The 71,510-nt window shown below is 41.1% G+C and overlaps 19 non-coding genes across 19 annotated transcripts; all 19 read left to right on the top strand.

The window, feature by feature from the left end:
* The first annotated feature begins 1,399 nt into the window (after positions 1 to 1,399).
* LOC132647648 (small nucleolar RNA SNORD109A) lies at positions 1,400 to 1,464 on the top strand. Its single transcript, XR_009585994.1, has one exon. It is a non-coding gene; the product is annotated as a small nucleolar RNA SNORD109A (small nucleolar RNA).
* Positions 1,465 to 5,023: 3,559 nt separating this feature from the next.
* On the top strand, positions 5,024 to 5,088 carry LOC132647647 (small nucleolar RNA SNORD109A). The gene has a single exon (XR_009585993.1). It is a non-coding gene; the product is annotated as a small nucleolar RNA SNORD109A (small nucleolar RNA).
* A 3,492-nt stretch (positions 5,089 to 8,580) lies between these two features.
* Positions 8,581 to 8,645, top strand: LOC132647331 (small nucleolar RNA SNORD109A). Its single transcript, XR_009585699.1, has one exon. It is a non-coding gene; the product is annotated as a small nucleolar RNA SNORD109A (small nucleolar RNA).
* Positions 8,646 to 13,963: 5,318 nt separating this feature from the next.
* On the top strand, positions 13,964 to 14,028 carry LOC132647902 (small nucleolar RNA SNORD109A). The gene has a single exon (XR_009586243.1). It is a non-coding gene; the product is annotated as a small nucleolar RNA SNORD109A (small nucleolar RNA).
* Positions 14,029 to 17,514: 3,486 nt separating this feature from the next.
* Positions 17,515 to 17,579, top strand: LOC132647900 (small nucleolar RNA SNORD109A). Its single transcript, XR_009586241.1, has one exon. It is a non-coding gene; the product is annotated as a small nucleolar RNA SNORD109A (small nucleolar RNA).
* Positions 17,580 to 21,065: 3,486 nt separating this feature from the next.
* LOC132647899 (small nucleolar RNA SNORD109A) lies at positions 21,066 to 21,130 on the top strand. The gene has a single exon (XR_009586240.1). It is a non-coding gene; the product is annotated as a small nucleolar RNA SNORD109A (small nucleolar RNA).
* Positions 21,131 to 24,656: 3,526 nt separating this feature from the next.
* Positions 24,657 to 24,721, top strand: LOC132647898 (small nucleolar RNA SNORD109A). The gene has a single exon (XR_009586239.1). It is a non-coding gene; the product is annotated as a small nucleolar RNA SNORD109A (small nucleolar RNA).
* Positions 24,722 to 28,230: 3,509 nt separating this feature from the next.
* On the top strand, positions 28,231 to 28,295 carry LOC132647897 (small nucleolar RNA SNORD109A). The gene has a single exon (XR_009586238.1). It is a non-coding gene; the product is annotated as a small nucleolar RNA SNORD109A (small nucleolar RNA).
* Positions 28,296 to 31,822: 3,527 nt separating this feature from the next.
* LOC132647896 (small nucleolar RNA SNORD109A) lies at positions 31,823 to 31,887 on the top strand. The gene has a single exon (XR_009586237.1). It is a non-coding gene; the product is annotated as a small nucleolar RNA SNORD109A (small nucleolar RNA).
* Positions 31,888 to 35,415: 3,528 nt separating this feature from the next.
* On the top strand, positions 35,416 to 35,480 carry LOC132647895 (small nucleolar RNA SNORD109A). Its single transcript, XR_009586236.1, has one exon. It is a non-coding gene; the product is annotated as a small nucleolar RNA SNORD109A (small nucleolar RNA).
* A 3,498-nt stretch (positions 35,481 to 38,978) lies between these two features.
* On the top strand, positions 38,979 to 39,043 carry LOC132647716 (small nucleolar RNA SNORD109A). The gene has a single exon (XR_009586060.1). It is a non-coding gene; the product is annotated as a small nucleolar RNA SNORD109A (small nucleolar RNA).
* Positions 39,044 to 42,548: 3,505 nt separating this feature from the next.
* LOC132647646 (small nucleolar RNA SNORD109A) lies at positions 42,549 to 42,613 on the top strand. The gene has a single exon (XR_009585992.1). It is a non-coding gene; the product is annotated as a small nucleolar RNA SNORD109A (small nucleolar RNA).
* A 3,532-nt stretch (positions 42,614 to 46,145) lies between these two features.
* Positions 46,146 to 46,210, top strand: LOC132647388 (small nucleolar RNA SNORD109A). The gene has a single exon (XR_009585756.1). It is a non-coding gene; the product is annotated as a small nucleolar RNA SNORD109A (small nucleolar RNA).
* Positions 46,211 to 49,694: 3,484 nt separating this feature from the next.
* On the top strand, positions 49,695 to 49,759 carry LOC132647894 (small nucleolar RNA SNORD109A). The gene has a single exon (XR_009586235.1). It is a non-coding gene; the product is annotated as a small nucleolar RNA SNORD109A (small nucleolar RNA).
* Positions 49,760 to 53,274: 3,515 nt separating this feature from the next.
* Positions 53,275 to 53,339, top strand: LOC132647767 (small nucleolar RNA SNORD109A). The gene has a single exon (XR_009586110.1). It is a non-coding gene; the product is annotated as a small nucleolar RNA SNORD109A (small nucleolar RNA).
* A 3,506-nt stretch (positions 53,340 to 56,845) lies between these two features.
* On the top strand, positions 56,846 to 56,910 carry LOC132647330 (small nucleolar RNA SNORD109A). Its single transcript, XR_009585698.1, has one exon. It is a non-coding gene; the product is annotated as a small nucleolar RNA SNORD109A (small nucleolar RNA).
* A 5,295-nt stretch (positions 56,911 to 62,205) lies between these two features.
* On the top strand, positions 62,206 to 62,270 carry LOC132647893 (small nucleolar RNA SNORD109A). The gene has a single exon (XR_009586234.1). It is a non-coding gene; the product is annotated as a small nucleolar RNA SNORD109A (small nucleolar RNA).
* A 3,486-nt stretch (positions 62,271 to 65,756) lies between these two features.
* LOC132647688 (small nucleolar RNA SNORD109A) lies at positions 65,757 to 65,821 on the top strand. The gene has a single exon (XR_009586034.1). It is a non-coding gene; the product is annotated as a small nucleolar RNA SNORD109A (small nucleolar RNA).
* A 3,550-nt stretch (positions 65,822 to 69,371) lies between these two features.
* Positions 69,372 to 69,436, top strand: LOC132647343 (small nucleolar RNA SNORD109A). Its single transcript, XR_009585711.1, has one exon. It is a non-coding gene; the product is annotated as a small nucleolar RNA SNORD109A (small nucleolar RNA).
* The last annotated feature ends 2,074 nt before the right edge of the window (positions 69,437 to 71,510 follow it).

Genomic DNA, 71,510 nt, shown 5'->3' with positions numbered 1-71,510 from the left:
CTTGCTGGTGGAACACTTGTTATGGCCCTGGCATTGTAGGGGACTTAGCTAGGTAGTCCCAACCCAAGCAAGTGACAAGGATACTACCTAATACCATTAGTATGTTGAGGTGCATTTGGAAAACCAACAGTTGGGTGAAGTTATTGGACTATGTGACTTTCTTTTGTAGCTACCCTTGAAGCTTCCAATTCTAAATAATATATCCAGAAGTACTAAGAAAAGCCTTCTCCCAGCTCCTTCCCTTATGGACATTCAAGCTCAAAGAATTAAACTCTTCTTTCTGCCCTGACAGGTGTGGAACCCAAAGGAAGATGATAGGGTGTTAGTAGTCTAGACCCCTAGAGCACAGAACAATAACCCTCACAAATTTCATCTATCCTTGATCCTCTGGCGTGGATACTAAGAGAGCAACCCATGCGTTTTCACGTCCTTGTAAGTAGCATGGAAACTTGCAATCTTGCCCTCTAAAATTCAGGTGAATTGCCATAAAGTTTTCGCAGCCCCAAACAGAGCTGACAATGAACCATAATTATTCTTTTTATAAATGATTATGGATTATGTTGAGCCAGAAATCTAGTTGTCCATTGTTGGAAAAATCAAAACAAAACAAAACAAAACGAAGAATATTTTTGGTATTAAATGCAATGCCTTCCTTCATCTTAGAAACTGGGTGGATTTGAGTTCATTTGAAGAAACATGACATGAGAGGTGATAAGAAGAGAAGGTTCAGGAATCAGGAACACAGAACCCAACTCCTGTCCCTGTCAATGTCCTGTGGGATACCTGGAAATGTATATGGACCAAAATGTAGCTTGGCTTGTGTGTTCCAATTTGTTGTCCAAGGAAATATGGAACGAGCTGGTGGTCATGTGACATACATCACAAAATCCTCCAGAGCATTGACAATTGCAGGACAACTGGAAGGCTCAATACTGGCCACTGTAAGATGGAGAGGAACATACATGGAAGAAAGGAACAGGAGGAGGAATCCTAAAGTAGGGTTAAGAGGAAGAGCATAGAATCAAAACCTCAAATTAGGATGTTGAAAAAATCTTATCTAGATAGGAACAAAGTCATTTTGCTTACTTGAATGTTTTCTCTATTCTTACCAAAATCTCTGTTGTAAAGATTAAGTACATAAGTTCAGGGAACATTCACAGCTACCCGATTTGGGGCCAGTGATACCCACCAAATGCAATGTTTTGACCTCTATTTTTCTCATATGGTGTCAGAGGGGAAAGGCTCTTCAATCCTGTCACTGTGTTTCCCCACCACCTTTGACAGAATGTGCTACATGCCTCCTGCACAGTTTTGAACTTTCTTGTCAAGGCCCAGGAGTCTAGCTCGCTGGGGTTTCACTTGATAGGTGAAAACTCATGTGTTGAGCGAAGGCCTTTCTGGATCTATGATGACAACAGGTATCTGAGGACGTTGACTGACTTGAGCAGATGTAATCTGAGGTCCAGATATGAGGTCCTTGTGAGACCCATGAGGATTTCAGAGCCTGCCTGGCAGTCTTCCCTCTTCAGAGAGGATGAGAACTGTGCAGTTTGGCATCAGATTCTGAGATTTTTCGAAAAAGGCCTCATAGCAGTACCCATACTTGGGTTGATACATTCTTCATTGCTTTCTATTTTCAAAGAGATTGAAATGATTCCAAGTGATAGGGAGACAGCCTTTACTATAGGAGTAGGCACATATATCAGGTAGAGATGACTGAAGGTGCAAATGATATACTCAAAAAATATCTAAGAACTGATGAATTCGAACGTGGTGCTCATTCCTAGTCTCGGTCGATGTACCCTTGCACATATGTGGTAAAGTGTCAGGAGCGGATTTTATGGCTCATGCCAGGAGAACCAAGAATATTGGAGGACAATGACTGCCCTCGCCCTTTACCCAATGTTGTGTAAAGGCTGACGTAAAACAAATAATTCCAGGATCATTCAATTTATATAGAGGGAAAATTGAAATGGTCTTTCCTGTTGGAGGCTGGGTAAATTCTAGATAATAATGGCTAGGTGATAAGCCAGGGCACCTGTTTGAGACATTCCCTAGTTTTATTGGTGTTCTTCAATTATGCCATAGCTGCCAAAATCTTCCAGAGCATGTTGTGTTTACCTATCTCTCTCTCTCGCATGGAAACCATCTCAGTTGATCCATCATGGAAATGACAATTGGGCTTTGCTTTCTGTTATTTCTTGCTGTTGTTTCTGTTTTCCACCTGCGTACATTCTTCCTCTTATTGCAGCTCTCACACAGATGCACATCATCTCTTCTAACAAAATTTTCGTGTTACCCAAGATCTATGAAAACAACTATTCCTTTAAAAAACAAGGAAAGATATTTCTAAAGAACATGTTGCTAGCTGGTAGACCCACAGTCCTGATAATGGAGCAGACACGCTAACTCTCCAATGAAACAAGAACGAACCACACACTGAATCTTCTTAATATCCTCATGATGAACATAACTAATTCAGAACTGACACACACACACACACACACACACACACACACACACATATATATATATATATATATATATATATATATATATATATATATATATCTTACTACTAACAGACATTTAGGAAGCAGGAGAATAGGACACTTGGTAACTCTTGCTGGATACACAATTTCTACAACCATGGTTGAAACTTGAATATCCAATCAAGGACATCATGTAATCTCAGATGTGTAGTACAACATACTCTATTAAAAAGCAACCCATGAGTATTGGACCACAGGCTAGTCAGTTAGTGCGTACAAAACATCTTCTTTTCATCAGATTTAACCTGAAGCATGGTAGATGATTCCAACGCTCTTCCAAGTGGAAGACTTGAGTTCCATGAATCGAGACATGGTAACATACATGTAGACAAAAAGGCACCTTTGGATTCCCCTCTCTTCCAAGATGAGGTTGCATGGCATGGAAGAAATCTAAAGTCAATTATGGAATACTCTGTTGGATAAACAAGGAAAGAATTCCATGCACAGAGCATAAATTTCAATGACTCCCTGAAATCTCAAAGATACCATAGGGCTTACTGACTTTCACCTCTATGCAACTTGTTTGTTTTGACTTTGAGAAACGAGGAGGAGTTAAGAATGACCATACTGCAATGCTATAGGCAGTGCCTCTTCTTTGCTTTGTTGAACTTCCTTGCTGCCCACTGAGAGGCGTCCACACTGTGTCTGCTGGCACTGGCAAAGATGCTCTCACAGACAGCTTTTGAGGAAGCCATCAGAAGAAGAGAAATTTTTGCCCCAGTGGCTAAAATCTGAGGGGATTGGAAGGGAGGAAATGAATTCAATAGTTGGTTCTGGGAAATACTGAACGGCTGGCAGACTTGAAGGTCGGGACACTTTAGAAAGTCAAGGTTGCCTAGACGCATTTCCTTTTCTGATAACCTTCATACTTATTATGTTGCAGGCTAAAACTTGGAGAGGTGCTTCCCTTCTGGCAGGACAGGTAAGCAGTGACGCTGCTTCCCATGGTGTCTTTTGTTTGTAGGCATGCTGCAGTCTCGGCTGACTAAATATTTACTTACTGTGTACCTCTAGAGATGAGAATCATTTGACGTCCCTCTTATGGCTAAACAACCTAGGCTTCATCTTGCCTCTTGCTGGTGGAACACTTGTTATGGCCCTGGCCTTGTAGGGGACTTAGCTAGGTAGTCCCAACCCAAGCAAGTGACAAGGATACTACCTAATACCATTAGTATGTTGATGTGCATTTGGAAAACCATTAGTTTGGTGAAGTTATTGGTCTATGTGACTTTCTTTTGTAGCTACCCTTGAAGCTTCCAATTCTAAATAATATATCCAGAAGTACTAAGAATAGCCTTCTCCCAGCTCCTTCCCTTATGGACATTCAAGCTCAAAGAATTAAACTCTTCTTTCTGCCCTGACAGGTGTGGAACCCAAAGGAAGATGATAGGGTGTTAGGAGTCTAGACCCCTAGAGCACAGAACAATAACCCTCACAAATTTCATCTATCCTTGATCCTCTGGCGTGGATACTAAGAGAGCAACCCATGCGTTTTCACGTCCTTGTAAGTAGCATGGAAACTTGCAATCTTGCCCTCTAAAATTCAGGTGAATTGCCATAAAGTTTTCGCAGCCCCAAACAGAGCTGACAATGAACCATAATTATCCTTTTTATAAATGATTATGGATTATGTTGAGCCAGAAATCTAGTTGTCCATTGTCGGAAAAATCAAAACAAAACAAAACAAAACGAAGAATATTTTTGGTATTAAATGCAATGCCTTCCTTCATCTTGGAAACTGGGTGGATTTGAGTTCATTTGAAGAAACATGACATGAGAGGTGATAAGAAGAGAAGGTTCAGGAATCAGGAACACAGAACCCAACTCCTGTCCCTGTCAATGTCCTGTGGGATACCTGGAAATGTATATGGACCAAAATGTAGCTTGGCTTGTGTGTTCCAATTTGTTGTCCAAGGAAATATGGAACGAGCTGGTGGTCATGTGACATGCATCACAAAATCCTCCAGAGCATTGACAATTGCAGGACAACTGGAAGGCTCAATACTGGGCACTGTAAGATGGAGAGGAACATACATGGAAGAAAGGAACAGGAGGAGGAATCTTAAAGTAGGGTTAAGAGGAAGAGCATAGAATCAAAACCGCGAATTAGGATGTTGAAAAAATCTTATCTAGATAGGAACAAAGTCATTTTGCTTACTTGAATGTTTTCTCTATTCTTACCAAAATCTCTGTTGTAAAGATTAAGTACATAATTTCAGGGAACATTCACAGCTACCCGATTTGGGGCCAGTGACACCCACCAAATGCAATGTTTTGACCTCTATTTTTCTCATATGGTGTCAGAGGGGAAAGGCTCTTCAATCCTGTCACTGTGTTTCCCCACCACGTTTGACAGAATGAGCTACATGCCTCCTGCACAGTTTTGAACTTCCTTGTCAAGGCCCAGGAGTCTAGCTCTCTGGGGTTTCACTTGGTAGGTGAAAACTCATGTGTTGAGCGAAGGCCTTTCTGGATCTATGATGACAACAGGTATCTGAGGACGTTGACTGACTTGAGCAGATGTAATCTGAGGTCCAGATATGAGGACCTCGTGAGACCCATGAGGATTTCAGAGCCTGCCTGGCACTCTGCCCTCTTCAGAGAGGATGAGAACTGTGCAGTTTGGCATCAGATTCTGAGATTTTTCGAAAAAGGCCTCATAACAGTACCCATACTTGGTTTGATACTTTCTTCATTGCTTTCTATTTTCAAAGAGATTGAAATGATTCCAAGTGATAGGGAGACAGCCTTTACTATAGGAGTAGGCACATATATCAGGTAGAGATGACTGTAGGTGCAAATGATATACTCAAAAAATATCTAAGAACTGATGAATTCGAACGTGGTGCTCATTCCTAGTCTCGGTCGATGTACCCTTGAACATATGTGGTAAAGTGTCAGGAGCGGATTTTATGGCTCATGCCAGTAGTCCCAAGAATATTGGAGGACAATGACTGCCCTCGCCCTTTACCCAAAGTTGTGTAAAGGCTGACGTATAACAAATAATTCCAGGATCATTCAATTTATATAGAGGAAAAATTGAAATGGTCTTTCCTGTTGGAGGCTGGGTAAATTCTAGATAATAATGGCTAGGTGATAAGCCAGGGCACCTGTTTGAGACATTCCCTAGTTTTATTGGTGTTCTTTAATTATGTGTTAGCTGCCAAAATCTTCCAGAGCATGTTGTGTTTACCTATCTCTCTCTCTCGCATGGAAACCATCTCAGTGGATCCATCATGGAAATGACAATTGGGCTTTGCTTTCTGTTATTTCTTGTTGTTGTTTCTGTTTTCCACCTGCGTACATTCTTCCTCTTATTGCAGCGCTCACACAGATGCACATCATCTCTTCTAACAAAATTTGCGTATTACCCAAGATCTATGAAAACAACTATTCCTTTAAAAAACAAGGAAAGATATTTCTAAAGAACATGTTGCTAGCTGGTAGACCCACAGTACTGATAATGGAGCAGACACGCTAACTCTCCAATGAAACAAGAACGAACCACACACTGAATCTTCTTAATATCCTCATGATGAACATAATTAATTCAGAACTGACACACACATACACACACAGATATATATATATTACTACTAACAGACTTTTAGGAAGCAGGAGGATAGGACTCTTGGTAACTCTTGCTGGATACACAATTTCTACAACCATGGTTGAAACTTGAATATCCAATCAAGGAAATCATGTAATCTCAGATGTGTAGTACAACATATTCTATTAAAAAGCAACCCATGAGTATTTGACCACAGGCTAGTCAGTTAGTGCATACAAAACATCTTCTTTTCATCAGATTTAACCTGAAGCATGGTAGATGATTCCAACGCTCTTCCAAGTGGAAGACTTGAGTTCCGTGAATCGAGACATGGTAACATACATGTAGACAAAAAGGCACCTTTGGATTCCCCTCTCATCCAAGATGAGGTTGCATGGCATGGAAGAAATCTATAGTAAATTATGGAATACTCTGTTGGATAAACAATGAAAGAATTCCATGCACAGAGGATAAATTTCAATGACACCCTGAAATCTCAAAGATACCATAGGGCTTACTGACTTTCACCTCTGTGCAACTTGTTCGTTTTGACTTTGAGAAACGAGGAGGAGTTAAGAATGACCATACTGCAATGCTATAGGCAGTGCCTCTTCTTTGCTTTGTTGAACTTCCTTGCTGCCCACTGAGAGGCATCCATACTGTGTCTGCTGGCACTCGCAAAGATGCTCTCACAGACAGCTTTTGAGGAAGCCATCAGAAGAAGAGAAATTTTTGCCACAGTGGCTAAAATCTGAGGGGATTGGAAGGGAGGAAATGAATTCAATAGTTGGTTCTGGGAAATACTGAACGGCTGGCAGACTTGAAGGTCGGGAAACTTTAGAAAGTCAAGGTTGCCTAGACGCATTTCCTTTTCTGATAACCTTCATACTTATTATGTTGCAGGTTAAAACTTGGAGAGGTGCTTCCCTTCTGGCAGGACAGGTAAGCAGTGACGCTGCTTCCCATGGTGTCTTTTGTTTGTAGGCAGGCTGCAGTCTCGGCTGACTAAATATTTACCTACTGTGTACCTCTAGAGATGAGAATCATTTGACTTCCCTCTTATGGCTAAACAACCTAGGCTTCATCTTGCCTCTTGCTGGTGGAACACTTGTTATGGCCTTTGCATTGTAGGGGACTTAGCTAGGTAGTCCCAACCCAAGCAAGGATACTACCTATTACCATTAGCATGTTGAGGTGCATTTGGAAAACCAACAGTTGGGTGAAGTTATTGGCATATTTGACTTTCTTTTGAAGCTACCATTGAAGCTTCCAATTCTAAATAATATATCCAGAAATACTAAGAAAAGTCTTTTCCCAGCTCCTTCCCTTATCGACATTCAAGCTCAAAGAATTAAACTCTTATTTCTGCCCTGGCAGGTTGGAACTCAAAGGAAGATGATAGGGTGTTAGGAGTCTAGACCCCTAGAGCACAGAACAATAACCCTCACAAATTTCATCTATCCTTGTTCCTCTGGCGTGGATACTAAGAGAGCGACCAATGTATTTTCAAGTCCTTGTAAGTAGCATGGAAACTTGCAATCTGCCCTCCAAAATTCAGGTGAATTGCCGTAAAGTTTTCGTAGCCCCAAACAGAGCTGATAATGAACCATAATTATTCTTTTTATAAATGATTATGGATTATGTTGAGCCAGAAATCTAGTTTTCCATTGTCAGAAAAAACAAAACAAAACAAAACTAAGAATATTTTTGGTATTAAATGCAATGCCTTCCTTCATCTTGGAAACTGGGTGGTTTTGAGTTCATTTGAAGAAACATGACATGAGAGGTGATAAGAAGAGCAGGTTCAGGAATCAGGCACACAGAATCCAACTCCTGTCCCTGTCAATGTCCTTTGGGATACCTGGTGATATATATGGATCAAAATGTAGCTTGGTTTCTCTGTTCCAGTTTGTGTCCAAGGAAATATGGAACGAGCTGGTGGTCATGTGACATACATCACAAAATCCTCCAGAGCATTGACAATTGCAGGACAACTGGAAGGCTCAATACTGGGCACTGAAAGATAGAGAGGAACATACATGGAAGACAGGGAACAGGAGGAAGAATCCTAAAGGAGGGTAAAGAGGAAGAACATAGAATCAAAACCGCAAATTAGGATGTTGAAAAAATCTTATCTAGATAGGAACAAAGTCATTTTGCTTACTTGAATGTTTTCTCTATTCTTGCCAAAATCTCTGTTGTAAAGGTTAAGTACAGAAGTTCAGGGAACATTGAGAGGCACCCGATTTGTGGGCAGTGACACCCACCGAATGCAATGTTTTGACCTCTATTTTTCTCATATGGGGTCAAAGGGGAAAGGCTCTTTAATCCTGTCCTCTGTGTTTCCCCACCACCTTTGATAGAATGAGCTACATGCCTCCTGCTCAGTTTTGAACTTCCTTGTCAAGGCCCAGGAGTCTAGCTCTCTGGGGTTTCATTTGGTAGGTGAAAACTCATGTGTTTATCAAAGGCCTTTCTGGATCTATGATGACAACAGGTATCTGAGGACGTTGACTGACTAGAACAGATGCGATATGAGGTCCAGATATGAGGTCCGTGTGAGACCCATGAGGATTTCAGAGTCTGCCTGGCACTCTTCCCTCTTCAGAGAGGATGAGAACTGTGCAGTTTGGCATCAGATTCTGAGATTTTTCGAAAAAGGCCTCATAACAGTACCCATACATGGTTTGATACATTCTTCATTGCGTTCTATTTTCCAAGAGATTGAAATGATTTCAAGTGATAGGGAGAGAGCCTTTACTATAGGAGTAGGTACATATATCAGGTAGAGATGACTGTAGGTGCAAATGACGTACTCAAAAACTATCTAGGAACTGATGAATTCGAACGTGCTGCTCATTCCTAGTCTCGGTCGATGTACCCTTGCACATATGTAGTAAAATGTCAGGAGGGGATGTTATGGATCATGCCAGTAGTCCCAAGAATATTGGAGGACAATAACTGCCCTCGCCATTTACCCAAAGTTGTGTAAAGGCTGACGTATAACAAATAATTCCAGGACCATTCAATTTATATACAGGGAAATTTGAAATGATCTTTCCTGTTGGAGCCTGGGTAAATTCTAGATAATAATGGCTAGGTGATAAGCCAGGGCACCTGTTTGAGACATTCCCTAGTTTTATTGGTGTTCATCAAGTATGTCTTAGCTGCCAAAATATTCCAGAGCATGTTGTGTTTACCTATCTCTCTCTCGCATGGAAACCCTCTCAGTTGATCCATCATGAGAAATGACAATTGGGCTTTGCTTTCTGTTATTCGTTGTTTTTGTTTCTATTTTCCTCCTTGGTACATTCATCCTCTTATTGCTGCACTCACACAGATGCAAATCATCTCTTTTAACAAAATTTGCGTGTTACCCAATATCTATGAAAACAACTATTCCTTTAAAAAACAAAGGAAAGATACGTCTATAGATCATGTTGCTAGGTGGTAGACCCACAGTCCTGATAATGGAGCAGACACACTAACTCTCCAATGAAACAAGAAAGAACCACACACTGAATCTTCTTAATATCCTCATGATGAACACAATTAATTCAGAACTGACACACACACACACACACATATATATAAATATATATATATATATATATATATATATATATATATATATATACATATATATATCTTACTACTAACAGACTTTTAGGAAGCAGGAGCATAGGACTTTTGGTAACACTTGCTGGATACACAATTTCTAAAGCCATGGTTGACGCTTGAATATCCAATCAAGGACATCATGTAATCTCAGATTTGTAGTACAACATACTCGATAAAATCAACCCATGAGTATTTGACCACGGGCTAGTCAGTTAGTGAGTAGAAAACATCTTCTTTTCATCAGATTTAACCTGAAGCATGGTAGATGATTCCAACTCTCTTCCAAGTGGAATACTTGAGTTCCATGAATCGATACATGGTAACATACATATAGACAAAAAGGCACCTTTGGAATCCCCTCTCTTCCAAGATGAGGTTGCATGGCAGGGAAGAAATCTAAAGTCAATTATGGAACACTCTGTTGGATAAACATGAGAGAATTCCATGCACAGAGGACAAATTTCAATGACACCCTGAAATCTCAAAGATACCATAGGGCTTACTGACTTTCACCTCTGTGCAACTTGTTCATTTTGACTTTGAGAAACCAGGAGTTAAGAATGACCATACTGTACAGTATGACTCATGGCTAATGCCCTGGTGGTAGCTCCAACAGCTGTCAATGAGATGGTAGTAACAATGGTGGCTGTAGTTCCAAGATCCCTTTTCTGTCTGAAGAGAGTCATAGCGTGAGGGGCATCAATGGGCACAGGCACCCAGCGAGGCATGCGAGTAACCAGGGCATACCTAAATTTACTAGCATTCCAGCATTGGTCAAAAAAGCAAGTATCATTACCACAATTACTTGACTCTATCTGGCTAATAATGAATAAAAATGGGGGATATAGACAAACAGGTGTGGGCTTATAGGAAATATTATGAGAAGCCTTAACCCCTCGTTGGAACATCCTGCGTCAGTTCTAGAACTAGCAGTGGTGGTGTCCAAGGTCTGAGTAAGTTCAGGAGACCATTGTCCCCAGGGGCGAGACGTGCTCCATGCCAATTGACTAACTCCATGTTTTCCTCCAATTTTGAAATTCATTTAAGGTTATTAAATTATTTTTTTCCTTTTTTCTTAAATTTTTCATCAATTACACTTTATTCATTCTGCATCCCCCCATTAGCCCCTCCCTCCTCTCCTCCCAATCCCACCCTCCCTCCTCCCTCTGCTTGCATGCCACTCCCCAAGTCCACTAATAGGGGAGGATCTCCTCTCCTTTCTTATTGTAGTCTGTCAGTTCAGACCCTGAATAATCATTAAGCCAATGTAGCTCATGCCTTTGTTGTACATAAAGGAATTAATGCTCAACTAAAAGGAAGCTTGATGGTGTTCAATCAGAGGATTGACCTCTTGTAGGAGCAAATAGATACCCTATGGCAAATCGCTCAACCTGGCTGTCAATGAAAGTATGCTGGACTTTGTGTCACTAGCATACAACATGAGAATTTTTCCTGTGCTGCAAATCTGTCTAAACAATTGTCGAGCTATATTTTAGATAATTGGACTGGAGAATTCGATACTACGATGGAGCAGCTGAGAGTGGCCATTGTCACAGTAAATTCTACCAGAGTGGACGCAGGACTAGCCACAGGATTATCAACATGGATTGCTGCAGCAATGAACCATCTGAAGGAATGGGCGGGCATGGGAGTGTTAGCAGGCCTTCTGGTGTTGGTCTCCTTGGTTTGCCTGTGGTATATATGCAAGATTAGAGAATCACAACAGTGTGATGCAGCCATGATCATTCAGGCCTTTACAGCCATGAAGCAGGACATTCCCCCAAGCATGGTTGGATACCAGAAAAAGCTAAAATGATAAGCTCAGGATGCGAGGCTAAGCACTGCACTCAGGGTCAGCCGCTTTGGACCCAGAGAAGACCATGTCTGATTGGATGCAGGTTGATGCCCCAGGTCCCGCCTCTGAGAAAAAGGTATCGGACGGGTCTGATGCTCTTTGGGTGGATGACACCTAAATGAACATCTGTACAAAGTCCCAATTTATTTCTAATATCAGAGATCAGACCTCTACTCTTGCCTGATCCGTCTAAAACAAAAACGGGGAACTGTAGAGAGCTGCGGAATGCTATGCCTTAAAGATGGAGCTGGTTTCCGCCTTTCACCTTCCTGATGGTGAGTGCTCTCTGTCACGAACAACTCCACATTTGGCTAAGGCCGAGGATCTGGCTTGCTTCCATGTATGTGGACCTATCTGCATTGCCCCCGTGGCACGCCTGGGTTGGCTACCCAGAGGCTATTTAAGCTGTGGGCTGACTTTCCCCAGGGCCCGAGGATTCTTCAATGTTCCTGAATAAACAGCATTGAAAAAAAAAAAAAAAGAATGACCATACTGCAATGCTATAGGCAGTGCCTCTTCTTTGCTTTGTCCAACTTCCCTGCTGCCCACTGAGAGGCGTCCACACTGTGTCTGCTGGCACTGGCAAAGATGCTCTCACAGACAGCTTCTGAGGAAGTCATCAGAAGAAGAGAAATCCTTGCCACAGTGGCTAAAATCTGAGGGGATTGGAAGGGAGGAAATGAATTCAATAGTTGGTTCTGGGAAAGACTGAAGTGCTGGCAGACTTGAAGGTCGGGACACTTTAGAAAGTCAAGGTTGCCTAGACGCATTTCCTTTTCTGATAACCTTCATACTTATTATGTTGCAGGCTAAAACTTGGAGAGGTGCTTCCCTTCTGGCAGGACAGGTAAGTGACGCTGCTTCCCATTGTGTCTTTTGTTTGTAGGCAGGCTGCATTCTCGCCTGACTAAATATTTACCTACTGTGTACCACAAGAGATGAGAATTATTTAACGTCCCTCTCATGGCTAAACAACCTAGGCTTCGTCTTGCCTATTGATGGTGGAACACTTGCTATGGCCCTGGCATTGTAGGGGACTTAGCTAGGTAGACCAAACCCAAGCAAGTGACAAGGATACTAACTAATACCATTAGTATTTTGAGGTGCATTTGGAAAACCAACAGTTGGGTGAAGTTATTGGAATATTTGACTTTCTTTTGAAGCTACCATTGAAGCTTCCAATTCTAAATAATATATCCAGAAGTAGTAAGAAAAGCCTTCTCCCAGCTCCTTCCCTTATCGACGTTCAAGCTCAAAGAATTAAACTTTTATTTCTGCCCTGACAGGTGTGGAACCCAAAGGAAGATGATAGGGTGTTAGGAGTCTAGACCCCTAGAGCACAGAACAATAACCCTCACAAATTTCATCTATCATTGATCCTCTGGCGTGGATACTAAGAGAGCAACCCATGCGTTTTCACTTCCTTGTAAGTAGCATGGAAACATGAAATCTTGCCCTCTAAAATTCAGGTGAATTGCCATAAAGTTTTCAAAAACCCAAACAGAGCTGACAATGAACCATATTTATTCTTTTTATAAATGATTATGGATTATGTTGAGCCAGAAATCTTGTTGTCCATTGTCAGAACAAAACAAAACAAAACTAAGAATATTTTTGGTATTAAATGCAATGCCTTCCTTCATCTTGGAAACTGGGTGGTGTTGAGTTCCTTTGAAGAAACATGACATGAGAGGTGATACGAAGAGAAGTTTCAGGAATCAGGCACACAGAACCCAACTCCTGTCCCTATCAATGTCCTGTGGGATACCTGGTGATGTTTATGGACCAAAATGTAGCTTGGCCTGTGTGTTGCTTTTTGTTGTCCAAGGAAATATGGAAGGAGCTGGTGGTCATGCGACATACATCACAAAATCCTCCAGAGCATTGACAATTGCAGGACAACTGGAAGGCTCAATACTGGGCACTGAAAGATGGAGAGGAACATACATGGAAGACAGGGAACAGGAGGAGGAAGTGTAAAGGCGGGTTAACATGAGGAGCATAGAATCGAAACCGCAAATTAGGATGTTGAAAAAATCTTATCTAGATAGGAAAAAAAGTCATTTTGCTTTCTTGAATGTTTTCTCTATTCTTACCAAATCTTTGTTGTAAAGATTAAATACATAAGTTCAGGGAACATTCACAGGTACCCGATTTGGGGCCAGTGACACCCACCAAAGGCAATGTGTTGACCTCTATTTTTCTCATATGGTGTCAAAGGGGAAAGGCTCTTTAATCCTGTCCTCTGTGTTTCCCCAGAACCTTTGACAGAATGAGCTACATGCCTCCTGCACAGTTTTGAACTTCCTTGTCAAGGCCCAGGAGTCTAGCTCTCTGGGTTTCACTTGGTAGGTGAAAACTCATGTGTTGAGCGAAGGCCTTTCTGGATCTATGATGACAACAGGTCTCTGAGGACGTTGACTGACTTGAACAGATGCGATCTGAGGTCCAGATATGAGGTCCTCGTGAGAACCATGAGGATTTCAGAGCCTGCCTTGCACTCTTCCCTCTTCAGAGAGGATGAGAACTGTGCAGTATGGCATCAGATTCTGAGATTTTTCGAAAAAGGCCTCATAACAGTACCCATACTTGGTTTGATACAATCTTCATTGCTTTCTATTTTCAAAGAGATAGAAATGATTCCAAGTGATAGGGAGACAACCTTTACTATAGGAGTAGGCACATATATCAGGTAGAGATGACTGTAGGTGCAAATGACGTACTCAAAAAATATGTAAGAACTGATGAATTCGAACGTGCTGCTCATTCCTAGTCTCCGGCGATGTACCCTTGCACATATGTGGTAAAGTGTCAGGAGGGGAGGTTAGGGCTCATGCCAGTAGTCCCAAGAATATTGGAGGACAAGGACTGCCCTCGCACTTTACCCAAAGTTGTGTAAAGGCTGACGTATAACTAATAATTAAAGGATCATTCAATTTATATAGAGGGAAAATTGAAATGGTCTTTCCTGCTGGAGGCTGGGTAAATTCTAGATAATAAATGCTAGGTGAGAAGCCAGGGCACCTGTTGGAGACATTCCCTAGTTTTATTGGTGTTCATCATTTATGTCTTAGCTGCCAAAATCTTCCAGAGCATGTTGTGTTTACCTATCTCTCTCTCGCATGGAAACCATCTCAGTTGATCCATCATGAGAAATGACAATTGGGCTTTGCTTTCTGTTATTTGTTGTTGTTGTTTCTGTTTTCCTCCTGGGTACATTCATCCTCTGATTGCCGCTCTCACACAGATGCAAATCATCTATTCTAACAAAATTTGCGTGTTACCCAAGATCTATGAAAACAACCATTCCTTTATGAAACAAGGAAAGATATTTCTAAAGAACATGTTGCTAGCTGGTAGACCCACAGTCCTGATAATGGATCAGATGCGCTAACTCTTCAAAGAAACAAGAAAGAACCACACACTGAATCTTCTTAACATCCTCATGATGAACACAATTAATTCAGAAATGACACACACATATATGTATATATATATATCTTACGACTAACAGACTTTTACGAAGCTGTAGCATAGGACTCTTGGTAACACTTGCTGGATACACAATTTCTAAAGCCATGGTTGAAGCTTGAATATCCAATCAAGGACATCATGTAATCTCAGATGTGTAGTACAACATACTCGATAAAAAGCAACTCAGTGTATTTGACCACGGGCTAGTCAGTTAGTGCGTAGAAAACATCTTCTTTTCATCAGATATAACCTGAAGCATGGTAGATGATTCCAACGCTCTTCCAAGTGGAAGACTTGAGTTCCATGAATCGAGACATAGTAACATACATGTAGACAAAAAGGTACCTTTGGATTCCTCTCTCTTCCAAGATGAGGTAGCATGGCAGGGAAGAAATCTAAAGTCAATTATGGAACACTCTGTTGGATAAACAAGGAGAGAATTCCATGCACAGAGGACAAATTTCAATGACACCCTGAAATCTCAAAGATACCATTGGGCTTACTGACTTTCACCTCTGTGCAACTTGGTCGTTTTGACTTTGAGAAAGGAGGAGTTAAGAATGACCATACTGCAATGCTATACTCACTGCTTCTTCTTTGCTTTGTCCAACTTCCTCGTTGCCCACTGAGAGGCATACACAATGTGCCTGCTGGCACTGGCAAAGATGCTCTCACAGACAGCTTCTGAGGAAGTCATCAGAAGAAGAGAAATCCTTGCCACAGTGGCTAAAATCTGAGGGGATTGGAAGGGAGGAAATGAATTCAATAGTTGGTTCTGGGAAAGACTGAACTGCTGGCTGACTTGAAGGTCGGGACACTTTAGAAAGTCATGGTTGCCTAGACGCATTTCCTTTTCTGATAACCTTCATACTTATTATGTTGCAGGCTAAAACTTGGAGAGGTGCTTCCCTTCTGGCAGGACAGGTAAGTGACGCTGCTTCCCATTGTGTCTTTTGTTTGTCGGCAGGCTGCATTCTCGCCTGACGAAATATTTACCTACTGTGTACCACAAGAGATGAGAATTATTTAACGTCCCTCTCATGGCTAAACAACCTAGGCTTCGTCTTGCCTCTTGATGGTGGAACACTTGCTATGCCCCTGGCATTGTAGGGGACTTAGCTAGGTAGTCCCAACCCAAGCAAGTAACAAGGATACTACCTAATACCATTAGTATTTTGAGGTGCATTTGGAAAACCAACAGTTGGGTGAAGTTATTGGCATATTTGACTTTCTTTTGAAGCTACCATTGAAGCTTCCAATTCTAAATAATATATCCAGAAGTACTAAGAAAATCCTTCTCCCAGCTCCTTCCCTTATCGACATTCAAGCTCAAAGAATTAAACTCTTATTTCTGCCCTGACAGGTGTGGAACCCAAAGGACGATGATAGGGTGTTAGGAGTCTAGACCCCTAGAGCACAGAACAATAACCCTCACAAATTTCATTTATCCTTGATCCTCTGGCGTGGATACTAAGAGAGCCACCCATGCGTTTTCACTTCCTTGTAAGTAGCATGGAAACATGCAATCTTGCCCTCTAAAATTCAGGTGTATTGCCATAAAGTTTTCGAAAACACAAACAGAGCTGAAAATGAACCATATTTATTCTTTTTATAAATGATTATTGATTATGTTGAGCCAGAAATCTAGTTGTCCATTGTCAGAACAAAACAAAACAAAACTAAGAATATTTTTGGTATTAAATGCAATGCCTTCCTTCATCTTGGAAACTGGGTGGTGTTGAGTTCCTTTGAAGAAACATGACATGAGAGGTGATACGAAGAGAAGGTTCAGGAATCAGGCACACAGAACCCAACTCCTGTCCCTATCAATGTCCTGTGGGATACCTGGTGATGTTTATGGACCAAAATGTAGCTTGGCCTGTGTGTTGCTTTTTGTTGTCCAAGGAAATATGGAAGGAGCTGGTGGTCATGCGACATACATCACAAAATCCTCCAGAGCATTGACAATTGCAGGACAACTGGAAGGCTCAATACTGGGCACTGAAAGATGGAGAGGAACATACATGGAAGACAGGGAACAGGAGGAGGAAGTGTAAAGGCGGGTTAACATGAGGAGCATAGAATCGAAACCGCAAATTAGGATGTTGAAAAAATCTTATCTAGATAGGAAAAAAAGTCATTTTGCTTTCTTGAATGTTTTCTCTATTCTTACCAAATCTTTGTTGTAAAGATTAAATACATAAGTTCAGGGAACATTCACAGGTACCCGATTTGGGGCCAGTGACACCCACCAAAGGCAATGTGTTGACCTCTATTTTTCTCATATGGTGTCAAAGGGGAAAGGCTCTTTAATCCTGTCCTCTGTGTTTCCCCAGAACCTTTGACAGAATGAGCTACATGCCTCCTGCACAGTTTTGAACTTCCTTGTCAAGGCCCAGGAGTCTAGCTCTCTGGGTTTCACTTGGTAGGTGAAAACTCATGTGTTGAGCGAAGGCCTTTCTGGATCTATGATGACAACAGGTCTCTGAGGACGTTGACTGACTTGAACAGATGCGATCTGAGGTCCAGATATGAGGTCCTCGTGAGACCCATGAGGAGTTCAGAGCCTGCCTTGCACTCTTCCCTCTTCAGAGAGTATGAGAACTGTGCAGTATGGCATCAGATTCTGAGATTTTTCGAAAAAGGCCTCATAACAATACCCATACTTGGTTTGATACAATCTTCATTGCTTTCTATTTTCAAAGAGATAGAAATGATTCCAAGTGATAGGGAGACAACCTTTACTATAGGAGTAGGCCCATATATCAGGTAGAGATGACTGTAGGTGCAAATGACGTACTCAAAAAATATGTAAGAACTGATGAATTAGAACGTGCTGCTCATTCCTAGTCTCTGGCGATGTACCCTTGCACATATGTGGTAAAGTGTCAGGCTGGGAGGTTAGGGCTCATGCCAGTAGTCCCAAGAATATTGGAGGACAATGACTGCCCTCGCACTTTTCCCAAAGTTGTGAAAAGGCTGACGTATAACTAATAATTAAAGGATCATTCAATTTATATAGAGGGAAAATTGAAATGGTCTTTCCTGTTGGAGGCTGGGTAAATTCTAGATAATAATGGCTAGGTGAGAAACCAGGGCACCTGTTTGAGACATTCCCTAGTTTTATTGGTGTTCATCATTTATGTCTTAGCTGCCAAAATCTCACAGAGCATGTTGTGTTTACCTATCTCTTTCTCGCATGGAAACCATCTCAGTTGATCCATCATGAGAAATGACAATTGGGCTTTGCTTTCTGTTACTTGTTGTTGTTGTTTTTCTTTTCCTCCTGGGTACATTCATCCTCTTATTGCCGCTCTCACACAGATGCAAATCATCTATTCTAACAAAATTTGCGTGTTACCCAAGATCTATGAAAACAACTATTCCTTTATGAAACAAGGAAAGATATTTCTAAAGAACATGTTGCTAGCTGGTAGACCCACAATCCTGATAATGGATCAGATGCGCTAACTCTTCAATGAAACAAGAAAGAACCACACACTGAATCTTCTTAACATCCTCATGATGAACACAATTAATTCAGAACTGACACACACATATATGTATATATATATATCTTACTACTAACAGACTTTTACGAAGCTGTAGCATAGGACTCTTGGTAACACTTGCTGGATACACAATTTCTAAAGCCATGTTTGAAGCTTGAATATCCAATCAAGGACATCATGTAATCTCAGATGTGTAGTACAACATACTCGATAAAAAGCAACCCATGTGTATTTGACCACGGGCTAGTCAGTTAGTGCGTAGAAAACATCTTCTTTTCATCAGATTTAACCTGAAGCATGGTAGATGATTCCAACGCTCTTCCAAGTGGAAGACTTGAGTTTTTATGAATCGAGTTTGGTAACATACATGTAGACAAAAAGGTACCTTTGGATTCCCCTCTCTTCCAAGATGAGGTTGCATGGCAGGGAAGAAATCTAAAGTCAATTATGGAACGCTCTGTTGGATAAACAAGGAGAGAATTCCATGCACAGAGGACAAATTTCTATGACACCCTGAAATCTCAAAGATACCATTGGGCTTACTGACTTTCACCTCTGTGCAACTTGGTCGTTTTGACTTTGAGAAAGGAGGAGTTAAGAATGACCATACTGCAATGCTATACTCACTGCTTCTTCTTTGCTTTGTCCAACTTCCTCGCTGCCCACTGAGAGGCGTCCACACTGTGCCTGCTGGCACTGGCAAAGATGCTCTCACAGACAGCTTCTGAGGAAGTCATCAGAAGAAGAGAAATCCTTGCCACAGTGGCTAAAATCTGAGGGGATTGGAAGGGAGGAAATGAATTCAATAGTTGGTTCTGGGAAAGACTGAAGTGCTGGCAGACTTGAAGGTCGGGACACTTTAGAAAGTCAAGGTTGCCTAGACGCATTTCCTTTTCTGATAACCTTCATACTTATTATGTTGCAGGCTAAAACTTGGAGAGGTGCTTCCCTTCTGGCAGGACAGGTAAGTGACGCTGCTTCCCATTGTGTCTTTTGTTTGTAGACAGGCTGCATTCTCGCCTGACGAAATATTTACCTACTGTGTACCACAAGAGATGAGATTTATTTAACATCCCTCTCATGGCTAAACAACCTAGGCTTCATCTTGCCTATTGATGGTGGAACACTTGCTATGTCCCTGGCATTGTAGGGGACTTAGCTAGGTAGACCAAACCCAAGCAAGTGACAAGGATACTAACTAATACCATTAGTATTTTGAGGTGCATTTGGAAAACCAACAGTTGGGTGAAGTTATTGGCATATTTGACTTTCTTTTGAAGCTACCATTGAAGCTTCCAATTCTAAATAATATATCCAGAAGTACTAAGAAAAGCCTTCTCCCAGCTCCTTCCCTTATCGACATTCAAGCTCAAAGAATTAAACTTTTATTTCTGCCCTGACAGGTGTGGAACCCAAAGGAAGATGATAGGGTGTTAGGAGTCTAGACCCCTAGAGCACAGAACAATAACCCTCACAAATTTCATCTATCATTGATCCTCTGGCGTGGATACTAAGAGAGCAACCCATGCGTTTTCACTTCCTTGTAAGTAGCATGGAAACATGCAATCTTGCCCTCTAAAATTCAGGTGAATTGCCATAAAGTTTTCAAAAACCCAAACAGAGCTGACAATGAACCATATTTATTTTTTTTATAAATGATTATGGATTATGTTGAGCCAGAAATCTAGTTGTCCATTGTCAGAACAAAACAAAACAAAACTAAGAATATTTTTGGTATTAAATGCAATGCCTTCCTTCATCTTGGAACCTGGGTGGTGTTGAGTTCATTTGAAGAAACATGACATGAGAGGTGATAAGAAGAGAAGGTTCAGGAATCAGGCACACAGAACCCAACTCCTGTCCCTGTCAATGTCCTGTGGGATACCTGGTGATGTATATGGACCAAAATATAGCTTGGCCTGTGTGTTGCTTTTTGTTGTCCAAGGAAATATGGAAGGAGCTGGTGGTCATGGGACATACATCACAAAATCCTCCAGAGCATTGACAATTGCAGGACAACTGGAAGGCTCAATACTGTGCACTGTAAGATGGAGAGGAACATACATGGAAGACAGGGAACCTGAGGAGGATGTGTAAAGGCGGGTTAACATGACGAGCATTGAATCAAAACCGCAAATTAGGATGTTGAAAAATCTTATCTAGATAGGAAAAAAGTCATTTTGCTTTCTTGAATGTTTTCTCTATTCTTACCAAATCTTTGTTGTAAAGATTAAATACATAAATTCAAGGAACATTCACAGGTACCCGATTTGGGGCCAGTGACACCCACCAAAGGCAATGTGTTGACCTCTATTTTTCTCATATGGTGTCAAAGGGGAAAGGCTCTTTAATCCTGTCCTCTGTGTTTCCCCAAAACCTTTGACAGAATGAGCTACATGCCTCCTGCACAGTTTTGAACTTCCTTGTCAAGGCCCAGGAGTCTAACTCTCTGGGATTTCACTTGGTAGGTGAAAACTCATGTGTTGAGCGAAGGCCTTTCTGGATCTATGATGACAACAGGTCTCTGAGGACGTTGACTGACTTGAACAGATGCGATCTGAGGTCCAGATATGAGGTCCTCGTGAGACCCATGAGGAGTTCAGAGCCTGCCTTGCACTCTTCCCTCTTCAGAGAGGATGAGAACTGTGCAGTATGGCATCAGATTCTGAGATTTTTCGAAAAAGGCCTCATAACAATACCCATACTTGGTTTGATACAATCTTCATTGCTTTCTATTTTCAAAGAGATAGAAATGATTCCAAGTGATAGGGAGACAACCTTTACTATAGGAGTAGGCACATATATCAGGTAGAGATGACTGTAGGTGCAAATGACGTACTCAAAAAATATGTAAGAACTGATGAATTAGAACGTGCTGCTCATTCCTAGTCTCCGGCGATGTACCCTTGCACATATGTGGTAAAGTGTCAGGCTGGGAGGTTAGGGCTCATGCCAGTAGTCCCAAGAATATTGGAGGACAATGACTGCCCTCGCACTTTTCCCAAAGTTGTGAAAAGGCTGACGTATAACTAATAATTAAAGGATCATTCAATTTATATAGAGGGAAAATTGAAATGGTCTTTCCTGTTGGAGGCTGGGTAAATTCTAGATAATAATGGCTAGGTGAGAAACCAGGGCACCTGTTTGAGACATTCCCTAGTTTTATTGGTGTTCATCATTTATGTCTTAGCTGCCAAAATCTTCCAGAGCATGTTGTGTTTACCTATCTCTTTCTTGCATGGAAACCATCTCAGTTGATCCATCATGAGAAATGACAATTGGGCTTTGCTTTCTGTTACTTGTTGTTGTTGTTTTTCTTTTCCTCCTGGGTACATTCATCCTCTTATTGCCGCTCTCACACAGATGCAAATCATCTATTCTAACAAAATTTGCGTGTTACCCAAGATCTATGAAAACAACTATTCCTTTATGAAACAAGGAAAGATATTTCTAAAGAACATGTTGCTAGCTGGTAGACCCACAATCCTGATAATGGATCAGATGCGCTAACTCTTCAATGAAACAAGAAAGAACCACACACTGAATCTTCTTAACATCCTCATGATGAACACAATTAATTCAGAACTGACACACACATATATGTATATATGTATATATATATATATATATATATATATATATATATATATATATATCTTACTACTAACAGACTTTTAGGAAGCTGTAGCATAGGACTCTTGGTAACACTTGCTGGATACACAATATCTAAAGCCATGTTTGAAGCTTGAATATCCAATCAAGGACATCATGTAATCTCAGATGTGTAGTACAACATACTCAATAAAAAGCAACCCATGTGTATTTGACCACGGGCTAGTTAGTTAGTGCGTAGAAAACATCTTCTTTTCATCAGATTTAACCTGAAGCATGGTAGATGATTCCAACGCTCTTCCAAGTGGAAGACTTGAGTTTTTATGAATCGAGACATGGTAACATACATGTAGACCAAAAGGTACCTTTGGATTCCCCTCTCTTCCAAGATGAGGTTGCATGGCAGGGAAGAAATCCAAAGTCAATTATGGAACACTCTGTTGGATAAACAAGGAGAGAATTCCATGCACAGAGGTTAAATTTCAATGACACCCTGAAATCTCAAAGATACCATTGGGCTTACTGACTTTCACCTCTGTGCAACTTGGTCCTTTTGACTTTGAGAAAGGAGGAGTTAAGAATGACCATACTGCAATGCTATACTCACTGCTTCTGCTCTGCTTTGTCCAACTTCCTCGCTGCCCACTGAGAGGCGTCCACACTGTGCCTGCTGGCACTGGCAAAGATGCTCTCACAGACAGCTTCTGAGGAAGTCATCAGAAGAAGAGAAATCCTTGCCACAGTGGCTAAAATCTGAGGGGATTGGAAGGGAGGAAATGAATTCAATAGTTGGTTCTGGGAAAGACTGAACTGCTGGCAGACTTGAAGGTCGGGACACTTTAGAAAGTCAAGGTTGCCTAGACGCATTTCATTTTCTGATAACCTTCATACTTATTATGTTGCAGGCTAAAACTTGGAGAGGTGCTTCCCTTCTGGCAGGACAGGTAAGTGACGCTGCTTCCCATTGTGTCTTTTGTTTGTAGACAGGCTGCATTCTCGCCTGACGAAATATTTACCTACTGTGTACCACAAGAGATGAGATTTATTTAACATCCCTCTCATGGCTAAACAACCTAGGCTTCATCTTGCCTATTGATGGTGGAACACTTGCTATGGCCCTGGCATTGTAGGGGACTTAGCTAGGTAGACCAAACCCAAGCAAGTGACATGGATACTAACTAATACCATTAGTATTTTGAGGTGCATTTGGAAAACCAACAGTTGGGTGAAGTTATTTGCATATTTGACTTTCTTTTGAAGCTACCATTGAAGCTTCCAATTCTAAATAATATATCCAGAAGTACTAAGAAAAGCCTTCTCCCAGCTCCTTCCCTTATCGACATTCAAGCTCAAAGAATTAAACTTTTATTTCTGCCCTGACAGGTGTGGAACCCAAAGGAAGATGATAGGGTGTTAGGAGTCTAGACCCCTAGAGCACAGAACAATAACCCTCAAAAATTTCATCTATCCTTGATCCTCTGGCGTGGATACTAAGAGAGCAACCCATGTGTTTTCACTTCCTTGTAAGTAGCATGGAAACATGCAATCTTGCCCTCTAAAATTCAGGTGAATTGCCATAAAGTTTTCAAAAACCCAAACAGAGCTGACAATGAACCATATTTATTCTTTTTATAAATGATTATGGATTATGTTGAGCCAGAAATCTAGTTGTCCATTGTCAGAACAAAACAAAACAAAACTAAGAATATTTTTGGTATTAAATGCAATGCCTTCCTTCATCTTGGAACCTGGGTGGTGTTGAGTTCATTTGAAGAAACATGACATGAGAGGTGATAAGAAGAGAAGGTTCAGGAATCAGGCACACAGAAACCAACTCCTGTCCCTGTCAATGTCCTGTGGGATACCTGGTGATATATATGGACCAAAATATAGCTTGGCCTGTGTGTTGCTTTTTGTTGTCCAAGGAAATATGGAAGGAGCTGGTGGTCATGGGACATACATCACAAAATCCTCCAGAGCATTGACAATTGCAGGACAACTGGAAGGCTCAATACTGTGCACTGTAAGATGGAGAGGAACATACATGGAAGACAGGGAACCTGAGGAGGAAGTGTAAAGGCAACTAACATGACGAGCATTGAATCAAAACCGCAAATTAGGATGTTGAAAAATCTTATCTAGATAGGAAAAAAGTCATTTTGCTTTCTTGAATGTTTTCTCTATTCTTACCAAATCTTTGTTGTAAAGATTAAATACATAAGTTCAGGGAACATTCATAGGTATCCGATTTGGGGCCAGTGACACCCACCAAAGGCAATGTGTTGACCTCTATTTTTCTCATATGGTGTCAAAGGGGAAAGGCTCTTTAATCCTGTCCTCTGTTTTTCCCCAAAACCTTTGACAGAATGAGCTACATGCCTCCTGCACAGTTTTGAACTTTCTTGTCAAGGCCCAGGAGTCTAGCTCTCTGGGGTTTCACTTGGTAGGTGAAAACTCATGTGTTGAGCGAAGGCCTTTCTGGATCTATGATGACAACAGGTCTCTGAGGACGTTGACTGACTTGAACAGATGCGATCTGAGGTCCAGATATGAGGTCCTCGTGAGACCCATGAGGAGTTCATAGCCTGCCTTGCACTCTTCCCTCTTCAGAGAGGATGAGAACTGTGCAGTATGGCATCAGATTCTGAGATTTTTCGAAAACGGCCTCATAACAATACCCATACTTGGTTTGATACAATCTTCATTGCTTTCTATTTTCAAAGAGATAGAAATGATTCCAAGTGATAGGGAGACAACCTTTACTATAGGAGTAGGCACATATATCAGGTAGAGATGACTGTAGGTGCAAATGACGTACTCAAAAAATATGTAAGAACTGATGAATTCGAACGTGCTGCTCATTCCTAGTCTCCGGCGATGTACCCTTGCACATATGTGGTAAAGTGTCAGGCTGGGAGGTTAGGGCTCATGCCAGTAGTCCCAAGAATATTGGAGGACAATGACTGCCCTCGCACTTTTCCCAAAGTTGTGTAAAGGCTGACGTATAACTAATAATTAAAGGATCATTCAATTTATATAGAGGGAAAATTGAAATGGTCTTTCCTGTTGGAGGCTTGGTAAATTCTAGATAATAATGGCTAGGTGAGAAACCAGGGCACCTGTTTGAGACATTCCCTAGTTTTATTGGTGTTCATCATTTATGTCTTAGCTGCCAAAATCTTCCAGAGCATGTTGTGTTTACCTATCTCTTTCTCGCATGGAAACCATCTCAGTTGATCCATCATGAGAAATGACAATTGGGCTTTGCTTTCTGTTACTTGTTGTTGTTGTTTTTCTTTTCCTCCTGGGTACATTCATCCTCTTATTGCCGCTCTCACACAGATGCAAATCATCTATTCTAACAAAATTTGCGTGTTACCCAAGATCTATGAAAACAACTATTCCTTTATGAAACAAGGAAAGATATTTCTAAAGAACATGTTGCTAGCTGGTAGACCCACAATCCTGATAATGGATCAGATGCGCTAACTCTTCAATGAAACAAGAAAGAACCACACACTGAATCTTCTTAACATCCTCATGATGAACACAATTAATTCAGAACTGACACACACATATATGTATATATATATATATATATATATATATATATATATATATATATATATCTTACTACTAACAGACTTTTATGAAGCTGTAGCATAGGACTCTTGGTAACACTTGCTGGATACACAATTTCTAAAGCCATGTTTGAAGCTTGAATATCCAATCAAGGACATCATGTAATCTCAGATGTGTAGTACAACATACTCGATAAAAAGCAACCCATGTGTATTTGACCACGGGCTAGTCAGTTAGTGCGTAGAAAACATCTTCTTTTCATCAGATTTAACCTGAAGCATGGTAGATGATTCCAACGCTCTTCCAAGTGGAAGACTTGAGTTTTTATGAATCGAGACATGGTAACATACATGTAGACAAAAAGGTACCTTTGGATTCCCCTCTCTTCCAAGATGAGGTTGCATGGCAGGGAAGAAATCTAAAGTCAATTATGGAACACTCTGTTGGATAAACAAGGAGAGAATTCCATGCACAGAGGTTAAATTTCAATGACAACCTGAAATCTCAAAGATACCATTGGGCTTACTGACTTTCACCTCTGTGCAACTTGGTCGTTTTGACTTTGAGAAAGGAGGAGTTAAGCATGACCATACTGCAATGCTATACTCACTGCTTCTTCTTTGCTTTGTCCAACTTCCTCGCTGCCCACTGAGAGGCGTCCACACTGTGCCTGCTGGCACTGGCAAAGATGCTCTCACAGACAGCTTCTGAGGAAGTCATCAGAAGAAGAGAAATCCTTGCCACAGTGGCTAAAATCTGAGGGGATTGGAAGGGAGGAAATGAATTCAATAGTTGGTTCTGGGAAAGACTGAACTGCTGGCAGACTTGAAGGTCGGGACACTTTAGAAAGTCAAGGTTGCCTAGACGCATTTCATTTTCTGATAACCTTCATACTTATTATGTTGCAGGCTAAAACTTGGAGAGGTGCTTCCCTTCTGGCAGGACAGGTAAGTGATGCTGCTTCCCATTGTGTCTTTTGTTTGTAGACAGGCTGCATTCTCGCCTGACGAAATATTTACCTACTGTGTACCACAAGAGATGAGATTTATTTAACATCCCTCTCATGGCTAAACAACCTAGGCTTCATCTTGCCTGTTGATGGTGGAACACTTGCTATGGCCCTGGCATTGTAGGGGACTTAGCTAGGTAGACCAAACCCAAGCAAGTGACAAGGATACTAACTAATACCATTAGTATTTTGAGGTGCATTTGGAAAACCAACAGTTGGGTGAAGTTATTGGCATATTTGACTTTCTTTTGAAGCTACCATTGAAGCTTCCAATTCTAAATAATTGATAAGGAGCCTTCTCCCAGCTCCTTCCCTTATCAACATTCATGCTCAAAGAATTAAACTTTTATTTCTGCCCTGACAGGTGTGGAACCCAAAGGAAGATGATAGGGTGTTAGGAGTCTAGACCCCTAGAGCACAGAACAATAACCCTCACAAATTTCATCTATCCTTGATCCTCTGGCGTGGATACTAAGAGAGCAACCCATGCGTTTTCACTTCCTTGTAAGTAGCATGGAAACATGCAATCTTGCCCTCTAAAATTCAGGTGAATTGCCATAAAGTTTTCAAAAACCCAAACAGAGCTGACAATGAACCATATTTATTCTTTTTATAAATGATTATGGATTATGTTGAGCCAGAAATCTAGTTGTCCATTGTCAGAACAAAACAAAACAAAACTAAGAATATTTTTGGTATTAAATGCAATGCCTTCCTTCATCTTGGAACCTGGGTGGTGTTGAGTTCATTTGAAGAAACATGACATGAGAGGTGATAAGAAGAGAAGGTTCAGGAATCAGGCACACAGAACCCAACTCCTGTCCCTGTCAATGTCCTGTGGGATACCTGGTGATGTATATGGACCAAAATATAGCTTGGCCTGTGTGTTGCTTTTTGTTGTCCAAGGAAATATGGAAGGAGCTGGTGGTCATGCGACATACATCACAAAATCCTCCAGAGCATTGACAATTGCAGGACAACTGGAAGGCTCAATACTGTGCACTGTAAGATGGAGAGGAACATACATGGAAGACAGGGAACCTGAGGAGGAAGTGTAAAGGCGGGTTAACATGATGAGGATAGAATCAAAACCGCAAATTAGGATGTTGAAAAAATCTTATCTAGATAGGAAAAAAGTCATTTTGCTTTCTTGAATGTTTTCTCTATTCTTACCAAATCTTTGTTGTAAAGATTAAATACATAAATTCAAGGAACATTCACAGGTACCCGATTTGGGGCCAGTGACACCCACCAAAGGCAATGTGTTGACCTCTATTTTTCTCATATGGTGTCAAAGGGGAAAGGCTCTTTAATCCTGTCCTCTGTGTTTCCCCAGAACCTTTGACAGAATGAGCTACATGCCTCCTGCACAGTTTTGAACTTCCTTGTCAAGGCCCAGGAGTCTAGCTCTCTGGGATTTCACTTGGTAGGTGAAAACTCATGTGTTGAGCGAAGGCCTTTCTGGATCTATGATGACAACAGGTCTCTGAGGACGTTGACTGACTTGAACAGATGCGATCTGAGGTCCAGATATGAGGTCCTCGTGAGACCCATGAGGAGTTCAGAGCCTGCCTTGCACTCTTCCCTCTTCAGAGAGGATGAGAACTGTGCAGTATGGCATCAGATTCTGAGATTTTTCGAAAAAGGCCTCATAACAATACCCATACTTGGTTTGATACAATCTTCATTGCTTTCTATTTTCAAAGAGATAGAAATGATTCCAAGTGATAGGGAGACAACCTTTACTATAGGAGTAGGCACATATATCAGGTAGAGATGACTGTAGGTGCAAGTGACGTACTCAAAAAATATGTAAGAACTGATGAATTCGAACGTGCTGCTCATTCCTAGTCTCCGGCGATGTACCCTTGCACATATGTGGTAAAGTGTCAGGCTGGGAGGTTAGGGCTCATGCCAGTAGTCCCAAGAATATTGGAGGACAATGACTGCCCTCGCACTTTTCCCAAAGTTGTGTAAAGGCTGACGTATAACTAATAATTAAAGGATCATTCAATTTATATAGAGGGAAAATTGAAATGGTCTTTCCTGTTGGAGGCTGGGTAAATTCTAGATAATAATGGCTAGGTGAGAAGCCAGGGCACCTGTTGGAGACATTCCCTAGTTTTATTGGTGTTCATCATTTATGTCTTAGCTGCCAAAATCTTCCAGAGCATGTTGTGTTTACCTATCTCTTTCTCGCATGGAAACCATCTCAGTTGATCCATCATGAGAAATGACAATTGGGCTTTGCTTTCTGTTACTTGTTGTTGTTGTTTTTCTTTTCCTTTTGGGTACATTCATCCTCTTATTGCCGCTCTCACACAGATGCAAATCATCTATTCTAACAAAATTTGCGTGTTACCGATGATCTATTGGATAACAACTATGAAAACAACTATTCCTTTATGAAACAAGGAAAGATATTTCTAAAGAACATGTTGCTAGCTGGTAGACCCACAATCCTGATAATGGATCAGATGCACGAACTCTTCAATGAAACAAGAAAGAACCACACACTGAATCTTCTTAACATCCTCATGATGAACACAATTAATTCACAACTGACACACACATATATGTATATATATATATATATATATATATATATATATATATATATCTTATTACTAACAGACTTTTACGAAGCTGTAGCATAGGACTCTTGGTAACACTTGCTGGATACACAATTTCTAAAGCCATGGTTGAAGCTTGAATATCCAATCAAGGACATCATGTAATCTCAGATGTGTAGTACAACATACTCGATAAAATCAACCCAGTGTATTTGACCACGGGCTAGTCAGTTAGTGCGTAGAAAACATCTTCTTTTCATCAGATTTAACCTGAAGCATGGTAGATGATTCCAATGCTCTTCCAAGTGGAAGACTTGAGTTCCATGAATCGAGACATGGTAACATACATGTAGACAAAAAGTTACCTTTGGATTCTCCTCTCTTCCAAGATGAGGTTGCATGGCAGGGAAGAAATCTAAAGTCAATTATGGAACACTCTGTTGGATAAACAAGGAGAGAATTCCATGCACAGAGGACAAATTTCAATGACAACCTGAAATCTCAAAGATACCATTGGGCTTACTGACTTTCACCTCTGTGCAACTTGGTCGTTTTGACTTTGAGAAAGGAGGAGTTAAGAATGACCATACTGCAATGCTATACGCACTGCTTCTTCTTTGCTTTGTCCAACTTCCTCGCTGCCCACTGAGAGGCGTACACAATGTGCCTGTTGGCACTGGCAAAGATGCTCTCACAGATAGCTTCTGAGGAAGTCATCAGAAGAGGAGAAATCCTTGCCACAGTGGCTAAAATCTGAGGGGATTGGAAGGGAGGAAATGAATTCAATAGTTGGTTCTGGGAAAGACTGAACTGCTGGCAGACTTGAAGGTCGGGACACTTTAGAAAGTCAAGGTTGCCTAGACGCATTTCTTTTTCTGATAACCTTCATACTTATTATGTTGCAGGCTAAAACTTGGAGAGGTGCTTCCCTTCTGGCAGGACAGGTAAGTGACGCTGCTTCCCATTGTGTCTTTTGTTTGTAGGCAGGCTGCATTCTCGCCTGACTAAATATTTACCTACTGTGTACCACAAGAGATGAGAATTATTTAACGTCCCTCTCATGGCTAAACAACCTAGGCTTCGTCTTGCCTCTTGATGGTGGAACACTTGCTATGGCCCTGGCATTGTAGGGGACTTAGCTAGGTAGTCCCAACCCAAGCAAGTGACAAGGATACTACCTAATACCATTAGTATTTTGAGGTGGATTTGGAAAACCAACAGTTGGGTGAAGTTATTGGCATATTTGACTTTCTTTTGAAGCTACCATTGAAGCTTCCAATTCTAAATAATATATCCAGAAGTACTAAGAAAAGCCTTCTCCCAGCTCCTTCCCTTATCGACATTCAAGCTCAAAGAATTAAACTCTTATTTCTGCCCTGACAGGTGTGGAACCCAAAGGACGATGATAAGGTGTTAGGAGTCTAGACCCCTAGAGCACAGAACAATAACCCTCAAAAATTTCATCTATCCTTGATCCTCTGGCGTGGATACTAAGAGAGCCACCCATGCGTTTTCACTTCCTTGTAAGTAGCATGGAAACATGCAATCTTGCCCTCTAAAATTCAAGTGAATTGCCATAAATTTTTCGAAAACTCAAACAGAGCTGAGAATGAACCATATTTATTCTTTTTATAAATGATTATGCATTATGTTGAGCCAGAAATCTAGTTGTCCATTGTCAGAACAAAACAAAACAAAATTAAGAATATTTTTGGTATTAAATGCAATGCCTTCCTTCATCTTGGAAACTGGGTGGTGTTGAGTTCATTTGAAGAAACATGACATGAGAGGTGATACGAAGAGAAGGTTCAGGAAACAGGCACACAGAACCCAACTCCTGTCCCTGTCAATGTCCTGTGGGATACCTGGTGATGTATATGGACCAAAATGTAGCTTGGCCTGTGTGTTGCTTTTTGTTGTCCAAGGAAATATGGAAGGAGCTGGTGGTCATGCGACATACATCACAAAATCCTCCAGAGCATTGACAATTGCAGGACAACTGGAAGGCTCAATACTGTGCACTGTAAGATGGAGAGGAACATACATGGAAGACAGGGAACCTGAGGAGGAAGTGTAAAGGCGGGTTAACATAATGAGGATAGAATCAAAACCGCAAATTAGGATGTTGAAAAAATCTTATCTAGATAGGAAAAAAGTCATTTTGCTTTCTTGAATGTTTTCTCTATTCTTACCAAATCTTTGTTGTAAAGATTAAATACATAAATTCAAGGAACATTCACAGGTACCCGATTTGGGGCCAGTGACACCCACCAAAGGCAATGTGTTGACCTCTATTTTTCTCATATGGTGTCAAAGGGGAAAGGCTCTTTAATCCTGTCCTCTGTGTTTCCCCAGAACCTTTGACAGAATGAGCTACATGCCTCCTGCACAGTTTTGAACTTCCTTGTCAAGGCCCAGGAGTCTAGCTCTCTGGGATTTCACTTGGTAGGTGAAAACTCATGTGTTGAGCGAAGGCCTTTCTGGATCTATGATGACAACAGGTCTCTGAGGACGTTGACTGACTTGAACAGATGCGATCTGAGGTCCAGATATGAGGTCCTCGTGAGACCCATGAGGAGTTCAGAGCCTGCCTTGCACTCTTCCCTCTTCAGAGAGGATGAGAACTGTGCAGTATGGCATCAGATTCTGAGATTTTTCGAAAAAGGCCTCATAACAATACCCATACTTGGTTTGATACAATCTTCATTGCTTTCTATTTTCAAAGAGATAGAAATGATTCCAAGTGATAGGGAGACAACCTTTACTATAGGAGTAGGCACATATATCAGGTAGAGATGACTGTAGGTGCAAATGACGTACTCAAAAAATATGTAAGAACTGATGAATTCGAACGTGCTGCTCATTCCTAGTCTCCGGCGATGTACCCTTGCACATATGTGGTAAAGTGTCAGGCTGGGAGGTTAGGGCTCATGCCAGTAGTCCCAAGAATATTGGAGGACAATGACTGCCCTCGCACTTTTCCCAAAGTTGTGTAAAGGCTGACGTATAACTAATAATTAAAGGATCATTCAATTTATATAGAGGGAAAATTGAAATGGTCTTTCCTGTTGGAGGCTGGGTAAATTCTAGATAATAATGGCTAGGTGAGAAGCCAGGGCACCTGTTGGAGACATTCCCTAGTTTTATTGGTGTTCATCATTCATGTCTTAGCTGCCAAAATCTTCCAGAGCATGTTGTGTTTACCTATCTCTTTCTCGCATGGAAACCATCTCAGTTGATCCATCATGAGAAATGACAATTGGGCTTTGCTTTCTGTTACTTGTTGTTGTTGTTTTTCTTTTCCTTTTGGGTACATTCATCCTCTTATTGCCGCTCTCACACAGATGCAAATCATCTATTCTAACAAAATTTGCGTGTTACCCATGATCTATTGGATAACAACTATGAAAACAACTATTCCTTTATGAAACAAGGAAAGATATTTCTAAAGAACATGTTGCTAGCTGGTAGACCCACAATCCTGATAATGGATCAGATGCACGAACTCTTCAATGAAACAAGAAAGAACCACACACTGAATCTTCTTAACATCCTCATGATGAACACAATTAATTCACAACTGACACACACATATATGTATATATATATATATATATATATATATATATATATATATATCTTACTACTAACAGACTTTTACGAAGCTGTAGCATAGGACTCTTGGTAACACTTGCTGGATACACAATTTCTAAAGCCATGGTTGAAGCTTGAATATCCAATCAAGGACATCATGTAATCTCAGATGTGTAGTACAACATACTCGATAAAATCAACCCAGTGTATTTGACCACGGGCTAGTCAGTTAGTGCGTAGAAAACATCTTCTTTTCATCAGATTTAACCTGAAGCATGGTAGATGATTCCAATGCTCTTCCAAGTGGAAGACTTGAGTTCCATGAATCGAGACATGGTAACATACATGTAGACAAAAAGTTACCTTTGGATTCCCCTCTCTTCCAAGATGAGGTTGCATGGCAGGGAAGAAATCTAAAGTCAATTATGGAACACTCTGTTGGATAAACAAGGAGAGAATTCCATGCACAGAGGACAAATTTCAATGACAACCTGAAATCTCAAAGATACCATTGGGCTTACTGACTTTCACCTCTGTGCAACTTGGTCGTTTTGACTTTGAGAAAGGAGGAGTTAAGAATGACCATACTGCAATGCTATACGCACTGCTTCTTCTTTGCTTTGTCCAACTTCCTCGCTGCCCACTGAGAGGCGTACACAATGTGCCTGTTGGCACTGGCAAAGATGCTCTCACAGATAGCTTCTGAGGAAGTCATCAGAAGAGGAGAAATCCTTGCCACAGTGGCTAAAATCTGAGGGGATTGGAAGGGAGGAAATGAATTCAATAGTTGGTTCTGGGAAAGACTGAACTGCTGGCAGACTTGAAGGTCGGGACACTTTAGAAAGTCAAGGTTGCCTAGACGCATTTCCTTTTCTGATAACCTTCATACTTATTATGTTGCAGGCTAAAACTTGGAGAGGTGCTTCCCTTCTGGCAGGACAGGTAAGTGACGCTGCTTCCCATTGTGTCTTTTGTTTGTAGGCAGGCTGCATTCTCGCCTGACTAAATATTTACCTACTGTGTACCACAAGAGATGAGAATTATTTAACGTCCCTCTCATGGCTAAACAACCTAGGCTTCGTCTTGCCTCTTGATGGTGGAACACTTGCTATGGCCCTGGCATTGTAGGTGACTTAGCTAGGTAGTCCCAACCCAAGCAAGTGACAAGGATACTACCTAATACCATTAGTATTTTGAGGTGGATTTGGAAAACCAACAGTTGGGTGAAGTTATTTGCATATTTGACTTTCTTTTGAAGCTACCATTGAAGCTTCCAATTCTAAATAATATATCCAGAAGTACTAAGAAAAGCCTTCTCCCAGCTCCTTCCCTTATCGACATTCAAGCTCAAAGAATTAAACTCTTATTTCTGCCCTGACAGGTGTGGAACCCAAAGGACGATGATAAGGTGTTAGGAGTCTAGACCCCTAGAGCACAGAACAATAACCCTCACAAATTTCATCTATCCTTGATCCTCTGGCGTGGATACTAAGAGAGCCACCCATGCGTTTTCACTTCCTTGTAAGTAGCATGGAAACATGCAATCTTGCCCTCTAAAATTCAAGTGAATTGCCATAAATTTTTCGAAAACTCAAACAGAGCTGACAATGAACCATATTTATTCTTTTTATAAATGATTATGCATTATGTTGAGCCAGAAATCTAGTTGTCCATTGTCAGAACAAAACAAAACAAAATTAAGAATATTTTTGGTATTAAATGCAATGCCTTCCTTCATCTTGGAAACTGGGTGGTGTTGAGTTCATTTGAAGAAACATGACATGAGAGGTGATACGAAGAGAAGGTTCAGGAATCAGGCACACAGAACCCAACTCCTGTCCCTGTCAATGTCCTGTGGGATACCTGGTGATGTATATGGACCAAAATGTAGCTTGGCCTGTGTGTTGCTTTTTGTTGTCCAAGGAAATATGGAAGGAGCTGTTGGTCATGCGACATACATCACAAAATCCTCCAGAGCATTGACAATTGCAGGACAACTGGAAGGCTCAATACTGGGCACTGTAAGATGGAGAGGAACATACATGGAAGACAGGGAACAGGAGGAGGAAGTGTAAAGGCGGGTTAACATGAAGAGCATAGAATCAATACCGCAAATTAGGATATTGAAAAAATCTTATCTAGATAGGAAAAAAAGTCATTTTGCTTTCTTGAATGTTTTCTCTATTCTTACCAAATCTTTGTTGTAAAGATTAAATACATAAGTTCAGGGAACATTCACAGGTACCCGATTTGGGGCTAGTGACACCCACCAAAGGCAATGTGTTGACCTCTATTTTTCTCATATGGTGTCAAAGGGGAAAGGCTCTTTAATCCTGTCCTCTGTGTTTCCCCAGAACCTTTGACAGAATGAGCTACATGCCTCCTGCACAGTTTTGAACTTCCTTGTCAAGGGCCAGGAGTCTAGCTCTCTGGGGTTTCACTTGGTAGGTGAAAACTCATGTGTTGAGCGAAGGCCTTTCTGGATCTATGATGACAACAGGTCTCTGAGGACGTTGACTGACTTGAACAGATGCGATCTGAGGTCCAGATATGAGGTCCTCGTGAGACCCATGAGGATTTCAGAGCCTGCCGTGCAATCTTCCCTCTTCAGAGAGGATGAGAACTGTGCAGTATGGCATCAGATTCTGAGATTTTTCGAAAAAGGCCTCATAACAGTACCCATACTTGGTTTGATACAATCTTCATTGCTTTCTATTTTCAAAGAGATAGAAATGATTCCAAGTGATAGGGAGACAACCTTTACTATAGGAGTAGGCACATATATCAGGTAGAGATGACTGTAGGTGCAAATGACGTACTCAAAAAATATGTAAGAACTGATGAATTCGAACGTGCTGCTAATTCCTCGTCTCCGGCGATGTACCCTTGCACATATGTAGTAAAGTGTCAGGAGGGGAGGTTAGGGCTCATGCCAGTAGTCCCAAGAATATTGGAGGACAAGGACTGCCCTCGCACTTTACCCAAAGTTGTGTAAAGGCTGACGTATAACTAATAATTAAAGGATCATTCAATTTATATAGAGGGAAAATTGAAATGGTCTTTCCTGCTGGAGGCTGGGTAAATTCTAGATAATAATGGCTAGGTGAGAAGCCAGGGCACCTGTTGGAGACATTCCCTAGTTTTATTGGTGTTCATCATTTATGTCTTAGCTGCCAAAATCTTCCAGAGCATGTTGTGTTTACCTATCTCTCTCTCGCATGGAAACCATCTCAGTTGATCCATCATGAGAAATGACAATTGGGCTTTGCTTTCTGTTATTTGTTGTTGTTGTTTCTGTTTTCCTCCTGGGTACATTCATCCTCTGATTGCCGCACTCACACAGATGCAAATCATCTATTCTAACAAAATTTGCATGTTACCCAAGATCTATGAAAACAACTATTCCTTTATGTAACAAGGAAGGATATTTCTAAAGAACATGTTGCTAGCTGGTAGACCCACAGTCCTGATAATGGATCAGATGCGCTAACTCTTCAATGAAACAAGAAAGAACCACACACTGAATCTTCTTAACATCCTCATGATGAACATAATTAATTCAGAACTGACACACACATATATGTATATATATATATCTTACTACTAACAGACTTTTACGAAGCTGGAGCATAGGACTCTTGGTAACACTTGCTGGATACACAATTTCTACAGCCATGGTTGAAGCTTGAATATCCAATCAAGGACATCATGTAATCTCAGATGTGTAGTACAACATACTCGATAAAAAGCAACCCAGTGTATTTGACCACGGGCTAGTCAGTTAGTGCGTAGAAAACATCTTCTTTTCATCAGATTTAACCGGAAGCAGGGTAGATGATTCCAACGCTCTTCCAAGTGGAAGACTTGAGTTGCATGAATCGAGACATGGTAACATACAAGTAGACAAAAAGGTACCTTTGGATTCCCCTGTCTTCCAAGATGAGGTTGCATGGCAGGGAAGAAATCTAAAGTCAATTATGGAACACTCTGTTGGATAAACAAGAAGAGAATTCCATGCACAGAGGACAAATTTCAATGACATCCTGAAATCTCAAAGATACCATTGGGCTTACTGACTTTCACCTCTGTGTAACTTGGTCGTTTTGACTTTGAGAAAGGAGGAGTTAAGAATGACCATACTGCAATGCTATACGCACTGCTTCTTCTTTGCTTTGTCCAACTTCCTCGCTGCCCACTGAGAGGCGTACACAATGTGCCTGTTGGCACTGGCAAAGATGCTCTCACAGATAGCTTCTGAGGAAGTCATCAGAAGAAGAGAAATCCTTGCCACAGTGGCTAAAATCTGAGGGGATTGGAAGGGAGGAAATGAATTCAATAGTTGGTTCTGGGAAAGACTGAACTGCTGGCAGACTTGAAGGTCGGGACACTTTAGAAAGTCAAGGTTGCCTAGACGCATTTCCTTTTCTGATAACCTTCATACTTATTATGTTGCAGGCTAAAACTTGGAGAGGTGATTCCCTTCTGGCAGGACAGGTAAGTGACGCTGCTTCCCATTGTGTCTTTTGTTTGTAGGCAGGCTGCATTCTCGCCTGACTAAATATTTACCTACTGTGTACCACAAGAGATGAGAATTATTTAACGTCGCTCTCATGGCTAAACAACCTAGGCTTCGACTTGCCTCTTGATGTGGAACACTTGCTATGGCCCTGGCATTGTAGGGGACTTAGCTAGGTAGTCCCAGCCCAAGCAAGTGACAAGGATACTACCTAATACCATTAGTATGTTGATGTGCATTTGGAAAACCATTAGTTGGGTGAAGTTATTGGACTATGTGACTTCTTTTGTAGCTACCCTTGAAGCTTCCAATTCTAAATAATATATCCAGAAGTACTAAGAAAAGCCTTCTCCCAGCTCCTTCCCTTATGGACATTCAAGCTCAAAGAATTAAACTCTTCTTTCTTCCCTGACAGGTGTGGAACCCAAAGGAAGATGATAGGGTGTTAGGAGTCTAGACCCCTAGAGCACAGAACAATAACCCTCACAAATTTCATCTATCCTTGATCCTCTGGCGTGGATACTAAGAGAGCAACCCATGCCTTTTCACGTCCTTGTAAGTAGATTGGAAACTTGCAATCTTGCCCTCTAAAATTCAGGTGAATTGCCATAAAGTTTTCGCAGCCCCAAACAGAGCTGACAATGAACCATAATTATTCTTTTTATAAATGATTATGGATTATGTTGAGCCAGAAATCTAGTTGTTCATTGTCGGAAAAATCAAAACAAAACAAAACAAAACAAAACGAAGAATATTTTTGGTATTAAATGCAATGCCTTCCTTCATCTTGGAAACTGGGTGGATTTCAGTTCATTTGAAGAAACATGACATGAGAGGTGATAAGAAGAGAAGGTTCAGGAATCAGGAACACAGAACCCAACTCCTGTCCCTGTCAATGTCCTGTGGGATACCTGGAAATGTATATGGACCAAAATGTAGCTTGGCTTGTGTGTTCCAATTTGTTGTCCAAGGAAATATGGAACGAGCTGGTGGTCATGTGACATACATCACAAAATCCTCCAGAGCATTGACAATTGCAGGAAAACTGGAAGGCTCAATACTGGTCACTGTAAGATGGAGAGGAACATACATGGAAGAAAGGAACAGGAGGAGGAATCCTAAAGTAGGGATAAGAGGAAGAGCATAGAATCAAAACTGCAAATTAGGATGTTGACAAAATCTTATCTAGATAGGAACAAATTCATTTTGCTTACTTGAATGTTTTCTCTATTCTTACCAAAATCTCTGTTGTAAAGATTAAGTACATAAGTTCAGGGAACATTCACAGCTACCCGATTTGGGGCCAGTGACACCCACCAATTGCAATGTGTTGACCTCTATTTTTCTCATATGGTGTCAAAGGGGAAAGGCTCTTAAATCCTGTCCTCTGTGTTCCCCCACCACCTTTGACAGAATGAGCTACATGCCTCCTGCACAGTTTTGAACTTCCTTGTCAAGGCCCAGGAGTCTAGCTCTCTGGGGTTTCACTTGGTAGGTGAAAACTCATGTGTTGAGCGAAGGCCTTTCTGGATCTATGATGACAACAGGTATCTGAGGACGTTGACTGACTTGAGCAGATGTGATCTGAGGTCCAGATATGAGGTCCTTGTGAGACCCATGAGGATTTCAGAGCCTGCCTGGCACTCTTTCCTCTTCAGAGAGGATGAGAACTGTGCAGTTTGGCATCAGATTCTGAGATTTTTCGAAAAAGGCCTCATAACAGTACCCATACTTGGTTTGATACATTCTTCATTGCTTTCTATTTTCCAAGAGATTGAAATGATTTCAAGTGATAGGGAGACAGCCTTTACTATAGGAGTAGGCACATATATTAGGTAGAGATGACTGTAGGTGCAAATGATATACTCAAAAAATATCTAAGAACTGATTAATTCGAACGTTGTGCTCATTCCTAGTCTCGGTCGATGTACCCTTGCACATATGTGGTAAAGTGGCAGGAGCGGATTTTATGGCTCATGCCAGTAGTCCCAAGAATATTGGAGGACAATGACTGCCCTCGCCCTTTACCCAAAGTTGTGTAAAGGCTGACGTATAACAAATAATTCCAGGATCATTCAATTTATAGAGAGGGAAAATTGAAATGGTCTTTCCTGTTGGAGGCTGGGTAAATTCTAGATAATAATGGCTAGGGGATAAGCCAGGGCACCTGTTTGAGACATTCCCTAGCTTTATTGGTGTTCTTCAATTATGTCTTAGCTGCCAAAATCTTCCAGAGCATGTTGTGTTTACCTATCTCTCTCTCTCGCATGGAAACCATCTCAGTTGATCCATCATGGAAATGACAATTGGGCTTTGCTTTCTGTTATTTCTTGTTGTTGTTTCTGTTTTCCACCTGCGTACATTCTTCCTCTTATTGCAGCTCTCACACAGATGCACATCATCTCTTCTAACAAAATTTGCGTGTTACCCAAGATCTATGAAAACAACTATTCCTTTAAAAAACAAGGAAAGATATTTCTAAAGAACATGTTGCTAGCTGGTAGACCCACAGTCCTGATAATGGATCAGATGCGCTAACTCTTCAATGAAACAAGAACGAACCACACACAGAATCTTCTTAATATCCTCATGATGAACATAATTAATTCAGAACTGACACACACACACACAGAGATATATATATATATCTTACTACTAACAGACTTTTAGGAAGCAGGAGGATAGGACTCTTGGTAACTCTTGCTGGATACACAATTTCTACAACCATGGTTGAAACTTGAATATCCAATCAAGGACATCATGTAATCTCAGATATGTAGTACAACATACACTATTAAAAAGCAACCCATGAGTATTTGCCCACAGGCTAGTCAGTTAGTGCGTATAAAACATCTTCTTTTCATCAGATTTAACGTGAAGCATAGTAGATGATTCCAACGCTCTTCCAAGTGGAAGACTTGAGTTCCATGAATCGAGACATGGTAACAAACATGTAGACAAAAAGGTACCTTTGGATTCCCCTTTCTTCCAAGATGAGGTTGCCTGGCAGGGAAGAAATCTGAAGTCAATTATGGAACACTCTGTTGGATAAACAAGGAAAGAATTCCATGCACAGAGGATAAATTTCTTTGACACCCTGAAATCTCAAAGATACCATAGGGCTTACTGACTTTCACCTCTGTGCAACTTGTTCGTTTTGACTTTGAGAAACGAGGAGGAGTTAAGAATGACCATACTGCAATGCTATAGGCAGTGCCTCTTCTTTGCTTTGTTGAACTTCCTTGCTGCCCACTGAGAGGCGTCCACACTGTGTCTGCTGGCAATGGCAAAGATGCTCTCATAGACAGCTTTTGAGGAAGCCATCAGAAGAAGAGAAATTTTTGCCACAGTGGCTAAAATCTGAGGGGATTGGAAGGGAGGAAATGAATTCAATAGTTGGTTCTGGGAAATACTGAACGGCTGGCAGACTTGAAGGTCGGGACACTTTAGAAAGTCAAGGTTGCCTAGACGCATTTCCTTTTCTGATAACCTTCATACTTATTATGTTGCAGGCTAAAACTTGGAGAGGTGCTTCCCTTCTGGCAGGACAGGTAAGCAGTGACGCTGCTTCCCATGGTGTCTTTTGTTTGTAGGCAGGCTGCAGTCTCGGCTGACTAAATATTTACCTACTGTGTACCTCTAGAGATGAGAATCATTTGACGTCCCTCTTATGGCTAAACAACTTAGGCTTCATCTTGCCTCTTGCTGGTGGAACATTTGTTATGGCCCTGGCATTGTAGGGGACTTAGCTAGGTAGTCCCAAACCAAGCAAGTGACAAGGATACTACCCAATACCATTATTATGTTGATGTGCATTTGGAAAACCATTAGTTGGGTGAAGGTATTGGACTATGTGACTTTCTTTTGTAGCTACCCTTGAAGCTTCCAATTCTAAATAATATATCCAGAAGTACTAAGAAAAGCCTTCTCCCAGCTGCTTCCCTTATGGACATTCAAGCTCAAAGAATTAAACTCTTCTTTCTGCCCTGAGAGGTGTGGAACCCAAAGGAAGATGATAGGGTGTTAGGAGTCTAGACCCCTAGAGCACAGAACAATAACCCTCACAAATTTCATCTATCCTTGATCCTCTGGCGTGGATACTAAGAGAGCAACCCATGCATTTTCACGTCCTTGTAAGTAGCATGGAAACTTGCAATCTTGCCCTCTAAAATTCAGGTGAATTGCCATAAAGTTTTCGCAGTCCCAAACAGAGCTGACAATGAACCATAATTATTCTTTTTATAAATGATTATGGATTATGTTGAGCCAGAAATCTAGTTGTCCATTGTCGGAAAAATCAAAACAAAACAAAACAAAACAAAGAATATTTTTGGTATTAAATGCAATGCCTTCCTTCATCTTGGAAACTGGGTGGTTTTGAGTTCTTTTGAAGAAACATGACATGAGAGGTGTTAAGAAGAGAAGGTTCAGGATTCAGGAACACAGAACCCAACTCCTGTCCCTGTCAATGTCCTGTGGGATACCTGGAAATGTATATGGACCAAAATGTAGCTTGGCTTGTGTGTTCCAATTTGTTGTCCAAGGAAATATGGAACGAGCTGGTGGTCATGTGACATACATCACAAATCCTCCAGAGCATTGACAATTGCAGGACAACTGGAAGGCTCAATACTGGGCACTGCAAGATGGAGACGAACATACATGGAAGAAAGGAACAGGAGGAGGAATCCTAAAGTAGGGTTAAGAGGAAGAGCATAGAATCAAACCGCAAATTAGGACGTTGAAAAAATCTTATCTAGATAGGAACAAAGTCATTTTGCTTACTTGAATGTTTTCTCTATTCTTACCAAAATCTCTGTTGTAAAGATTAAGTACATAATTTCAGGGAACATTCTCAGCTACCCGATTTGGGGCCAGTGACACCCACCAAATGCAATGTTTTGACCTCTATTTTTCTCATATGGTGTCAGAGGGGAAAGGCTCTTCAATCCTGTCACTGTGTTTCCCCACCACCTTTGACAGAATGAGCTACATGCCTCCTGCACAGTTTTGAACTTCCTTGTCTAGGCCCAGGAGTCTAGCTCTCTGGGGTTTCACTTGGTAGGTGAAAACTCATGTGTTGAGCGAAGGCCTTTCTGGATCTATGATGACAACAGGTATCTGAGGACGTTGACTGACTTGAGCAGATGTAATCTGAGGTCCAGATATGAGGACCTTGTGAGACCCATGAGGATTTCAGAGCTTTCCTGGCACTCTTCCCTCTGCAGAGAGGATGAGAACTGTGCAGTTTGGCATCAGATTCTGAGATTTTTCGAAAAAGGCCTCATAACAGTACCCATACATGGTTTGATACATTCTTCATTGTGTTCTATTTTCCAAGAGATTGAAATGATTTCAAGTGATAGGGAGAGAGCCTTTACTATAGGAGTAGGCACATATATCAGGTAGAGATGACTGTAGGTGCAAATGACGTACTCAAAAACTATCTAGGAACTGATGAATTCGAACGTGCTGCTCATTCCTAGTCTCGGTCGATGTACCCTTGCACATATGTAGTAAAGTGTCAGGAGGGGATGTTATGGATCATGCCAGTAGTCCCAAGAATATTGGAGGACAATAACTGCCCTCGCCATTTACCCAAAGTTGTGTAAAGCCTGACGTATAACAAATAATTCCAGGACCATTCAATTTATATAGAGGGAAATTTGAAATGATCTTTCCTGTTGGAGCCTGGGTAAATTCTAGATAATAATGGCTAGGTGATAAGCCAGGGCACCTGTTTGAGACATTCCCTAGTTTTATTGGTGTTCATCAAGTATGTCTTAGGTGCCAAAATATTCCAGAGCATGTTGTGTTTACCTATCTCTCTCTCGCATGGAAACCCTCTCAGTTGATCCATCATGAGAAATGACAATTGGGCTTTGCTTTCTGTTATTCGTTGTTTTTGTTTCTATTTTCCTCCTTGGTACATTCATCCTCTTATTGCTGCACTCACACAGATGCAAATCATCTCTTTTAACAAAATTTGCGTGTTACCCAATATCTATGAAAACAACTATTCCTTTAAAAAACAAAGGAAAGATATGTCTATAGAACATGTTGCTAGCTGGTAGACCCACAGTCCTGATAATGGAGCAGACACACTAACTCTCCAATGAAACAAGAAAGAACCACACACTGAATCTTCTTAATATCCTCATGATGAAAACAATTAATTCAAAACTGACACACACACACACACACACACACACATATATATATAAATATAAATATAAATATATATATATATATATGTATATCTTACTACTAACAGACTTTTAGGAAGCAGGAGGATAGGACTCTTGGTAACTCTTGCTGGATACACAATTTCTACAACCATGGTTGAAACTTGAATATCCAATCAAGGAAATCATGTGATCTCAGATGTGTAGTACAACATATTCTATTAAAAAGCAACCCATGAGTATTTGACCACAGGCTACTCAGTTAGTGCATACAAAACATCTTCTTTTCATCAGATTTAACCTGAAGCATGGTAGATGATTCCAACGCTCTTCCAAGTGGAAGACTTGAGTTCCGTGAATCGAGACATGGTAACATACATGTAGACAAAAAGGCACCTTTGGATTCCCCTCTCATCCAAGATGAGGTTGCATGGCATGGAATAAATCTATAGTAAATTATGGAATACTCTGTTGGATAAACAATGAAAGAATTCCATGCACAGAGCATAAATTTCAATGACACCCTGAAATCTCAAAGATACCATAGGGCTTACTGACTTTCACCTCTGTGCAACTTGTTCATTTTGACTTTGAGAAACAAGGAGTTAAGAAGGACCATACTGCAATGCTATAGGCAGTGCCTCTTTTTAGTTTTGTCCAACTTCCCCGCTGCCAACTGAGAGGCATCCACACTGTGTCTGCTGGCACTGGCAAAGATGCTCTCACAGACAGCTTTTGAGGAAGCCATTAGAAGAAGTGAAATTCTTGCAAGAGTGGCGAAAATCTGAGGGGATTGGAAGGGAGGAAATGAATTCAATAGTTGATTCTGGGAAAGACTGAACGGCTGGCAGACTTGAAGGTCGGGACACTTAGAAAGTCAAGGTTGCCTAAACGCATTTCCTTTTCTGATAAACTTCATACTTATTATGTTGAAGGCTAAAACTTGGAGAGGTGATTCCCTTCTGGCAGGACAGGTAAGCAGTGACGCTGCTTCCGATGGTGTCTTTTGTTTGTAGGCTGGCTGAAATCTCGGTTGACTAAATATTTACCTACTGTGTACCTCTAGAGATGAAAATCATTTGACGTCTTTCTCATGGCTAAACAACCTAAGATTCATCTTGACTCTTGCTGGAGGAACACTTGCTATGGCCCTGGCTTTGTAGGGGACTTAGCTAGGTAGTCCCAACCCAAGCAAGTGACAAGGATACTACCTAATACCATTAGTATGTTGAGGTGCATTTGGAAAACCAACAGTTCGGTGAAGTTTTTGGCATATTTGACTTTCTTTTGAAGCTACCATTGAAGCTTCCAATTCTAAATAATATATCCAGAAGTACTAAGAAAAGCCTTCTCCCAGCTCCTTCCCTTCTCGACAATCAATCTCAATGAATTAAACTCTCATTTCTGCCCTGACAGGTGTGGAACCCAAAGGAAGATGATACGGTGTTAGGAGTCTCGACCCCTAGAGCACAGAACAATAACCCTCACAAATTTCATCTATCCTTGATTCTCTTGTGTGGATACTAAGAAAGCAACCCATGCATTTTCATGTCCTTGTAAGTAGCATGGAAACTTGCAATCTTGCCCTCTAAAATTCAGGTGAATTGCCATAAAGTTTTCGCAGCCCCAAACAGAGCTGACAATGAACCATAATTTTTCTTTTTATAAATGATTATGGATTATGTTGAGCCAGAAATCTAGTTATCCATTGTCAGAAAAAACAAACCAAACCAAAACAAAACGAAGAATATTTTTGGTATTAAATGCAATGCCTTCCTTCATCTGGGAAACTGGGTGGTTTTGAGTTCATTTGAAGAAACATGACATGAGAGGTGATATGAAGAGCAGGTTCAGGAATCAGGCACGCAGAATCCAACTCCTGTCCCTGTCAATGTCCTGTGGGATGGACCAAAATGTAGCTTGGTTTGTGTGTTACAATTTGTTGTCCAAGGAAATATGGAACGAGCTGGTGGTCATGTGACATACATCACAAAATCCTCCAGAGCATTGACAATTGCAGGACAACTGGAAGGCTCAATACTGTGCACTATAAGATGGAGAGCAACATACATGGAAGACAGGGAACAGGAGGAGGAATCCTATAAGCAGGGTAAAGAGGAAGAACATACAATCAAAACCGCAAATTAGGATGTTGAAAAAATCTTATCTAGATAGGAACAAAGTCATTTGGCTTACTTGAATGTTTTCTCTATTCTTACCAAAATCTCTGTTGTAAAGATTAAGTACATAAGTTCAGGGAATATTCACAGGTACCTGATTTGTGGCCAGTGACACCCAACAAATGCAATGTTTTGACCTCTATTTTTCTCATATGGTGTCAAAGGGGAAAGGCTCTTTAATCCTGTCCTCTGTGTTTCCTCACCACCTTTGACAGAATGAGCTACATGCCTCCTGCACAGTTTTGAACTTCCTTGTCTAGGCCCAGGAGTCTAGCTCTCTGGGGTTTCACTTGGTAGGTGAAAACTCATGTGTTGAGCGAAGGCCTTTCTGGATCTATGATGACAACAGGTATCTGAGGACGTTGACCTACTTGAACAGATGCGATCTGAGGTCCAGATATGAGGTCCTCGTGAGACCCATGAGGATTTCAGAGCCTGCCTGGCACTCCTCCCTCTACAGACTGGATGAGAACTGTGCAGTTTGGCATCAGATTAGGAGACTTTTCGAAAAAGGCCTCATAACAGTACATATACTTGGTTTGATACATTCTTCATTGCTTTCTATTTTCAAAGAGAATGAAATGATTCCAAGTGATAGGGAGACAGCCTTTACTATAGGAGTAGGCACATATATCAGGTAGAGATGACTGTAGGTGCAAATGACGTAACCAAAAAATATCTAGGAACTAATGAATTCGAACGTGCTGCTCATTCCTAGTCTCGGTCAATGTACCCTTGCATTTATGTGGTAAAGTGTCAGAAGGGGATGTTATGGCTCATGCCAGTAGTCCCAAGAATATTGGAGGACAATGACTGTCCTCGCCCTTTACCCAAAGTTGTGTAAAGGCTGACGTATAAGAAATAATTCCAGCATCATTCAATTTATGTAGAGGGAAAATTGAAATGGTCTTTCCTTTGGAGGCTGGGTAAATTCTAGATAATAATGGCTACGTGAGAAGCCAGGGTACCTGTTGGAGACATTCCCTAGTTTTATTGGTGTTCATCATTTATGTCTTAGCTGCCAAAATCTTCCAGAGCATGTTGTGTTTACTTATCTCTCTCTCGCATGGAAACCATCTCAGTTGATCCAAAATGAGAAATGACAATTGGGCTTTGCTTTCTGTTATTTGTTGTTGTTTCTATTTTCCTCCTGGGTACATTCATCCTCTTATTGCTGCTCTCACACAGATGCAAATCATCTCTTCTAACAAAATTTGCGTTTAACCCAAGTTCTATGAAAACAACTATTCCTTTAAAAAACAAAGGAAAGATATTTCTAAAGAACATGTTGCTATCTGGTAGACCCACAGTCCTGATAATGGATCAGACGTGCTAACTCTCCAATGAAATAAGAAAGAACCACACACTGAATCTTCTTAACATACTCATGATGAACACAATTAATTCAGAACTGACACACACATATATGTATATATATATATCTTACTACTAACAGACTTTTACGAAGCTGGAGCATAGGACTCTTGGTAACACTTGCTGGATACACAATTTCTAAAGCCATGGTTGAAGCTTGAATATCCAATCAAGGACATCATGTAATCTCAGATGTGTAGTACAACATACTCGATAAAAAGCAACCCATGTGTATTTGACCACGGGCTAGTCAGTTAGTGCGTAGAAAACATCTTCTTTTCATCAGATTTAACCTAAAGCATGGTAGATGATTCCAACGCTCTTCCAAGTGGAAGACTTGAGTTCCATGAATCGAGACATGGTAACATACATGTAGACAAAAAGGTACCTTTGGATTCCCCTCTCTTCCAAGATGAGGTTGCATGGCAGGGAAGAAATCTAAAGTCAATTATGGAACACTCTGTTGGATAAACAAGGAGAGAATTCCATGCACAGAGGACAAATTTCAATGACACCCTGAAATCTCAAAGATGCCATTGGGCTTACTGACTTTCACCTCTGTGCAACTTGGTCGTTTTGACTTTGAGAAAGGAGGAGTTAAGAATGACCATACTGCAATGCTATACTCACTGCTTCTTCTTTGCTTTGTCCAACTTCCTCGCTGCCCACTGAGAGGCGTCCACACTGTGCCTGCTGGCACTGGCAAAGATGCTCTCACAGACAGCTTCTGAGGAAGTCATCAGAAGAAGAGAAATCCTTGCTACAGTGGCTAAAATCTGAGGGGAATGGAAGGGAGGAAATGAATTCAATAGTTGGTTCTGGGAAAGACTGAAGTGCTGGCAGACTTGAAGGTCGGGTCACTTTAGAAAGTCAAGGTTGCCGAGACGCATTTCATTTTCTGATAACCTTCATACTTATTATGTTGCAGGCTAAAACTTGGAGAGGTGCTTCCCTTCTGGCAGGACAGGTAAGTGACGCTGCTTCCCATTGTGTCTTTTGTTTGTAGACAGGCTGCATTCTCGCCTGACTAAATATTTACCTACTGTGTACCACAAGAGATGAGATTTATTTAACATCCCTCTCATGGCTAAACAACCTAGGCTTCATCTTGCCTATTGATGGTGGAACACTTGCTATGGCCCTGGCATTGTAGGGGACTTAGCTAGGTAGACCAAACCCAAGCAAGTGACAAGGATACTAACTAATACCATTAGTATTTTGAGGTGCATTTGGAAAACCAACAGTTGGGTGAAGTTATTGGAATATTTGACTTTCTTTTGAAGCTACCATTGAAGCTTCCAATTCTAAATAATATATCCAGAAGTACTAAGAAAAGCCTTCTCCCAGCTCCTTCCCTTATCGACGTTCAAGCTCAAAGAATTAAACTTTTATTTCTGCCCTGACAGGTGTGGAACCCAAAGGAAGATGATAGGGTGTTAGGAGTCTAGACCCCTAGAGCACAGAACAATAACCCTCACAAATTTCATCTATCATTGATCCTCTGGCGTGGATACTAAGAGAGCAACCCATGCGTTTTCACTTCCTTGTAAGTAGCAAGGAAACATGCAATCTTGCCCTCTAAAATTCAGGTGAATTGCCATAAAGTTTTCAAAAACCCAAACAGAGCTGACAATGAACCATATTTATTCGTTTTATAAATGATTATGGATTATGTTGAGCCAGAAATCTAGTTGTCCATTGTCAGAACAAAACAAAACAAAACTAAGAATATTTTTGGTATTAAATGCAATGCCTTCCTTCATCTTGGAACCTGGGTGGTGTTGAGTTCATTTGAAGAAACATGACATGAGAGGTGATAAGAAGAGAAGGTTCAGGAATCAGGCACACAGAACCCAACTCCTGTCCCTGTCAATGTCCTGTGGGATACCTGGTGATGTATATGGACCAAAATGTAGCTTGGCCTGTGTGTTGCTTTTTGTTGTCCAAGGAAATATGGAAGGAGCTGGTGGTCATGGGACATACATCAAAAAATCCTCCAGAGCATTGACAATTGCAGGACAACTGGAAGGCTCAATACTGTGCACTGTAAGATGGAGAGGAACATACATGGAAGACAGGGAACCTGAGGAGGAAGTGTAAAGGCGGGTTAACATGACGAGCATAGAATCAAAACCGCAAATTAGGATGTTGAAAAATCTTATCTAGATAGGAAAAAAAGTCATTTTGCATTCTTGAATGTTTTCTCTCTTCTTACCAAATCTTTGTTGTAAAGATTAAATACATAAGTTCAGGGAACATTCACAGGTACCCGATTTGGGGCCAGTGACACCCACCAAAGGCAATGTGTTGACCTCTATTTTTCTCATATGGTGTCAACGGGGAAAGGCTCTTTAATCCTGTCCTCTGTGTTTCCCCAGAACCTTTGACAGAATGAGCTACATGCCTCCTGCACAGTTTTGAACTTCCTTGTCAAGGCCCAGGAGTCTAGCTCTCTGGGGTTTCACTTGGTAGGTGAAAACTCATGTGTTGAGCGAAGGCCTTTCTGGATCTATGATGACAACAGGTCTCTGAGGACGTTGACTGACTTGAACAGATGCGATCTGAGGTCCAGATATGAGGTCCTCGTGAGACCCATGAGGAGTTCAGAGCCTGCCTTGCACTCTTCCCTCTTCAGAGAGTATGAGAACTGTGCAGTATGGCATCAGATTCTGAGATTTTTCGAAAAAGGCCTCATAACAATACCCATACTTGGTTTGATACAATCTTCATTGCTTTCTATTTTCAAAGAGATAGAAATGATTCCAAGTGATAGGGAGACAACCTTTACTATAGGAGTAGGCCCATATATCAGGTAGAGATGACTGTAGGTGCAAATGACGTACTCAAAAAATATGTAAGAACTGATGAATTAGAACGTGCTGCTCATTCCTAGTCTCTGGCGATGTACCCTTGCACATATGTGGTAAAGTGTCAGGCTGGGAGGTTAGGGCTCATGCCAGTAGTCCCAAGAATATTGGAGGACAATGACTGCCCTCGCACTTTTCCCAAAGTTGTGAAAAGGCTGACGTATAACTAATAATTAAAGGATCATTCAATTTATATAGAGGGAAAATTGAAATGGTCTTTCCTGTTGGAGGCTGGGTAAATTCTAGATAATAATGGCTAGGTGAGAAACCAGGGCACCTGTTTGAGACATTCCCTAGTTTTATTGGTGTTCATCATTTATGTCTTAGCTGCCAAAATCTTCCAGAGCATGTTGTGTTTACCTATCTCTTTCTTGCATGGAAACCATCTCAGTTGATCCATCATGAGAAATGACAATTGGGCTTTGCTTTCTGTTACTTGTTGTTGTTGTTTTTCTTTTCCTCCTGGGTACATTCATCCTCTTATTGCCGCTCTCACACAGATGCAAATCATCTATTCTAACAAAATTTGCGTGTTACCCAAGATCTATGAAAACAACTATTCCTTTATGAAACAAGGAAAGATATTTCTAAAGAACATGTTGCTAGCTGGTAGACCCACAATCCTGATAATGGATCAGATGCGCTAACTCTTCAATGAAACAAGAAAGAACCACACACTGAATCTTCTTAACATCCTCATGATGAACACAATTAATTCAGAACTGACACACACATATATGTATATATATATATATATATATATATATATATATATATATATCTTACTACTAACAGACTTTTAGGAAGCTGTAGCATAGGACTCTTGGTAACACTTGCTGGATACACAATATCTAAAGCCATGTTTGAAGCTTGAATATCCAATCAAGGACATCATGTAATCTCAGATGTGTAGTACAACATACTCAATAAAAAGCAACCCATGTGTATTTGACCACGGGCTAGTCAGTTAGTGCGTAGAAAACATCTTCTTTTCATCAGATTTAACCTGAAGCATGGTAGATGATTCCAACGCTCTTCCAAGTGGAAGACTTGAGTTTTTATGAATCGAGACATGGTAACATACATGTAGACCAAAAGGTACCTTTGGATTCCCCTCTCTTCCAAGATGAGGTTGCATGGCAGGGAAGAAATCTAAAGTCAATTATGGAACACTCTGTTGGATAAACAAGGAGAGAATTCCATGCACAGAGGACAAATTTCAATGACACCCTGAAATCTCAAAGATACCATTGGGCTTACTGACTTTCACCTCTGTGCAACTTGGTCGTTTTGACTTTGAGAAAGGAGGAGTTAAGAATGACCATACTGCAATGCTATACTCACTGCTTCTTCTTTGCTTTGTCCAACTTCCTCGCTGCCCACTGAGAGGCGTCCATACTGTGCCTGCTGGCACTGGCAAAGATGCTCTCACAGACAGCTTCTGAGGAAGTCATCAGAAGAAGAGAAATCCTTGCCACAGTGGCTAAAATCTGAGGGGATTTGAAGGGAGGAAATTAATTCAATAGTTGGTTCTGGGAAAGACTGAACTGCTGGCAGACTTGATGGTCGGGACACTTTAGAAAGTCAAGGTTGCCTAGACGCATTTCATTTTCTGATAACCTTCATACTTATTATGTTGCAGGCTAAAACTTAGAGAGGTGCTTCCCTTCTGGCAGGACAGGTAAGTGACGCTGCTTCCCATTGTGTCTTTTGTTTGTAGACAGGCTGCATTCTCGCCTGACGAAATATTTACCTACTGTGTACCACAAGAGATGAGATTTATTTAACGTCCCTCTCATGGCTAAACAACCTAGGCTTCATCTTGCCTATTGATGGTGGAACACTTGCTATGGCCCTGGCATTGTAGGGGACTTAGCTAGGTAGACCAAACCCAAGCAAGTGACAAGGATACTAACTAATACCATTAGTATTTTGAGGTGCATTTGGAAAACCAACAGTTGGGTGAAGTTATTGGCATATTTGACTTTCTTTTGAAGCTACCATTGAAGCTTCCAATTCTAAATAATATATCCAGAAGTACTAAGAAAAGCCTTCTCCCAGCTCCTTCCCTTATCGACATTCAAGCTCAAAGAATTAAACTTTTATTTCTGCCCTGACAGGTGTGGAACCCAAAGGAAGATGATAGGGTGTTAGGAGTCTAGACCCCTAGAGCACAGAACAATAACCCTCACAAATTTCATCTATCATTGATCCTCTGGCGTGGATACTAAGAGAGCAACCCATGCGTTTTCACTTCCTTGTAAGTAGCATGGAAACATGCAATCTTGCCCTCTAAAATTCAGGTGAATTGCCATAAAGTTTTCAAAAACCCAAACAGAGCTGACAATGAACCATATTTATTCTTTTTATAAATGATTATGGATTATGTTGAGCCAGAAATCTAGTTGTCCATTGTCAGAACAAAACAAAACAAAACTAAGAATATTTTTGGTATTAAATGCAATGCCTTCCTTCATCTTGGAACCTGGGTGGTGTTGAGTTCATTTGAAGAAACATGACATGAGAGGTGATAAGAAGAGAAGGTTCAGGAATCAGGCACACAGAACCCAACTCCTGTCCCTGTCAATGTCCTGTGGGATACCTGGTGATATATATGGACCAAAATATAGCTTGGCCTGTGTGTTGCTTTTTGTTGTCCAAGGAAATATGGAAGGAGCTGGTGGTCATGGGACATACATCACAAAATCCTCCAGAGCATTGACAATTGCAGGACAACTGGAAGGCTCAATACTGTGCACTGTAAGATGGAGAGGAACATACATGGAAGACAGGGAACCTGAGGAGGAAGTGTAAAGGCGGGTTAACATGACGAGCATAGAATCAAAACCGCAAATTAGGATGTTGAAAAATCTTATCTAGATAGGAAAAAAGGCATTTTGCTTTCTTGAATGTTTTCTCTATTCTTACCAAATCTTTGTTGTAAAGATTAAATACATAAATTCAAGGAACATTCACAGGTACCCGATTTGGGGCCAGTGACACCCACCAAAGGCAATGTGTTGACCTCTATTTTTCTCATATGGTGTCAAAGGGGAAAGGCTCTTTAATCCTGTCCTCTGTGTTTCCCCAGAACCTTTGACAGAATGAGCTACATGCCTCCTGCACAGTTTTGAACTTCCTTGTCAAGGCCCAGGAGTCTAGCTCTCTGGGATTTCACTTGGTAGGTGAAAACTCATGTGTTGAGCGAAGTCCTTTCTGGATCTATGATGACAACAGGTCTCTGAGGACGTTGACTGACTTTAACAGATGCGATCTGAGGTCCAGATATGAGGTCCTCGTGAGAACCATGAGGAGTTTAGAGCCTGCCTTGCACTCTTCCCTCTTCAGAGAGGATGAGACAGTGCAGTATGGCATCAGATTCTGAGATTTTTCGAAAAAGGCCTCATAACAATACCCATACTTGGTTTGATACAATCTTCATTGTTTTCTATTTTCAAAGAGATAGAAATGATTCCAAGTGATAGGGAGACAACCTTTACTATAGGAGTAGGCACATATATCAGGTAGAGATGACTGTAGGTGCAAATGACGTACTCAAAAAATATGTAAGAATTGATGAATTCGAACGTGCTGCTCATTCCTAGTCTCCGGCGATGTACACTTGCACATATGTGGTAAAGTGTCAGGAGCGGATTTTATGGCTCATGCCAGTAGTCCCAAGAATATTGGAGGACAATGACTGCCCTCGCCCTTTACCCAAAGTTGTGTAAAGGCTGACGTATAACAAATAATTCCAGGATCATTTAATTTAGATAGAGGGAAAATTGAAATGGTCTTTCCTGTTTGAGGCTTGGTAAATTCTAGATAATAATGGCTAGGTGATAAGCCAGGGCACCTGTTTGAGACATTCAATAGTTTTATTGTTGTTCTTCAATTCTGTCTTAGCTGCCAAAATCTTCCAGAGCATGTTGTGTTTACCTATCTCTCTCTCTCGCATGGAAACCATCTCAGTTGATCCATCATGGAAATGACAATTGGGCTTTGCTTTCTGTTATTTCTTGTTGTTGTTTCTGTTTTCCACCTGTGTACATTCTTCCTCTTATTGCAGCTCTCACACAGATGCACATCATCTCTTCTAACAAAATTTGCGTGTTACCCAAGATCTATGAAAACAACTATTCCTTTAAAAAACAAGGAAAGATATTTCTAAAGAACATGTTGCTAGCTGGTAGACCCACGGTCCTGATAATGGAGCAGACACGCTAACTCTCCAATGAAACAAGAAAGAACTACACACTGAATCTTCTTAATATCCTCATGATGAACATAATTAATTCAGAACTGACACACACACACACACACACAGATATATATATATATATATATATATTACTACTAACAGACTTTTAGGAAGCAGGAGGATAGGACTCTTGGTAACTCTTGCTGGATACACAATTTCTACAACCATGGTTGAAACTTGAATATCCAATCAAGGAAATCATGTAATCTCAGATGTGTAGTACAACATATTCTATTAAAAAGCAACCCATGAGTATTTGACCACAGGCTAGTCAGTTAGTGCATACAAAACATCTTCTTTTCATCAGATTTAACCTGAAGCATGGTAGATGATTCCAACGCTCTTCCAAGTGGAAGACTTGAGTTCCGTGAATCGAGACATGGTAACATACATGTAGACAAAAAGGCACCTTTGGATTCCCCTCTCATCCAAGATGAGGTTGCATGGCATGGAAGAAATCTATAGTAAATTATGGAATACTCTGTTGGATAAACAATGAAAGAATTCCATGCACAGAGGATAAATTTCAATGACACCCTGAAATCTCAAAGATACCATAGGGCTTACTGACTTTCACCTCTGTGCAACTTGTTCGTTTTGACTTTGAGAAACGAGGAGGAGTTAAGAATGACCATACTGCAATGCTATAGGCAGTGCCTCTTCTTTGCTTTGTTGAACTTCCTTGCTGCCCACTGAGAGGCATCCATACTGTGTCTGCTGGCACTCGCAAAGATGCTCTCACAGACAGCTTTTGAGGAAGCCATCAGAAGAAGAGAAATTTTTGCCACAGTGGCTAAAATCTGAGGGGATTGGAAGGGAGGAAATGAATTCAATAGTTGGTTCTGGGAAATACTGAACGGCTGGCAGACTTGAAGGTCGGGAAACTTTAGAAAGTCAAGGTTGCCTAGACGCATTTCCTTTTCTGATAACCTTCATACTTATTATGTTGCAGGTTAAAACTTGGAGAGGTGCTTCCCTTCTGGCAGGACAGGTAAGCAGTGACGCTGCTTCCCATGGTGTCTTTTGTTTGTAGGCAGGCTGCAGTCTCGGCTGACTAAATATTTACCTACTGTGTACCTCTAGAGATGAGAATCATTTGACTTCCCGCTTATGGCTAAACAACCTAGGCTTCATCTTGCCTCTTGCTGGTGGAACACTTGTTATGGCCTTTGCATTGTAGGGGACTTAGCTAGGTAGTCCCAACCCAAGCAAGGATACTACCTATTACCATTAGCATGTTGAGGTGCATTTGGAAAACCAACAGTTGGGTGAAGTTATTGGCATATTTGACTTTCTTTTGAAGCTACCATTGAAGCTTCCAATTCTAAATAATATATCCAGAAATACTAAGAAAAGTCTTTTCCCAGCTCCTTCCCTTATCGACATTCAAGCTCAAAGAATTAAACTCTTATTTCTGCTCTGGCAGGTTGGAACTCAAAGGAAGATGATAGGGTGTTAGGAGTCTAGCCCCCTAGAGCACAGAACAATAACCCTCACAAATTTCATCTATCCTTGTTCCTCTGGCGTGGATACTAAGAGAGCGACCAATGTATTTTCAAGTCCTTGTAAGTAGCATGGAAACTTGCAATCTGCCCTCCAAAATTCAGGTGAATTGCCGTAAAGTTTTCGTAGCCCCAAACAGAGCTGATAATGAACCATAATTATTCTTTTTATAAATGATTATGGATTATGTTGAGCCAGAAATCTAGTTTTCCATTGTCAGAAAAAAACAAAACAAAACAAAACTAAGAATATTTTTGGTATTAAAGGCAATGCCTTCCTTCATCTTGGAAACTGGGTGGTTTTGAGTTCATTTGAAGAAACATGACATGAGAGGTGATAAGAAGAGCAGGTTCAGGAATCAGGCACACAGAATCCAACTCCTGTCCCTGTCAATGTCCTTTGGGATACCTGGTGATATATATGGATCAAAATGTAGCTTGGTTTCTTTGTTCCAGTTTGTGTCCAAGGAAATATGGAACGAGCTGGTGGTCATGTGACATACATCACAAAATCCTCCAGAGCATTGACAATTGCAGGACAACTGGAAGGCTCAATACTGGGCACTGAAAGATAGAGAGGAACATACATGGAAGACAGGGAACAGGAGGAAGAATCCTAAAGGAGGGTAAAGAGGAAGAGAATAGAATCAAAACCGCAAATTAGGATGTTGAAAAAATCTTATCTAGATAGGAACAAAGTCATTTTGCTTACTTGAATGTTTTCTCTATTCTTGCCAAAATCTCTGTTGTAAAGGTTAAGTACAGAAGTTCAGGGAACATTGAGAGGCACCCGATTTGGGGGCAGTGACACCCACCGAATGCAATGTTTTGACCTCTATTTTTCTCATATGGGGTCAAAGGGGAAAGGCTCTTTAATCCTGTCCTCTGTGTTTCCCCACCACCTTTGATAGAATGAGCTACATGCCTCCTGCTCAGTTTTGAACTTCCTTGTCAAGGCCCAGGAGTCTAGCTCTCTGGGGTTTCTTTTGGTAGGTGAAAACTCATGTGTTTATCAAAGGCCTTTCTGGATCTATGATGACAACAGGTATCTGAGGACGTTGACTGACTAGAACAGATGCGATATGAGGTCCAGATATGAGGTCCGTGTGAGACCCATGAGGATTTCAGAGTCTGCCTGGCACTCTTCCCTCTTCAGAGAGGATGAGAACTGTGCAGTTTGGCATCAGATTCTGAGATTTTTCGAAAAAGGCCTCATAACAGTACCCATACATGGTTTGATACATTCTTCATTGCGTTCTATTTTCCAAGAGATTGAAATGATTTCAAGTGATAGGGAGAGAGCCTTTACTATAGGAGTAGGTACATATATCAGGTAGAGATGACTGTAGGTGCAAATGACGTACTCAAAAACTATCTAGGAACTGATGAATTCGAACGTGCTGCTCATTCCTAGTCTCGGTCGATGTACCCTTGCACATATGTAGTAAAATGTCAGGAGGGGATGTTATGGATCATGCCAGTAGTCCCAAGAATATTGGAGGACAATAACTGCCCTCGCCATTTACCCAAAGTTGTGTAAAGGCTGACGTATAACAAATAATTCCAGGACCATTCAATTTATATAGAGGGAAATTTGAAATGATCTTTCCTGTTGGAGCCTGGGTAAATTCTAGATAATAATGGCTAGGTGATAAGCCAGGGCACCTGTTTGAGACATTCCCTAGTTTTATTGGTGTTCATCAAGTATGTCTTAGCTGCCAAAATATTCCAGAGCATGTTGTGTTTACCTATCTCTCTCTCGCATGGAAACCCTCTCAGTTGATCCATCATGAGAAATGACAATTGGGCTTTGCTTTCTGTTATTCGTTGTTTTTGTTTCTATTTTCCTCCTTGGTACATTCATCCTCTTATTGCTGCACTCACACAGATGCAAATCATCTCTTTTAACAAAATTTGCGTGTTACCCAATATCTATGAAAACAACTATTCCTTTAAAAAACAAAGGAAAGATACGTCTATAGAACATGTTGCTAGCTGGTAGACCCACAGTCCTGATAATGGAGCAGACACACTAACTCTCCAATGAAACAAGAAAGAACCACACACTGAATCTTCTTAATATCCTCATGATGAACACAATTAATTCAGAACTGACACACACACACACACACATATATATATAAATATATATATATATACATATATATATCTTACTACTAACAGACTTTTAGGAAGCAGGAGCATAGGACTTTTGGTAACACTTGCTGGATACACAATTTCTAAAGCCATGGTTGACGCTTGAATATCCAATCAAGGACATCATGTAATCTCAGATTTGTAGTACAACATACTCGATAAAAAGCAACCCATGAGTATTTGACCACGGGCTAGTCAGTTAGTGAGTAGAAAACATCTTCTTTTCATCAGATTTAACCTGAAGCATGGTAGATGATTCCAACTCTCTTCCAAGTGGAATACTTGAGTTCCATGAATCGATACATGGTAACATACATATAGACAAAAAGGCACCTTTGGAATCCCCTCTCTTCCAAGATGAGGTTGCATGGCAGGGAAGAAATCTAAAGTCAATTATGGAACACTCTGTTGGATAAACATGAGAGAATTCCATGCACAGAGGACAAATTTCAATGACACCCTGAAATCTCAAAGATACCATAGGGCTTACTGACTTTCACCTCTGTGCAACTTGTTCATTTTGACTTTGAGAAACCAGGAGTTAAGAATGACCATACTGTACAGTATGACTCATGGCTAATGCCCTGGTGGTAGCTCCAACAGCTGTCAATGAGATGGTAGTAACAATGGTGGCTGTAGTTCCAAGATCCCTTTTCTGTCTGAAGAGAGTCATAGCGTGAGGGGCATCAATGGGCACAGGCACCCAGCGAGGCATGCGAGTAACCAGGGCATACCTAAATTTACTAGCATTCCAGCATTGGGCAAAAAAGCAAGTATCATTAGCACAATTACTTGACTCTATCTGGCTAATAATGAATAAAAATGGGGGATATAGACAAACAGGTGTGGGCTTATAGGAAATATTATGAGAAGCCTTAACCCCTCGTTGGAACATCCTGCGTCAGTTCTAGAACTAGCAGTGGTGGTGTCCGAGGTCTGAGTAAGTTCAGGAGACCATTGCCCCCAGGGGCGAGACGTGCTCCATGCCAATTGACTAACTCCATGTTTTCCTCCAATTTTGAAATTCATTTAAGGTTATTAAATTATTTTTTTTCCTTTTTTCTTAAATTTTTCATCAATTACACTTTATTCATTCTGCATCCCCCCATTAGCCCCTCCCTCCTCTCCTCCCAATCCCACCCTCCCTCCTCCCTCTGCTTGCATGCCACTCCCCAAGTCCACTAATAGGGGAGGATCTCCTCTCCTTTCTTATTGTAGTCTGTCAGTTCAGACCCTGAATAATCATTAAGCCAATGTAGCTCATGCCTTTGTTGTACATAAAGGAATTAATGCTCAACTAAAAGGAAGCTTGATGGTGTTCAATCAGAGGATTGACCTCTTGTAGGAGCAAATAGATACCCTATGGCAAATCGCTCAACCTGGCTGTCAATGAAAGTATGCTGGACTTTGTGTCACTAGCATACAACATGAGAATTTTTCCTGTGCTGCAAATCTGTCTAAACAATTGTCGAGCTATATTTTAGATAATTGGACTGGAGAATTCGATACTACGATGGAGCAGCTGAGAGTGGCCATTGTCACAGTAAATTCTACCAGAGTGGACGCAGGACTAGCCACAGGATTATCAACATGGATTGCTGCAGCAATGAACCATCTGAAGGAATGGGCGGGCATGGGAGTGTTAGCAGGCCTTCTGGTGTTGGTCTCCTTGGTTTGCCTGTGGTATATATGCAAGATTAGAGTCTCACAACAGTGTGTTGCAGCCATGATCATTCAGGCCTTTACAGCCATGAAGCAGGACATTCCCCCAAGCATGGTTGGATACCAGAAAAAGCTAAAATGATAAGCTCAGGATGCGAGGCTAAGCACTGCACTCAGGGTCAGCCGCTTTGGACCCAGAGAAGACCATGTCTGATTGGATGCAGGTTGATGCCCCAGGTCCCGCCTCTGAGAAAAAGGTATCGGACGGGTCTGATGCTCTTTGGGTGGATGACACCTAAATGAACATCTGTACAAAGTCCCAATTTATTTCTAATATCAGAGATCAGACCTCTACTCTTGCCTGATGCGTCTAAAACAAAAAGGGGGAACTGTAGAGAGCTGCGGAATGCTATGCCTTAAAGATGGAGCTGGTTTCCGCCTTTCACCTTCCTGATGGTGAGTGCTCTCTGTCACGAACAACTCCACATTTGGCTAAGGCCGAGGATCTGGCTTGCTTCCATGTATGTGGACCTATCTGCATTGCCCCCGTGGCACGCCTGGGTTGGCTACCCAGAGGCTATTTAAGCTGTGGGCTGACTTTCCCCAGGGCCCGAGGATTCTTCAATGTTCCTGAATAAACAGCATTGAAAAAAAAAAAAAAAAGAATGACCATACTGCAATGCTATAGGCAGTGCCTCTTCTTTGCTTTGTCCAACTTCCCTGCTGCCCACTGAGAGGCGTCCACACTGTGTCTGCTGGCACTGGCAAAGATGCTCTCACAGACAGCTTCTGAGGAAGTCATCAGAAGAAGAGAAATCCTTGCCACAGTGGCTAAAATCTGAGGGGATTGGAAGGGAGGAAATGAATTCAATAGTTGGTTCTGGGAAAGACTGAAGTGCTGGCAGACTTGAAGGTCGGGACACTTTAGAAAGTCAAGGTTGCCTAGACGCATTTCCTTTTCTGATAACCTTCATACTTATTATGTTGCAGGCTAAAACTTGGAGAGGTGCTTCCCTTCTGGCAGGACAGGTAAGTGACGCTGCTTCCCATTGTGTCTTTTGTTTGTAGGCAGGCTGCATTCTCGCCTGACTAAATATTTACCTACTGTGTACCACAAGAGATGAGAATTATTTAACGTCCCTCTCATGGCTAAACAACCTAGGCTTCGTCTTGCCTATTGATGGTGGAACACTTGCTATGGCCCTGGCATTGTAGGGGACTTAGCTAGGTAGACCAAACCCAAGCAAGTGACAAGGATACTAACTAATACCATTAGTATTTTGAGGTGCATTTGGAAAACCAACAGTTGGGTGAAGTTATTGGAATATTTGACTTTCTTTTGAAGCTACCATTGAAGCTTCCAATTCTAAATAATATATCCAGAAGTAGTAAGAAAAGCCTTCTCCCAGCTCCTTCCCTTATCGACGTTCAAGCTCAAAGAATTAAACTTTTATTTCTGCCCTGACAGGTGTGGAACCCAAAGGAAGATGATAGGGTGTTAGGAGTCTAGACCCCTAGAGCACAGAACAATAACCCTCACAAATTTCATCTATCATTGATCCTCTGGCGTGGATACTAAGAGAGCAACCCATGCGTTTTCACTTCCTTGTAAGTAGCATGGAAACATGAAATCTTGCCCTCTAAAATTCAGGTGAATTGCCATAAAGTTTTCAAAAACCCAAACAGAGCTGACAATGAACCATATTTATTCTTTTTATAAATGATTATGGATTATGTTGAGCCAGAAATCTTGTTGTCCATTGTCAGAACAAAACAAAACAAAACTAAGAATATTTTTGGTATTAAATGCAATGCCTTCCTTCATCTTGGAAACTGGGTGGTGTTGAGTTCCTTTGAAGAAACATGACATGAGAGGTGATACGAAGAGAAGGTTCAGGAATCAGGCACACAGAACCCAACTCCTGTCCCTATCAATGTCCTGTGGGATACCTGGTGATGTTTATGGACCAAAATGTAGCTTGGCCTGTGTGTTGCTTTTTGTTGTCCAAGGAAATATGGAAGGAGCTGGTGGTCATGCGACATACATCACAAAATCCTCCAGAGCATTGACAATTGCAGGACAACTGGAAGGCTCAATACTGGGCACTGAAAGATGGAGAGGAACATACATGGAAGACAGGGAACAGGAGGAGGAAGTGTAAAGGCGGGTTAACATGAGGAGCATAGAATCGAAACCGCAAATTAGGATGTTGAAAAAATCTTATCTAGATAGGAAAAAAAGTCATTTTGCTTTCTTGAATGTTTTCTCTATTCTTACCAAATCTTTGTTGTAAAGATTAAATACATAAGTTCAGGGAACATTCACAGGTACCCGATTTGGGGCCAGTGACACCCACCAAAGGCAATGTGTTGACCTCTATTTTTCTCATATGGTGTCAAAGGGGAAAGGCTCTTTAATCCTGTCCTCTGTGTTTCCCCAGAACCTTTGACAGAATGAGCTACATGCCTCCTGCACAGTTTTGAACTTCCTTGTCAAGGCCCAGGAGTCTAGCTCTCTGGGTTTCACTTGGTAGGTGAAAACTCATGTGTTGAGCGAAGGCCTTTCTGGATCTATGATGACAACAGGTCTCTGAGGACGTTGACTGACTTGAACAGATGCGATCTGAGGTCCAGATATGAGGTCCTCGTGAGAACCATGAGGATTTCAGAGCCTGCCTTGCACTCTTCCCTCTTCAGAGAGGATGAGAACTGTGCAGTATGGCATCAGATTCTGAGATTTTTCGAAAAAGGCCTCATAACAGTACCCATACTTGGTTTGATACAATCTTCATTGCTTTCTATTTTCAAAGAGATAGAAATGATTCCAAGTGATAGGGAGACAACCTTTACTATAGGAGTAGGCACATATATCAGGTAGAGATGACTGTAGGTGCAAATGACGTACTCAAAAAATATGTAAGAACTGATGAATTCGAACGTGCTGCTCATTCCTAGTCTCCGGCGATGTACCCTTGCACATATGTGGTAAAGTGTCAGGAGGGGAGGTTAGGGCTCATGCCAGTAGTCCCAAGAATATTGGAGGACAAGGACTGCCCTCGCACTTTACCCAAAGTTGTGTAAAGGCTGACGTATAACTAATAATTAAAGGATCATTCAATTTATATAGAGGGAAAATTGAAATGGTCTTTCCTGCTGGAGGCTGGGTAAATTCTAGATAATAAATGCTAGGTGAGAAGCCAGGGCACCTGTTGGAGACATTCCCTAGTTTTATTGGTGTTCATCATTTATGTCTTAGCTGCCAAAATCTTCCAGAGCATGTTGTGTTTACCTATCTCTCTCTCGCATGGAAACCATCTCAGTTGATCCATCATGAGAAATGACAATTGGGCTTTGCTTTCTGTTATTTGTTGTTGTTGTTTCTGTTTTCCTCTTGGGTACATTCATCCTCTGATTGCCGCTCTCACACAGATGCAAATCATCTATTCTAACAAAATTTGCGTGTTACCCAAGATCTATGAAAACAACCATTCCTTTATGAAACAAGGAAAGATATTTCTAAAGAACATGTTGCTAGCTGGTAGACCCACAGTCCTGATAATGGATCAGATGCGCTAACTCTTCAAAGAAACAAGAAAGAACCACACACTGAATCTTCTTAACATCCTCATGATGAACACAATTAATTCAGAAATGACACACACATATATGTATATATATATATCTTACGACTAACAGACTTTTACGAAGCTGTAGCATAGGACTCTTGGTAACACTTGCTGGATACACAATTTCTAAAGCCATGGTTGAAGCTTGAATATCCAATCAAGGACATCATGTAATCTCAGATGTGTAGTACAACATACTCGATAAAAAGCAACTCAGTGTATTTGACCACGGGCTAGTCAGTTAGTGCGTAGAAAACATCTTCTTTTCATCAGATATAACCTGAAGCATGGTAGATGATTCCAACGCTCTTCCAAGTGGAAGACTTGAGTTCCATGAATCGAGACATAGTAACATACATGTAGACAAAAAGGTACCTTTGGATTCCTCTCTCTTCCAAGATGAGGTAGCATGGCAGGGAAGAAATCTAAAGTCAATTATGGAACACTCTGTTGGATAAACAAGGAGAGAATTCCATGCACAGAGGACAAATTTCAATGACACCCTGAAATCTCAAAGATACCATTGGGCTTACTGACTTTCACCTCTGTGCAACTTGGTCGTTTTGACTTTGAGAAAGGAGGAGTTAAGAATGACCATACTGCAATGCTATACTCACTGCTTCTTCTTTGCTTTGTCCAACTTCCTCGTTGCCCACTGAGAGGCATACACAATGTGCCTGCTGGCACTGGCAAAGATGCTCTCACAGACAGCTTCTGAGGAAGTCATCAGAAGAAGAGAAATCCTTGCCACAGTGGCTAAAATCTGAGGGGATTGGAAGGGAGGAAATGAATTCAATAGTTGGTTCTGGGAAAGACTGAACTGCTGGCTGACTTGAAGGTCGGGACACTTTAGAAAGTCATGGTTGCCTAGACGCATTTCCTTTTCTGATAACCTTCATACTTATTATGTTGCAGGCTAAAACTTTGAGAGGTGCTTCCCTTCTGGCAGGACAGGTAAGTGACGCTGCTTCCCATTGTGTCTTTTGTTTGTCGGCAGGCTGCATTCTCGCCTGACGAAATATTTACCTACTGTGTACCACAAGAGATGAGAATTATTTAACGTCCCTCTCATGGCTAAACAACCTAGGCTTCGTCTTGCCTCTTGATGGTGGAACACTTGCTATGCCCCTGGCATTGTAGGGGACTTAGCTAGGTAGTCCCAACCCAAGCAAGTAACAAGGATACTACCTAATACCATTAGTATTTTGAGGTGCATTTGGAAAACCAACAGTTGGGTGAAGTTATTGGCATATTTGACTTTCTTTTGAAGCTACCATTGAAGCTTCCAATTCTAAATAATATATCCAGAAGTACTAAGAAAATCCTTCTCCCAGCTCCTTCCCTTATCGACATTCAAGCTCAAAGAATTAAACTCTTATTTCTGCCCTGACAGGTGTGGAACCCAAAGGACGATGATAGGGTGTTAGGAGTCTAGACCCCTAGAGCACAGAACAATAACCCTCACAAATTTCATTTATCCTTGATCCTCTGGCGTGGATACTAAGAGAGCCACCCATGCGTTTTCACTTCCTTGTAAGTAGCATGGAAACATGCAATCTTGCCCTCTAAAATTCAGGTGTATTGCCATAAAGTTTTCGAAAACTCAAACAGAGCTGAAAATGAACCATATTTATTCTTTTTATAAATGATTATTGATTATGTTGAGCCAGAAATCTAGTTGTCCATTGTCAGAACAAAACAAAACAAAACTAAGAATATTTTTGGTATTAAATGCAATGCCTTCCTTCATCTTGGAAACTGGGTGGTGTTGAGTTCATTTGAAGAAACATGACATGAGAGGTGATACGAAGAGAAGGTTCAGGAATCAGGCACACAGAACCCAACTCCTGTCCCTGTCAATGTCCTGTGGGATACCTGGTGATGTATATGGACCAAAATGTAGCTTGGCCTGTGTGTTGCTTTTTGTTGTCCAAGGAAATATGGAAGGAGCTGGTGGTCATGCGACATACATCACAAAATCCTCCAGAGCATTGACAATTGCAGGACAACTGGAAGGCTCAATACTGGGCACTGTAAGATGGAGAGGAACATACATGGAAGACAGGGAACAGGAGGAGGAAGTGTAAAGGCGGGTTAACATGAAGAGCATAGAATCAAAACCGCAAATTAGGATGTTGAAAAAATCTTATCTAGATAGGAAAAAAAGTCATTTTGCTTTCTTGAATGTTTTCTCTATTCTTACCAAATCTTTGTTGTAACGATTAAATACATAAGTTCAGGGAACATTCACAGGTACCCGATTTGGGGCCAGTGACACCCACCAAAGGCAATGTGTTGACCTCTATTTTTCTCCTATCTTGTCAAAGGGGAAAGGCTCTTTAATCCTGTCCTCTGTGTTTCCCCAGAACCTTTGACAGAATGATCTACATGCCTCCTGCACAGTTTTGAACTTCCTTGTCAAGGCCCAGGAGTCTAGCTCTCTGGGTTTCACTTGGTAGGTGAAAACTCATGTGTTGAGCGAAGGCCTTTCTGGATCTATGATGACAACAGGTCTCTGAGGAAGTTGACTGACTTGAACAGATGCAATCTGAGGTCCAGATATGAGGTCCTCGTGAGACCCATGAGGATTTCAGAGCCTGCCATGCACTCTTCCCTCTTCAGAGAGGATGAGAACTGTGCAGTATGGCATCAGATTCTGAGATTTTTCGAAAAAGGTCTCATAACAATACCCATACTTGGTTTGATACAATCTTCATTGCTTTCTATTTTCAAAGAGATAGAAATGATTCCAAGTGATTGGGAGACAACCTTCACTATAGGAGTAGGGACATATATCAGGTAGAGATGACTGTAGGTGCAAATGACGTACTCAAAAAATATGTAAGAACTGATGAATTCGAACGTGCTGCTCATTCCGAGTCTCTGGCGATGTACCCTTGCACATATGTGGTAAAGTGTCAGGAGGGGAGGTTAGGGCTCATGCCAGTAGTCCCAAGAATATTGGAGGACAAGGACTGCCCTCGCACTTTACCCAAAGTTGTGTAAAGGCTGACGTATAACTAATAATTAAAGGATCATTCAATTTATATAGAGGGAAAATTGAAATGGTCTTTCCTGTTGGAGGCTGGGTAAATTCTAGATAATAATGGCTAGGTGAGAAGCCAGGGCACCTGTTGGAGACATTCCCTAGTTTTATTGGTGTTCATCATTTATGTCTTAGCTGCCAAAATCTTCCAGAGCATGTTGTGTTTACCTATCTCTCTCTCGCATGGAAACCATCTCAGTTGATCCATCATGAGAAATGACAATTGGGCTTTGCTTTCTGTTATTTGTTGTTGTTGTTTCTGTTTTCCTCCTGGGTACATTCATCCTCTGATTGCCGCTCTCACACAGATGCAAATCATCTATTCTAACAAAATTTGCGTGTTACCCAAGATCTATGAAAACAACTATTCCTTCATGAAACAAGGAAAGATATTTCTAAAGAACATGTTGCTAGCTGGTAGATCTACAATCCTGATAATGGATCAGAGGCGCTAACTCTCCAATGAAACAAGAAAGAACCACACACTGAATCTTCTTAACATCCTCATGATGAACACAATTAATTCAGAACTGACACACACATACATGTATATATATATATATATATATATATATATATATATATATATATATATATATATATATATATCTTACTACTAACAGACTTTTACGAAGCTGGAGCATAGGACTCTTGGTAACACTTGCTGGATACACAATTTCTAAAGCCATGGTTGAAGTTTGAATATCCAATCAAGGACATCATGTAATCTCAGATGTGTAGTACAACATACTTGAAAAAAAGCAACCCATGTGTATTTGACCACGGGCTAGTCAGTTAGTGCGTACAAAACATCTTCTTTTCATCAGATTTAACCTGAAGCATGGTAGATGATTCCAACGCTCTTCCAAGTGGAAGACTTCAGTTCCATGAATCGAGACATGGTAACATACATGTAGACAAAAAGGCACCTTTGGATTCCCCTCTCTTCCAAGATGAGGTTGCATGGCATGGAAGAAATCTAAAGTCAATTATGGAATACTCTGTTGGATAAACAAGGAAAGAATTCCATGCACAGAGCATAAATTTCAATGACACCCTGAAATCTCAAAGATACCATAGGGCTTACTGATTTTAACCTCTGTGCAACTTGTTCGTTTTGACTTTGAGAAACGAGGAGGAGTTAAGAATGACCATACTGCAATGCTATAGGCAGTGCCTCTTCTTTGCTTTGTTGAACTTCCTTGCTGCCCACTGAGAGGCGTCCACACTGTGTCTGCTGGCACTGGCAAAGATGCTCTCACAGACAGCTTTTGAGGAAGCCATCAGAAGAAGAGAAATTTTTGCCACAGTGGCTAAAATCTGAGGGGATTGGAAGGGAGGAAATGAATTCAATAGTTGGTTCTGGGAAATACTGAACGGCTGGCAGACTTGAAGGTCGGGACACTTTAGAAAGTCAAGGTTGCCTAGACGCATTTCCTTTTCTGATAACCTTCATACTTATTATGTTGCAGGCTAAAACTTGGAGAGGTGTTTCCCTTCTGGCAGGACAGGTAAGCAGTGACGCTGCTTCCCATGGTGTCTTTTGTTTGTAGGCAGGCTGCAGTCTCCGCTGACTAAATATTTACCTACTGTGTACCTCTAGAGATGAGAATCATTTGACGTCACTCTTATGGCTAAACAACCTAGGCTTCATCTTGCCTCTTGCTGGTGGAACACTTGTTATGGCCCTGGCATTGTAGGGGACTTAGCTAGGTAGTCCCAACCCAAGCAAGTGACAAGGATACTACCTAATACCATTAGTATGTTGAGGTGCATTTGGAAAACCATTAGTTGGGTGAAGTTATTGGACTATGTGACTTTCTTTTGTAGCTACCCTTGAAGCTTCCAATTCTAAATAATATATCCAGAAGTACTAAGAAAAGCCTTCTCCCAGGTCCTTCCCTTATGGACATTCAAGCTCAAAGAATTAAACTCTTCTTTCTGCCCTAACAGGTGTGGAACCCAAAGGAATATGATAGGGTGTTAGGAGTCTAGACCCCTAGAGCACAGAACAATAACCCTCACAAATTTCATCTATCCTTGATCCTCTGGCGTGGATACTAAGAGAGCCACCCATGCGTTTTCACGTCCTTGTAAGTAGCATGGAAACTTGCAATCTTGCCCTCTAAAATTCAGGTGAATGGCCATAAAGTTTTCGCAGCCCCAAACAGAGCTGACAATGAACCATAATTATTCTTTTTATAAATGATTATGGATTATGTTGAGCCAGAAATCTAGTTGTCCATTGTTGGAAAAATCAAAACAAAACAAAACAAAACGAAGAATATTTTTGGTATTAAATGCAATGCCTTCTTTCATCTTGGAAACTTGGTGGATTTGAGTTCATTTGAAGAAACATGACATGAGAGGTGATAAGAAGAGCAGGTTCAGGAATCAGGAACACAGAACCCAGCTCCTGTCCCTGTCAATGTCCTGTGGGATACCTGGAAATGTATATGGACCAAAATGTAGCTTGGCTTGTGTGTTCCAATTTGTTGTCCAAGGAAATATGGAACGAGCTGGTGGTCATGTGACATACATCACAAAATCCTCCAGAGCATTGACAATTGCAGGACAACTGGAAGGCTCAATACTGGGCACTGTAAGATGGAGAGGAACATACATGGAAGAAAGGAACAGGAGGAGGAATCCTAAAGTAGGGTTAAGAGGAAGAGCATAGAATCAAAACCGCAAATTAGGATGTTGAAAAAATCTTATCTAGATAGGAACAAAGTCATTTTGCTTACTTGAATGTTTTCTCTATTCTTACCAAAATCTCTGTTGTAAAGATTAAGTACATAAGTTCAGGGAACATTCACAGCTACCCGATTTGGGGCCAGTGACACCCACCAAATGCAATGTTTTGACCTCTAGTTTTCTCATATGGTGTCAAAGGGGAAAGGCTCTTAAATCCTGTCCTCTGTGTTCCCCCACAACCTTTGACAGAATTAGCTACATGCCTCCTGCACAGTTTTGAACTTCCTTGTCAAGTCCCAGGAGTCTAGCTCTCTGGGGTTTCACTTGGTAGGTGAAAACTCATGTGTTGAGCGAAGGCCTTTCTGGATCTATGATGACAACAGGTATCTGAGGACATTGACTGACTTGAGCAGATGTGATCTGAGGTCCAGATATGAGGTCCTTGTGAGACCCATGAGGATTTCAGAACCTGCCTGGCACTCTTCCCTCTTCAGAGAGGATGAGAACTGTGCAGTTTGGCATCAGATTCTGAGATTTTTTGAAAAAGGACTCATAACAGTACCCATACTTGGTTTGATACATTCTTCATTGCTTTCTATTTTCAAAGAGATTGAAATGATTCCAAGTGATAGGGAGACAGGCTTTACTATAGGAGTAGGCACATATATCAGGTAGAGATAACTGTAGGTGCAAATGATATACTCAAAAAATATCTAAGAACTGATGAATTCGAACGTGGTACTCATTCCTAGTCTCGGTCGATGTACCCTTGCACATATGTGGTAAAGTGTCAGGAGCGGATTTTATGGCTCATGCCAGTAGTCCCAAGAATATTGGAGGACAATGACTGCCCTCGCCCTTTACCCAAAGTTGTGTAAAGGCTGACGTATAACAAATAATTCCAGGATCATTCAATTTAGATAGAGGGAAAATTGAAATGGTCTTTCCTGTTGGAGGCTGGGTAAATTCTAGATAACAAAGGCTAGGTGATAAGCCAGGGCACCTGTTTGAGACATTCCCTAGTTTTATTGGTGTTCTTCAAATATGTCTTAGCTGCCAAAATCTTCCAGAGCATGTTGTGTTTACCTAACTCTCTCTCTCGCATGGAAACCATCTCAGTTGATCCATCATGGAAATGACAATTGGGCTTTGCTTTCTGTTATTTCTTGTTGTTGTTTCTGTTTTCCACCTGCATACATTCTTCCTCTTATTGCAGCTCTCACACAGATGCACATCATCTCTTCTAACAAAATTTCCGTGTTACCCAAGATCTATAAAAACAACTATTCCTTTAAAAAACAAGGAAAGATATTTCTAAAGAACATGTTGCTAGCTGGTAGACCCACAGTCCTGATAATGGAGCAGACACGCTAACTCTCCAATGAAACAAGAACGAACCACACACTGAATCTTCTTAATATCCTCATGATGAACATAATTAATTCAGAACTTACACACACACACACACAGATATATATATATATATATATATATATATATATATATATATATATATATCTTACTACTAACAGACTTTTAGGAAGCAGGAGGATAGGACTCTTGGTAACTCTTGCTGGATACACAATTTCTACAACCATGGTTGAAACTTGAATATCCAATCAAGGACATCATGTAATCTCAGATGTGCAGTACAGCATACTCTATTAAAAAGCAACCCATGAGTATTTGACCACAGGCTAGTCAGTTAGTGCGTACAAAACATCTTCTTTTCATCAGATTTAACCTGAAGCATGGTACATGATTCCAACGCACTTCCAAGTGGAAGACTTGAGTTCCATGAATCGAGACATGGTAACATACATGTAGACAAAAAGGCACCTTTGGATTCCCCTCTCTTCCAAGATGAGGTTGCATGGCAGGGAAGAAATCTAAAGTCAATTATGGAATACTCTTGGATAAACAAGGAAAGAATTCCATGCACAGAGCATAAATTTCAATGACACCCTGAAATCTCAAAGATACCATAGGGCTTACTGACTTTCACCACTGTGCAACTTGTTCGTTTTGACTTTGAGAAACGAGGAGGAGTTAAGAATGACCATACTGCAATGCTATAGGCAGTGCCTCTTCTTTGCTTTGTTGAACTTCCTTGCTGCCCACTGAGAGGCGTCCACACTGTGTCTGCTGGCACTGGCAAAGATGCACTCACAGACAGCTTTTGAGGAAGCCATCAGAAGAAGAGAAATTTTTGCCACAGTGGCTAAAATCTGTGGGGATTGGAAGGGAGGAAATGAATTCAATAGTTGGTTCTGGGAAATACTGAACGGCTGGCAGACTTGAAGGTCGGGACACTTTAGAAAGTCAAGGTTGCCTAGACGCATTTCCTTTTCTGATAACCTTCATACTTATTATGTTGCAGGCTAAAACTTGGAGAGGTGCTTCCCTTCTGGCAGGACAGGTAAGCAGTGACGCTGCTTCCCATGGTGTCTTTTGTTTGTAGGCAGGCTGCAGTCTCCGCTGACTAAATATTTACCTACTGTGT

The sequence above is a fragment of the Meriones unguiculatus genome, chromosome 14, assembly GCF_030254825.1.
Source record: "Meriones unguiculatus strain TT.TT164.6M chromosome 14, Bangor_MerUng_6.1, whole genome shotgun sequence".
Lineage (NCBI taxonomy): Eukaryota > Metazoa > Chordata > Mammalia > Rodentia > Muridae > Meriones > Meriones unguiculatus.
This window is presented reverse-complemented; position numbering and strand designations above follow the sequence as displayed.